Genomic DNA, 70,400 nt, shown 5'->3' on the forward strand with positions numbered 1-70,400 from the left:
CCCGCTGTTTTGTTCGCAAATCGGATTTCCACTAAGCGGACGACGGGGTATTCGCCGTACGAGATGTTGTTTGGGTGCCAGCCGGTCTTGCCAGTAGATATAGAGATGTTCACGTATCTGGCGGTGGATTGGTGGAAAGTTAAATCGGCGGACGACTTGCTTTTGGCGCGAGCGGAGCAGTTGTTGCGGCGGGATTTGGTTATCGCGAAGGCGGCAGCGCGCCTTAAGGAGAGTCGTGCTAAGGCGGTCCGGTACTGGGACCGTTGGTGTTCTCATTGCTTGCGGGATTCTCTCCGCAAGGGGGAATTGGTTCTTCTCTACAATCGTAGTCTTGAGTCTCAGTGGGGCAAGTTGTTTGCTAACCGTTGGAATGGTCCTTATCGTGTGGTGTTGCAATTCCCTGGCGGAAGTTATCAGCTAGAGGAATTGGACGGGACGCTGCTGAAGCGGCGAGCGGCGGCGACGCATGTCAAGCGGTTTTATGCACGGGATTCTACGGATTTTGATCAGACCGCGGAATCGGATGATTCTGAGGAGGAGGTTCGGGTCCCTCAGGACGCTTTGTCTTCAGCGAGCTCAGATGGTGCGGAGGACACGGGCGCGGCGGCTAGCAAAGAAGATTCTGGTTTGGAAGCTGTGTTGGAGGAGGACGGTGCGGATCAGGCACCTCCGCCGTTGTGACGAAGTCGGCGTTTGCGGACCGCTGGGGACAGCGGTAAAAAGGCTGGGGCGGGGAAAGCTGTGGCAGGCAAATGCCACAAGTGATTATTGGTGAGGGGGTGCACTATCTGTTCTACAGCCAGGTTACATAGCCACCCCAGAATGTTTGTTATCTTATAGAGTTCGGTTTCAGTTTTGTTATACGTTTCACTGGCTTGTTGTCTATCTGTATTTCTAGGTGCGGGGTATGGGGATTTTTGTGCGGAAAATCCTTCTGGGGCGGACCAGGTACCTTGCGGAGTTTTTCTCTCATGGATTGTGGTTTCTCTGGTTTCTCTCTCTCATGGATTGCGGTTTCTTTCTGCGGTAAAAGGTGGTAAAAAAAAAAAAAGAAGGATAAAAATGGAAAAAGGAAGTGCGGGGACTAAAGCGGTTCTCATTCTGGGGCAGTCCAGGCACTTATAATTTTTTTTTTTTGGGATGGCGGACCTTTGTTTTTTCTCACTTTGCTTTGGATTCTCAGTAGCTCTCTCTCTAGGCAGAAACTATCCGGGTGCGGAACTCAGACTGCGCGTGTATTACGAGCATTGTTCCCGCAGGATAGGACTATATACAAGGGGGGAGACGACAAGAAAGAGAAGAAAAAGCGGAGAAAGGGAAGCTAGGGAAGTCTGGAGTCGGAGGAGCGGCGGGTACGCTCCGTACGAATGCGCTCCGCAGGGATAGGAGCGTCATAGTCCGCGGCGGCAGGTTGTGCGGGGTGCGGCTCGTTCCGTAGCGCTTCCTCCATGTTCTGTCGAGCTCAGAGAGTACGTTTGTCGGCGGGAACGACAATGGCTAGCTCGAGTTGTTCAACGAGCTGGTTGATGCCGACAAGGAAGAATGTGTACCTACGGCGGTGTTGTGCGGGTGTTATCGTGGAGATGTGGAGCAGAGCGCGGTACATATTGCGGAAGGCGCCTACGAAGTCAAGTACGGCGGCGGCAGGGAACACGGCTTGCTCCCAGAGGGGGTTGTTGGGGAAGGTGTCGCGTAGGTCGTGGGAGATTTCCGCGAGTTGGCAATTTAGCAACCCGGCTTCGGTGTCCGCGGCAGGCTCGGCGGGCGGTGGCAGATGAATGGGTACTGACGAGGCTCGAGGGCGTGGAGTCGGAGAGTCACGGGACGTGGCCCGTACAGTAGCGGCCAGCGGGGCAAGGAGTCGAGGCGCCATTGGGGTGGTATCGGCCTGCGGAGAAGGCGGGTTCGTGGACTCCAAGGTATGGATCGAAGAGGCCCGGGCGGCTCTGGCTTGCAGGGTTTCGGTGTGTGGAGCGGACGGCGGGAAACTGGGTGGAGAACCGGAAGGAGTATGGGAAGGGTCGTTCGGCCCCATCTCGGTGTCTTTTGCTGGGGTGGCTGGAGCGGAAAAAGCGGTCAATGGTTAGCGCGGGCACAACAAGTAGAAGCGGAAAGTTGCTTACCGGGAGCCTGAGGAAACGCGGGCTCTGGAGATAGAACGATCGGCGTTGGGTCATGCGGAAGAGCGGAAAAGCGGGCCGCAAGACCTAGAGGCTGAGGGCCGGCTGGGCATGGACGCTTCAAAGATCGATCCGTAGAATCCGCTGAGGGAGGCTTCAAACCAGTAGTGGGAGAAGGCCTGGCAGCCGAAGAAGGTCCAGCGGAAGGGGTGGATGCGGGTTCTTGAGGACGTTTGAGACGCTCATTGACTAAGGGTCTGTTAACGCCGTGCTTACGGGCCCACACCTGGGCTTGTTGGACGTATTCTTTGGCGCTCGAGCAGTCGGCACGATTTGGCGGCGGCGTCATAAGGTCTTCACCGTTTGCGGAGGGCGACTTGGTGCGGGAACTGACCGAGATGACAGACGGTGAACGTTCTGCACAAGAGCTTCGGGATCCAGACAGCGGCGGACGGTTCTGAGATTCGCGGTTTCTGCGGGAGCTGTCGGATTTGAAATTGAAGGCGGAGCAGCGGCGTTTTGAATCCCTACAGTTGTTACACGCACGACCAGCGCGGGAGTAGACGCAGGGTAGTCCAAGTCGAGTGCAGTGATTGCAAGCTACCATATTGAACGGGAAGAGATGTGTGGGAAAGGAGGATGATGTGTATGGGGGATGTGTGACAAGTGTGGGAGCGGGCGAATGTGTGGGAAGATCCTGGGGGCAGGACTTCAAAACTGGGGCAGATGTGGTGATTTATATAGGCGAGCGCGGTAGAATGTCCACGCGGGGAATGCACAAAGCCGCTCAGGCAGAGTGCATTCCGGTGACATAAGCACTAAGGATGAGGTCAGGAAAGCACGCTAAGAGAGCTTACGGAAAGTCACACGCAGATTGCGGATTGGGTATTTGGATCGGAGCGGAAAAGACAGGGCTGGACTATGGCGGGACTACACACATGGACTGGTAGCAGCGGCGCGTCAGCGGGTGAGCCATGACAGCCCAAGCGGGTTCCACCAGCGGGTGGAACCGGGGTGAAGGCGGGGGCAAGAGAACGACTGACGGGGGCTAGACAGAGGACGGTGGGAGGGCAAGCGTCGGAGAGGAGCGGAGTCTTGGAAAGTGACGAGCGGGATAGCGGGCAGAGCAGGCAGACTAGTGCGGGAAAGTGTCAGATGTGCGGCATCGGGTGGGAACGGCGATGTGCGCGGAGGGAAGGACGAGAGGGGGAGGGACTTTCTTCATCTGGTATCTTATCCTATGATCCTATCATCTTAGGGACTACTCATCATTTGTACTTACAACAACGGATGTACTAGACTTATTAAGAAGATTATCGGTGTTCATATCCTTATTAGAGAGTTACTTGCGGATTTTGTGCTACGAAGTGCGGAGCTTTATTCACCTGCAGATTATTACGCTATAGATCAGGCTCAGTAGAGGAGCGCTGAAGGCTAGCAGAAAGTAGCAGTGCGGAGCCAAGTTACTGACAATCACACAGCCCGGACATCAATATTCTTGAAGGAGGCGGTTAGCGGACATTCTCCACCGAGCAACCAGCTTTCATTCTCACAGCGGGTATCCTGAATCCTGGGTTTTATACCCGCCCCAAATGTCCCCTCAATGACCGGACAGAGGGGACTGCAGCCCAATCACCAGTCTGTCGGTCGAGAGGGCTGTCCAGTCCTTGAGGGGACTGCAGCTCGATTACCGGTCGGTCCAGTCATTGAGGGGACACAGCCCTCTCAATGACCGGTCTGTCTGGTCATCAAGACGGCAGCCCTCTCGGTGACCGGTCTGTCCGGTCATCAAGGGGACTGCAGCCCTCTCAGTGACCGTTCTGTCCGGTCATCAAGGGGACTGCAGCCCTCTTGATGACCGGTCTGGTGACAGTCATTGAGAGGGATGGCTGCAGGTACCCGCGGGTACCTGCCTTTCGCACCCGGGTACCCGTCAACGGGTGCCGGGTGCGGGTGCGGGTGTCCAGAATCCTGGGAATTTGAGGCAGGTACCCGGGTACCCGTTGAGTACCCGGGTGCGAAGTGACATCTCTATGGTGTTATGATTTTATGCAAGTCAACTTTCAACACCCTAATTGAATATTGTGGCCTTGGCATGAGTTGCAAAAAGTGAGTTAGTCTCATATAAGTAGGAATAATAGATTCTATTATAAATCTTGTGTCATTTGGTGGTTTTAAAACACAATTGGAAATTGAAGAAGAGATTTATTCATCAATAAATAAATCATTTCCCATTTCTGCATTTGTATTATGTAAGACATTGAATGTGTGGGTTGGCAGGCCAGCATTGCAGCAAGCACTTGAAATAATATGATCCCATGTGGCCTGGAACCAATCAATTGTCAGATCACATAGCTCCATCATTCAAAACACAGAATCGTGGTTCTTATTGTCGTGAAAGATTAAATCATCAAGGGTGTTTAAAGTTGAAATCATAAAATTTTCAATGCATAAAATCATAAAATTATAAAACTTTCAAGTGATGATTTCATATGTACCATTCTAGAAATGTTGCTCTAGTTTGAGTGCTTGGGTGCAACATATTTTTTTCAGCTTAGAATTTTATGATTTTATGGTGTTATGATTTTATGCAAGTCAACTTTGAACACCCTAATTCTTTGGAGTGACATTTCTATTTTGGTTAACTCTTGAGTAACAATTTCAAAGGGTCACTCCAAATGGTACCCACTTAATTTGGCTGTGAACCAATGGTACTCAGAGTGACACAAAATATCTCATTCATTGGAAAGCATTGAAAATAGTTTCATGGCATACAAATAGTGAAAAAACACAGAATCATGGTTCTTATTGTCATGAAAGATTGGATCATTCTTAGGAATGAAATTTCTATTTTGGTTAACTCATGAGTAACAATTTCAAAGGGTCACTCCAAATGGTACCCAATTAATTTGGCTGTGAACCAATGGTGCTCAGAGTGACACAAAATATCTCATTCATTGGAAAGCATTGAAAATAGTTTCATGGCATACAAATAGTGAATAATGAATTTGGGAATGACTCAGCTATCTTCTGTCCCTCCTGTGTAACATGTGAAAGAATATAAAGAACTTAAGGCAGATATAATCTGTGCTAATAATTATGAAAAAAAAGATAATTTTAACTAATGTTTGATTAAAAAGATGAATCAATTTTGCAAATAAGATTTGATAATGTGATTTTACAATGATAATTCTGTTGTTTGATCAATTTGATTGATTGATTTTAGTCTTTTGGAGACTTATTAGCACTTGGTGAGAAAATACAAAGAATGAGCTTTGGTTGCGTTTGTTGCGTTGCGCTATTGCAATTAGAAGAGAGACTAGGTAGATGTGAAAGAGAAGAAGTGATTAATCTTTCAACTTCTTTCCTTTGTTCATCAATCAGTGTGATCATTGACTCACCTTGAGTTCAACACACACTGATCCTTCTCATCAGAGATGATGACGTCACTTGCGTCATCTCTCAATTCATCCACTGTGCGCTTTCTCTTTGGCTGCTCTAAATCAGAGCTTGCCGAGCCTATGCGTGAAAGAAACTGTAAAATTTCAGACAACTAAGAGTATATTTTCATATTAGATCTCACTATTCTTTGAGCTATTTACATTGAGTCTTTGCAAGAAATAATGAATGGAAAAGAAGGAAGAAAGATATACCTAAGAGCAGAACAGATAATCTGCTTCTTGGCTAAGTATGTGGGATTGAGATCGACTGGTAGTTGACTGAGATGAACTGAGATGAAGAAAGGTTCTAAGGAATATTGAGAGTTGAAGTGACCGGTAGAACAAAACAGATCTAGTGGATGATCTGCGCGCAAACGCTTCTAGTCAGCGGTCTTATTCTCTGTTGAGAACTCGGGCAGGCTCATTGAGCTTACCTGTGCTGTTGACAAGAATGACTGTTCTCTTTCGATCAACTTATTCTTGTTTGGCTTGTGGATGTGGTCGATGCCTATTGCACACAAGTTATCCTTTTGTTAGTTTATTCTGAATCACTAGTGACCATGATCTTGTCACATACTTAATGGTATTAAGGCTGATTCTTTTGGCTAACGGTGGCGGAGTAATTCTTTCTGCGAGTAATCTGACAGTAGTGATGAGATGACTTGTTAGCCTGGGGAGCGGTCTGCTGGGCTAACAATGTCTCCTTAGGTACTCACGATGTGGCCTTTCCGCCCATCTCGTTTGCCTTGGTCTGGTCTCTGTTCCCAGTGGGTTGTGAGGCTTGGACTCGTTCCCTCGGATACTTGTGGCTTGTTTCGCCTGGATATTCTGAGGAAGAGGCTGAGATTAGTCTCATCTCTTGGATATCCAAGGAGCTGAAACCTTGTGGCTTACCAGGCTGTGCAAGGTAGCTCGTGTCATGTTTGACACGCTTTACTCCGCTGTCTGTGACAGGTCGAAGAGTCTGACAGAAACTATTTCAGCATTTTCATCCCCAAGAGTATGTACAACTTGTACAACTCACATGAGGTATTTCTCTTTTGAGAAATTAATCTAGTTCCGGAATTCCAACAACATGGGGGCACTGCAAATAGTGCACACATTAAGATGAAAATCAGGTAAGAGAAGAACAGAAATATAATTTACCTAACCTGATCAGTTAGAATGGAATCTAGTCCTCCCAACACACATATTCCACACCATTGCCAATACCACAGCTTCTCAGTTAGACATGCGCCAAGTATCAAAATTCTAGATATTCTTCAAGTATGTATGAATTGATGCCCTCCAATTTTTGTATCAAAAAATCAGGTAATAGAAGAGTTGGAATGATATCAACTTATCCTACTCATTCACATCTTCATTGATTCTTACCCTGACCAAGATAAGTTTTGACATGTTGATTCACCAAAAAAGCACTATTCAACCTACAACAGACATTTGTTCCACTCCTAATACTTCACACATTCAGGATGTGTTTCACCAGCCTTGAAATGCTGTCTGGCAGTGGTTTTGAGTGAAGAGTTACAGCTTGACCCATCATTGCAAAGTTCAACTGCTCGGAAGAGCCGGTCCGAGCAGTTCTTGGATATGGCCGCCCGACAAGAGGTCTGACTTGCCTGTCTGAGCCGATGGGCAATTCTGGTGACTGCTTGAACAAGGCTGTTTGACATCTCATCGGACGGCCACAACCGAGAACTGTTCGGACAGACCAGGCCGAGGACTCATCAGAACTACTGGTCCGAGCAGTCAATTCAGGTAGTGCATGCAACACCGCAACCGCTGCGCTGCCACAGCGGGAAAAGTAGCGAAAGCGCAGCGGTTTTGGACCCGCTTCGCTAAAGCTTTTGGCAGCGGGTGAACCGCTGCGCTTTTCGCTAATTGATACGGGAGGAAAAAAAAACAGATTTCAGCGCGCTTTTTCAGCGGCGCGCAGCGGGTCTTCCGCTGCGCTAACCGCTGAAAAAGCGCAAAATCGCTGCGCTATGCGCTGAAAAGCGGCAAACTCGCTGGAAAGCGCGCTGAGCGCTGAAAAGCGGTGAATTTACCTGAAATTCTGATAATCCTGCCCACAAACCAGTTGAGGTTTGTTTTTGTGCATCTTTTTTCTCCGCTCTCACCGCTATTTGCAGCAAAAAGCGGCTCAGCGGGCAAAAGCGCCGCAGCGCTCTGTGCTAGAACCGCTTTCTGCAGCGAAAAGCTGCTAAAAGCAAAGAAAAGCGCTCCCAGCCGCTGTGCCGCTTTCGCTGCGCTATTTTGCAGCGAAAGCGGAATAAAATCGCTGCGCTATTTAACAATGAAAATCCGTGCAGCGGGATTTTCGCTTCGCTGACGCTGAAAACAGCGTCTAGCCGCTGACGCTTTCGCTTTTTGGCGCCAGGAAAAGCGGATGGCCGCTGCGCTTCGCTATTTTGGCGCTTTTATCAGCGAAGCGCAGCGGTTGCGGTGTTGGTGCATGTCACAATGACTTGCAATAAGAAGGGCGCTGAGGGGCTTGGAGGATGGAGGTAGCCGAGCAAGATCTATGGGACCCCAATGAGTAGGCTAGTCAGAGCGAAGAGAATATCAATTGGCGACAAGTCGCATTAGATGACGTTGGTTGATGGGCGCCAAAAAAAAAAACTTACCAGCTAACAGCAACTCAAACAATCTCGCGCGACAGTTTAACCTCAAGTTGTTATGTGATTGTTTTGGATGAGTTGTTTTCTTGGTGGCGATAGGTGGCAATGGGGTTTGGAGTGTGTGTGCCAGCTTTGAAGTGTAGGCGCGGTGTGGAATGGCAGTCAGAGTCTCAGATTCGCGCGTGATTGAAGCGGGTTTCAATCGAGGGGATTTCCAACATCTCGCAGGGATTTTCAGGCCCCAATTATAAACACTTTTTTGAGATATTTTTGAAAGGTTTTTGAAAAGGGGCCTCAGGCCCCAATTATAAACACTTTTTTGAGATATTTTTGAAAAGTTTTTGAACTTGCCCAAAAAAGAAATTGAACTTTTTTTGAAATCTTTTTAATTTCAAAAATACTGCAGATGCACTCAAATACACCCAGGAGGTGTGTTTGAAGCATTTTTGAAAAAAAAAATGTTTTCATTTTGTTTTCAAAAACTTTTTGGTTCATTTCAAAAACTTTTCAAAAATATCTCAAAAAAGTGTTTATAATTGGGGCCTCAGTCCACAACTGGGCTCACGTGCACGCGCAAGCCCAGTCTAACACTGGCTGGTTGGAGGTTACATAGGTCCTTGTGTTAAGTTCGGGCTTCGATAAGCTCGACGAAGTTCAGGTCGCATGATTGACATCCGCATCCCTCCGTGTTGACTTCAGTGGAGGCCCGTGGGCGCCACTGCGCGCTCAAGCGGGCACCCACCAAGCGGGGTGCGCACTGGCGCCCGCCGCAGACAGACCGACCGTTCCCCGCTGGTCTTCGGTGGGTAACCACTGACAAACATTTTCGGGGAGGGGGAAGGCAAAAAAAAAAACGATTCGGGATCCAAATATCCAGAACCAGAACAGGAACAGCAAGAACAGGAACAGCAAGGATGTCAGATGCCGGCGATGATTACGGGAATGGCGGGTAAGTCTTCTGTTTCTCTCCACGTGTTCACGCGAAATGAAATTGGCTGATGATAGTTCAAATTGCTTGGGATTTCCGGTTGGGCTTTGCACCGTCTAGTGATATGGGTGAAATTCATGATCTCGTAGGATCAGAAGAGGACTACGGGGGCGAGGACGGGCGGGAATTAGAAGAAGACGTGAACGGAGACGTGAACGGACATCTCGAAGGCGGAGAAAATTCAGCAAATGCCCAGGGAGTTGTCCACAGTGGAATGCCGTTCGTGAATCAATCATCCCACTCGAAATAGACCTTTCTACGGAATCGCAAGTCGAAATCATCAATGTTGACATAGATTGATCATGTTTTCTTTGGAATCTCAGTGGAGAAGGTGCTTTAGCTGGACAACCCAATAAGGTTAGAACGACAACACCATATATGACTAAATACGAACGAGCTCGAATACTGGGCACTCGAGCCCTCCAAATCAGGTACGGTGTTAAGCTTCCGTATTCCGGCAGCTCTGTTGGGTGAAGCAAGCTGATTTTTCCCCGATTATTTGCTCGACCCCTTCTCGTTAGTATGAATGCACCAGTCTTAGTTCCTCTTGACGGTGAATCAGATCCGCTGGAGATCGCCATGAAAGAACTTAGTCAACGCAAAATCCCCCTGATAGTCCGTCGTTTTCTCCCCGATGGAAGCTATGAAGACTGGAGCGTCAGTGAATTGATCGCCGATTGAGACTGCTTAGTGTTGGGATTCTCGGCGGAATGAAACAATAACACCTTCTACCTGAAGGTGCTGCTCTACTCAAAACTGAAACGATATCGATGGCATAAAAAATCTCTCCCCAGTAGATACTGCTTCCTTTGTTTGTATGATACTTTTACTCAGACTACACCACTTGGCACTAACTTTGCTAAGTCCCTCCTCGGACGAGTGAAGCGACCTCCGCAGAGGGTCCCTGTGGGAAGGTGTCCCCCCTCCAATAGGGGGGGTTTACAATAGGATAAACAAATTAGAGTCAATTTTAAGGCATTTATCAACAACTTTTTAAAAATATGGCAAGATGTGCAGGATTGGGAGTCCCCTGAGAATCACAGCAACTTCATTTTTCAATAAATTGTTCATAAAGGCCCTAAAATGTCCAATTGGGAACCCCCCCCCTCCCCAATAGAGAGACTTGGTTAAGTTAGCTAAACCTTGATACTCAAAATGTATTTTGTTAGCTTAAAGCACGCCGACCATCGAAATTGGCAGACTTCAAAGTGGGGGGGGGGAGGGGGGTGTAATCCACTGCGGTCCTGACCCCTTTGTTGACTTGCTGGTTGGACAGCACCAATTTTGAGAAAGTGTGCGCCACTGGATGCCCACAATACCCCCAATCCCATGCACATGTGGGATGTGTGCCCACCCCAATGCTGAACTAAGCCTATTCAAGGAGAGTCCTAGTTATGGCCTGACAAGAACAGGATTTGTGCATCATTTTGTTGTTTTTTGACTTCAACATCCTGTAGCACCTACAACTGAGCACCTGAATAAAAAAAATCAAAATCAGGGAAGTGGAGCCTACCTTCTTGCCTATTACTTGTTAAGGGAAAAAGTGGTGATGCTTGCTACTTGACTACTTATATATCCTCTGAGGTATGAAAGATCTTGATGGGAAACTTGATTGAGATCACGCTAGTGAATTTATGTGAATTTAGCTTGTAACTCTGAGTGAGATCTGTGTTCTAGTTAGGATTGCCTGAGTGGCATGCTGAAACTGAGGAGGGAAAACATGCTCCTTATATAGTAAAATGTGAGTGATTTTTGCCGGTGGGGAAGTCAGTTGAGTGATTTATGCTGGTGTGACTTCTCCTGTGAGGGATTTTTGCTGCATGGAAGCTTCCATTGAGGGATTTTAGCTAGTGAGACATTGTGTGATCCAAAATGTGACTGATAATTTCATGTGACCATTCAGGGGGCACGTGTGTGCACCTGTATAAACTAAACCCTAACTATGTACTTGTACCTGATTACATACTATGTACTACCAAATATAATTCTATAGTATTTGATTATGTTCTATCAAAAAAAGATTAATCCCAAATAAATTTTGACTGAGTGGAGCTAGCCTAGTGGTTCAAGTGAGTGAGTAGGGGTTAAATGATCTAATTGTGCAACAATACATCCAAGAATATGCATCCTTCTCATACAGTGAACCAAGACTTTATGCAATTTTATATTTGAAACAGATTTGGCACACCACATCACTTATCCTGGTACACATTTAGAGATGGCCTCTCGCACCCGGGTACCCGCCTGAAATTTTGCAAATTCTCAACACCCTCACCGACACCCGGCACCTGAAGGATTTTCAACCGGAGGCAAGCGGAGCGGGCGGGAGAAAGATTGGCTTAGCCAATAGCAGACAAAGTCTGAGAAAAAGGACCGATGAAACTTACTTGAAGGGGCTAATGTGCCTTCGCAGATAAGACAGTGGGCGGGCTCAAGTGCGCACACAGGAACAGATGGTCAGAGCTGATTGCTTTGATTTCTTGGAGTCTAGCGGTTTTAAGTAGACTACATACAATATGGTTAACTTGTGGGCGCGGATTTAATCATAATGAAGGAGAAGAAAAAAAAAGAGCACATGCATGACAGACAAACAAGAAAAGGTGACATGTTTGTGTCAAGGAGGAGAAAGAAGATTGAGAAGAGGAAGAGCGAGAACGAGTGAAATTCCAACAGCACCTGCCGGCGTTTGCTTGGCGAGTATACTGGGTACCTGCTGGCGGGTACCGGGTGCAGGGGCGGGTACCTGCTCTGATATACTCACTGCCAGTGAGAAATGCCTCCCGGTCAGCAATACATACACTTGCTTACCAGGAGGGATTCCCACAGTCAGCAAGCTCATTGATGACCAGGAGGGAGTCCTCCCAGCCATCAATTATATTGATGACTGGGAGCAAGTCCTCCCAGCCATCAATTATATCAATGACCGGGAGGCAGTCCTCCCAGCCATCAATTATAATGATGACTGGGAGGGAATCCTCCCGGTCATTAATATACTCGCTGACCCGGGGATTCCTCCCAGAGTCCCAGGGGTGTACGTACCTCCTTGACCAGAGGGATCCCTCCGGTCAAAGAGGTGCACAAGCTTTTTGAAAGGAGGGACTCCTTGGGTCAAGGAGGTGTACACACCTCTGGGCGGAGGGATTGCTCCGCTTGAGGTAGTATGTACACCTCCCACCTCTTCAAAAGGAGAGATCCCTCCGATCCATCTGGCCCCCCAAGATGGGCAGGTACCCGTTTTTTCCTGCCCAAAAACTGAACACCTGCACCCGCACCCGGCACCCACCGGCGGGTGCTGAGCGGGTGTTCCGGGTACCTGGCTGAGCGGGTGTTCCAGGTACCTGCTGGCGGGTGCCAGGTACCCAAGTGCCATCTCTATACACATTCTTGAAGAGAGGCAGAATGGTTTATTTCTTACCAGGAGCATCCTTCATTTCTACAGCACATACAGTTCAAAGCATGGATGGTTTAGCATGCTAGATTGAAAGTAGGAAAGTTGTGGTGTGCAAAATTCAAAGCTCAATTAAGGGCTATAATTAATCCAGACAGGCCGCAGGCAGGAAGTGGGATCTCACCAACAGAGGCTAGGCAGGGGTTTAGAATTTGGGGTTATGAAACACCAGTTGACAGCGGGTGAGCGATGAGGAGAGCAAAGACTCCGATGAGCGAGCAGAAGCAAAAAGACTAACACCTATGAAACACCAGTTGACAGCGGGTGAGCAATGAGGAGAGCAAAGACTCCGATGAGCGAGCAGAAGCGAAAAGACTAATACCTGAACAAGGTATTAGAGTGACACGATAGGATGAGTTGTGTAAGGAAGAAGGAAAAGCGAAACAAGGAGTAACAAGGTTGACTAGCAATACATTAGAAATAGCGAAACCTAATGTATGATAGTCGGACTTGAGAGCAACCGGTTGAGCGATCTTCAAACCTAACCAAGCACCTTGAAGATCGTGTGACATCTTGCTTTTATCGTCACAGCCCCCCGTGCTCGATAGGTCATACTAGGAGTTATTGGAACAGTCAGCAACAGAGACGTTGAGAAGAGCGGCTCTGATTTTGATGGGAGTTAATGACTTGGTCAGAAAGTCGGTGACGTTTTTGCCGGTCGGAATGTAAGATAGAATGAAGGATTTTGTCTTGGAAATATGATGACGGAGACAATGATAGCAAACACCAATATGTCGAGTTTGCTGTTGATACACTGTATTTTTAAGTAAGGCGACGGCGCCTTGATTGTTGCAGTACATGGTGACGCGATTAGCAGGGATTTGAAGAAATGGTCGAAGCGAGTCGAGTAGCTGTTGAACCCAAAGAATGTCCTGACCGGTTTCTGAGCATGCACGATATTCCGCCTCCGTCGTAGACAAAGCCGGAGCGCCAAGATCCATCTTGTGACAACGCCAACCAACAAGGCCGTTATAAAGCACAGCGCTACCTGCGAAAGAGTATGCTTGTGCTGCTGTGGCATAGCTAGCGTCGGCGTAGGCGTGAAGAGTCAAAGGGGAAGGGGAAACAGCACCTAATTTTAAGCCGAAGTTTTTTGAGTGTTGAAGATAACGCATAACATGAAGAAAATGATTTTGATGTGTCTTTGAAGGCTTATTGAGGTACTGAGAAAGATAACTACAGGGGAATGCGAGATCTGGATGAGTGCATTGAACTAAATAGTTTAGCAGTCCCACAGCTCTCCTGTAGTTGAAGTAGGCGGCGGGTGGCGAGGGATCAATCGGACAAGTGGTAGCGTTGGTAGGAAGGGGAGAAGTGACTGGTCGGCAGTTCATCATTCCAAATTCTTCTAGGATCTCGTGAATGTACCGGTCTTGAGAAAGCGTGATTGTGTGATTGGCACGATTTCGAGTGACTCTCATGCCCAAGACCCATTTGCATTCTCCTAGATCTTCCATCTCGAATCATGCAGTGATTTTATTTTTGAAGAATTGAACATCTGATCCAACGATTACCAAATTGTCAACGTGAATGAAGACGCAGCAGAAGTTTGATTTGTCTTGATGCACAAAGAGACAAGGATTGACGCGCACATTTCACGTCCATCTGATGGATTTGAAGGTTGAAGACAGCACCAAGACCAAGAACTATTTGAAGTGTCGAAGGTCGTCCTGTCGGAGCAAAATTTGCGTCGTAGTCGATTCCCTCAATTTGTTGGAAACCACGTACACAGAGTCTTGCTTTGTATTTGAGCAGTTCTCCATCGGCGTCGAACTTTCGTTTGAAAACCCAGGTTGTATCCAAAGGTTTGCAGCCTGGAATAAGCGGAGCGACTACCCAGACCTCATGGCGCATAATGTTGTTCAGTTCAACTTCTACAGCCATTAACCAATGCTCTTCATCCAAACGACCAAGTATTTCACCGTAAGTCTTTGGGTCTTTGATCGAAGCTGGTTCACCAACCACAAGATTCGCTTGATGTCGCATAATGACAAGAGCTCGTGGACGACGAGTTTTATTCTCAATGATGTTCGAAGTGTCAATGGAAGAATTGATGTCTGAGGAGCTTCATCAAAAGCTGGAACGTACGTATAGCCTTTAACTGAGGATGTAGGTACGGTGGGTACAGGATTGACTGAGGAATCAACTTCAGCGATTGTTGGAGTAAAGCTTGGTGGTGAAGAAGTTGGTTGTCCAGATGGAGGAGGCGACAAGATTGGCGGAGAAGCGGAAAGGAAGGGAGTGGGGGAAGACAGAGGTGACGGCAGTCGAGGTTGATCAACCGGAGACAATTGCTCAGAAGTCTCTGTCGAAGTGACTTCAGATACATGTGTTGCATCGAAAGGAACCGAATCTAAATTTTGATCGATTCCGAAGTCAAATAATGTGGTATCTGAGAGAAAGCTGGAGGAAGAAGGAGTTAGAAGAGGGAAACAGGATGGTGAGAATTTGACGTGATGCGAGAAAACAATCTTAGAGTTAGACGGCACCCACAATTTGTATGTGTGATGATGCTTGTCATAACCCAAGAAGATTGCTTCCGTTCCGGAAGGCGAGAATTTTGATACTCGAGTGTTTTTCTCTAAGTAGACCACAGCACAGCAACCAAAAGGAACAAGTCGTGATAAATCGGGAGTCTTTCCATGCCAAAATTCATAAGGCAAAAGAAATTTTAAAGAACTATCAGGCGACCGATTTTCAAGATAGACCGAGGTGGAAACTGCTTCGCCCCACCACGACAAGGGTAAACCAGAAGTGGCTAAAAGTGTACGAGCTTTTTCGATCATGGTCCTGTTGCCTCGCTTGGAGAAGGGATTTTGTTGAGGAGTATAAGGAGCGGAAGTGAGATGTTGAATTCCCTTTTCTGCATAGAGTGATTGGAAGCTTGAATTGACAAATTCGCCCCCATTATCTGAAACGACGGAGACGAGTTTGTTTCCAGTGAAGGTTTCAGCTTGATTAAGAAAACTTACAAATGTTGAAAACGTGTCGGACTTACGGCGCAAAGGAAAGATGAAGCAAAATTTGCTATAGCCATCGACAATCTTTAGGAAATAGAGATTTCCGCCACAAGAAGGGGGAGTCATTGGACCACACAAATCCATGTGTATGCAGTCAAGTGTTTTGAAGACTGATGGGAATGAACCGGAAAATGGAGTTCTGTGCATCTTTGAGACATTGCAGACTGGACATTCTATGGTGTCAAAGGCTACATTTGGAAAAGCCTTCTTTAGGTAGGGTAGACTTGGATGTCCAAGAGCGCGATGAAGTTCCAAAGCCGATTGAGACGGACTAGAGGATACGTTTAGAGCCTTGAGGGTGTTCATCTTGATGAGTAAAACATTGTCGGTGGTAGATCCAGAACATAAAAGATGATTTTTGTGTGGACATTCAAAAGAAGATCCATTGAGAGTAGAAATAATGGAATAACCTTGTCGAATATAGTAAGATTGAGGAATCAAAGAGTTCGAGAGCTCAGGCACAAAGAAAGCCTCAGTGATGGAGATTGGGCCGGTCAACACATGAATAACAGCAGATCCAACGCCAAGAATCGGAATGGAGGCTCCGTTTGCTCCGTAAACTGATGAAGCGATTGGAGTGAATGTTGTGAAGTAATCCCGATATTTAAGGTAATGTCCAGAAGCACCAGTGTCAATAGCATCTGAAACACCGGAATTGACGCTGAGAAGAGCTCGATTAGAAACATTCGTGTTTGAGTTGACCCGATCTATTGCGGCTTGGTGGTAAGCTATGGCCTTATCCGGATGAAGTTGATGGCATTCATCCTTGGTATGCGAAGTATCCGGATTGTGAACTCCAGATCGACAAGTAGGTCGACGGGATTTGTTCTTTTGAGATAATCCTTGAAATGCCAAAGGTTTGGCTTTTGAGGATTGCTGATTTTGATATACAGCCAAAGCTGTTGCTGCTGCAGTCACTTGAGCAGCGGCTTCACGTTGACGTCGGAGTTCTGTTTCCAAGTCGGTTAAGAACTGAGTCATAGTGATATCAGGTTGAATGCCGTTAACTTTCTTCATGCTTGAAAATTGAAAGGCGCGGAAAGTGGTGTAAGAGAAAGGAAGTCGTTTAAGGACAAAGAAGATCCAGACAAGTTTGAGACTTTTAATGTTGAAGTCTTCAGTACTGACTTCAATCATAAGCTGAAAAATTGTTTGAAATTCATCGATGTTTTCAGCCATGGTGTCTTCAGGAAAGGTGAAATCATGTAGCTTGTCCATGAGATTGGCCGAATTTTCAATAGAAATTTCAGCGTAGTGGTCTTGAATTGAATCCCATAAAGCGACTGGATCATATACGTCCAGATTTGGAACAAAACGAACGGCCTCAACCCGAGAAAGATGGAGTCGAATATAGTTGGTGACTTGTTTGACTTTGTGTTAATAATTGGGTCGAGAAATCAAGGCAGCAGTGTGAGTCTTGAGAAATTTATCGAGACCCAGGAAACCTAGAGCGCATCGAATGTCGTAACGCCAGGTTGTAAAGTTAGAATGATTAAGTTTCTCGGTGCACAGTTTGATTCCTGTTGGACCGGATCCACTAGAGAGAGAGGATTCAGCAGCCATGATGCCCGGAACAAGATCTTCTGGATGAAAAGTTGAAGTTGAATTTTTGGATGACAATGATGGAGCTGAAGATCTGATATTGGGTTTTACTTCTTGCTCAAAAGAAGTACTGGATGATGGATTGTCTGAAGAAACAGGTCGAGGAGTTGCTTTGGGTGAATATAGCCGGAAGTCTCCAGGAAGTTTTGGACGTTCCGCCAGGATAGAAGTCTATTCTACTTTTAGCACCTCGTCGTGAATCTCTGTATCTGACCTCTGCTCAATGAGCTGGGCTCATAACCTATGAAACACCAGTTGACAGCGGGTGAGCGATGAGGAGAGCAAAGACTCCAATGAGCGAGCAGAAGCGAAAAGACTAATACCTATGAAACACCAGTTGACAGCGGGTGAGCGATGAGGAGAGCAAAGACTCCGATGAGCAAGCAGAAGCGAAAAGACTAATACCTGAACAAGGTATTAGAGTGACACGATAGGATGAGTTGTGTATATTGCTTATCGAGTAAAGAAAAGATAAAAGAAAGAAACTAGAACCGAACCTATGAAACACCAGTTGACAGCGGGTGAGCAATGAGGAGAGCAAAGACTCCGATGAGCGAGCAGAAGCGAAAAGACTAATACCTGAACGAGGTATTAGAGTGACACGATAGGATGAGTTGTGTAAGGAAGAAGGAAAAGCAAAACAAGGAGTAACAAGGTTGACTAGCGATACATTAGAAATAGCAAAACCTAATGTATGATAGTCGGACTTGAGAGCAACCGGTTGAGCGATCTTCAAACCTAACCAAGCACCTTGAAGATTGTGTGACATCTTGCTTTTATTGTCACAGGGGTAAGAGAAGTTGGAAATTAATCAACAGCAAGCCGCGGAGGCATGCAGATTTTTGGTGTGAAAGCAGAGCTTAGAAGATCATGATGGTGTGTGTGCACATGAGAGCAGAGTTTGAACAATGGTGTGTGTGTGATGTAATGTTTATCTCATACTAATTTGCTACTAGATTGTTCTTTTTTATGGTGGGGGAGGACTTAGTTTCTCTATATTTTATCATTTGCCAACTGCTCCTCCTCTCCAGGTGATTTAATATCTGGTATAAATACACCAGTCCAAGCCGTCTCCAATCATCCATCTTCTGCACACATTTCCGGGCCGACCTTTGCTGCAGCCGCAGTTACTACGGTCGTCCCGTAGGCCTCTATGGTCCCTACCAGATGGTAGGTTTTCATAGGAGCCGGTGTCTGGGTCTCAGCGGAGAGCCTAGAGCCTACTGGATCACTTCTACCCGCAAGATGCCTTCTTGTAAAGGAAGAGTATCTCAGGTGAGAACCAAAGTATCTCCGTGACTCTCCTCCTGAAGCAGAGAGGAATGTATGTGGAGTGGCTGCTATAGCCAATGGGGAGAAGGGGTTTGGGCTACACCCAAGCTACCCCCTGCCCCCCCCCCCCCCCCCCCCCCCCCCCCTCTCTCTGCAGGGGAACACAGGGTGGGTGGGAGGTATTGAAAAATTGTAGTCGCGGCGTGGTGAGCTGTGACGGAGAGACCGAGGTGACGAACTATGATGGAGAGGTAGCGGAGAGAGAAGATAGCTGGGAAACACCGGAAGGGCAGGAGGAGTCAGGGGGATGGATTATGAGGGGACTCGTGGTGCGCGCATGGGCTCGGTCTTAATCCTAATCACTCCTCAGCGGGTTCTGACTCCTTTGGTCCGGTCCAGGTGTCCTCATTTGCGTGCTTGGACCTGGGTGACCTCCCCCTGCGGGTCCGGTCACCGTCTAGGAAAATGAAATGGTTCTTTGTACTTGTGATGGAGCTGTGAAAGGGCCCTCCAGTGATATGTCATCCTAATGTACGCGCGGACACAAAGGTGACATTGGCAAAGTGGAAAGCAGCTCACATGCATGTGCATAGAGACATTGGAAAAAAAAAAAAAAAAAAAAGCAAAAAAAAACTTCCAAGCTCATATGTGTTAAGAAGCCAGGATGTTCAGCTGAAATCTGGTACCACACACCTCCAAGCTTGACTTGAGCTTGACTTTAATCATATTTTCACCCTACTTTCATCATTTTTGTCTCAATTCTAGATGATACTGGCCTTTTTTAGGGAAATATCCCAAGTCAGATGGGACTTTCACGTCATTCTAACAGGGCTGTACATGTTGTTGATCTGCAGGAGGCCCAAACTGTGATTTGTAACAACCTTACACGCGTGCACATGAGGGTTAAATTAGCAAAGTGAGAACAATGACCACCTTCATGTGCATGTAAATAATATGAATTGAACCCCAAGAATTCATCTCAATCAACAAACAGTTCAAATTGAATTATGATTTGATTGTGAACATTGTGTCTTAGTGGTTTCAACTGCGTTCCAGACTCAGTTGAGTTCCAGTTGAATTCTGCATGAATTCTGGATGATTTATGCATGAATCCAGGCTCAGTTTCAGATCATTTGTGGATTAGTTCCAGAATTTTCATTACTTCTTACAGCAAAGGGTAGTTGTGTTAAATTGTGTTATCCACACAATTTGGGTAACATAACTACCCTTGTTACCCGGGGCTCCCTTTTACTTTACTAATAACAGGCTAATTCTAAGCCCTGCGCGTAACATAACGGGCCTCTTCTTCGAACACAATAACAGACCATTTAAGGCTGGTTTAGCCTCAATACTTGCTTGTTATCAGGGGCCCTGTGTGAACCAATAATGTAACAAACATAAAAAGAAGGGCCATACTGTGGTGTGATAAAGTAATTGCACCACCATTACACAAAACATGTAGATCACAACAAAAATTCTGTTACATTAACATTATCTAAGCATTACGTGTAACGTAACTACCCTTTGTTGCTTCTTACGCTAATTTTACCAAAGGCACCCAGCACAGTTACAGAAAAAGGGTACAGTATGGCACTTTCTAGTCAAATTCTCCCCTGGTGATATCTATGTACCTTTTCTCTTTCTAATTGCCTGCCTGTGTGGTCATCAATTCTGGAACACATGTCAAATTGACCACGGATCAATCAGTGCGGAGTGCGGATTTTGCAGAGCGCAGACAACTCAGAACGGAGCGCACAACTGAAGGCGGCGGCGCGCGGAGCTTGATGGCAGAACTGGACTCAAACTGAGCAGGCCAGCGCGGACTGACTAGCAGAGGTGGTGATTGGGGGAAGCCGTGGCAGCCAAAGCAAGCTATGTCAGCGGGCGTAGCTGGAGCGGAGGCGGTGTGTGGGATACTGACATCATAGGCTAGACAGGGGGCGTGGAAGCTAGGAAGAGGAGTTTGACGGCGGTTGAAGGCAAGCAGTGGAGATGACGGGAGTTAGTGTGAGAGCGGAGCTTGGCGGATGACGTGTGTGCGCGTGTATAGCACTTGGCGGATGACAAGTATGCACATGTGAACGGAGTTGGCGGATGGCGTGCGTGGGAGCAGCGGTGGGTAGTTACGTTACCAATAAAGGTAACGTAACAGTTTTTAAGCCGTTATCGTTACAGCTACTTGTAACGGTGGTGCGCTACGTTATCGCGCCACTGCTCGCACCATTTTTTTCTGCTTGTTACATTATTGGGGCCCGCGGCGCGCCAGATAATGAGCTGATTTCAGCTCCAAAACAGCCCTTGAGGGCTAGCTATTGCGTTATCCAAGCAATAACGTAGCGGAACGGCGTCGGAAAAAGACCCGTTACGCTAACCATATGGCGCTTAAAAGGCCCGTTACTCGTAATGTAATGGGGCGCGGTGGATAACAGAGGTAGTTACGTTACACAAATAGCGCGGATAACACAACGTAACGTAACTACCCACCGTTGGTGGGAGGCAGGCAGAGGATATCTTTTAGTTCTCTTTCTTCTTCTCTATAAACAATGGTGGGCGAGGCAGGATTCAGAAGGATACTCCCCACAGACTATCTTTTGCCGTTTTTACTTACTTTGTGGACTGTTGTGCTTCTTTTACTTTGCAAAAGTTGCAGAGTGGAGTTTTACATTGCGGAATTGCTTTATATGTGTTACGGTTGTGCTTGCTTTATGGTTGTTTCTTGCGTTTTGTGGAGTTATCTTCTTCATGTGACAGAGTTTTATTGTTACAATTTAGGTTTTCAGAGCTTTGCTATTTTACATGCTTTACTTTATTTACCCCGCTCAGAGCCCTACAACATTGGTGGAGCTGCAGAGCAGAGTTCTCCAGATCACCCAACTTTAACCGGGAATCATCTTGGAGCGGCAGTGGCCTGTCAATTCTACGCAGTGACCACTTTCTTCCTCTCCACCAACTATTCCTAGCCTGGCAGATAGAAGCTACAGTACAATCATTAGATCTTTGGCTGGGGGTGTTTAGTCTCCATCCTTGTGGCTATATTGAATCACCAGAAGAGAGATCATTTCAGGTTTCTATTTTATTACACTAGCCCAGCAGGCCAGGCTTCTGTTCTATAATACAAGCCTGGATACCAAATTTTGGTCCTGGGGACCACATCAGGAAATCAAAATTCAGTCTTCCCAGCACCCGCTACTTTTGGGAGTTGGGATTATGATTTTTGGGAGTCAATCAATCAAGCCCCTTTATAATATCACATTGGGGGTCCTGAAAGTTACAACATACCAACATATGACATGACAACATGAAGCTTTATTTTCAGGGACTGTAACACGCTGTCAAATTTTTCTTGAAAGGGATTGAGCAAGAGTAAGTTCCCTACAGTCCATGCAGGCAGAAAGTGGGGACCCAGACTTATGAATATCCCTCCAAGGGGGGCCCAAAGGGCCCTCCGCAGGAGGGACTTACACCTAAGCGGTGAAAGCTGGGGTGGCAGGAACAGAAAATCTGCCTCAATGCCAGGTCTTCATTTTTGAATCAGGTTTAAACCCCCACCTCAAAGGTTTCCTGCATGGTGTGTTGGATCAAATGATACCTAAGAAGCATGGCTTCATTCCTATCCTTTCCCCATTCCTTCAGCCCTACATTCTTACTTGTCTGGGTGCTTCAAAGGCAAAAATGATTGAGGAATGCACTGGAAACCTGAGAGATCATAAACTCAGACACTCAAGTACTGACAGTTGAATGAGGTCAATGTACAAAGCAAGATTAGCTAAGAAAACTGAACATGATGTGTCACCAATCTGTCTAACCTTGAAGGTAAAAAAAGGATTCAAGCCTATCCAAGGGCACTTTATAGATTTACTCAACCCTCCACCTAAGAAGGGAGTTGGATGATTTACTGCTCCGATTACAGGTTGAAGAAATTGGATAATAAATTTTTTGAAAATGTGGTCCTCTCCGCAACATGGAGATCTTTCATTTGGTCAAAAAAAAAGGAAAGAATTTGCTAAGTTGAGGGAGGGACTGGCAGATTACTGAAAATTTTGGGAATTTGGCAAAAAATCAAGTTCCTCCTGTGCCAACATTCACCGCTTGCTGCACGCGACCTCCTCGGAGGGACTGCGTTAAGTTTGAGACCGGTGTATGCGCAGGACAGAGGCCCGCGCCGCGCGTGAGCCACCCTCGATTATACCACCGGGTCGAGAGATAGAGCAGAGCAGCCTGCTCGCATCCTCAATGGCCCAAGACCGATTCTCGTTATCCATTCTATCCTTGGCTCAGAAGTTGCTAACACGATCCTTGAAATTTCTTTGTAGTATCTGCCTTCAGTAACGTCGACACATGATACTAGATACACCGCCGAACCCACCGCTACCGCTCCCTCCCTCCAACCTTCGCCTTCTCATCTTTCAAAATTCCCCCGTCCCTGATTCAGAACAAATCGAAATCCACCATACCCTAAGCTTGCCTGTGATTTTCTGCTTGGTTTCTAGGCCTTTTCCCCCAACCCCTGTTGCTGATTCGAATCCTGGGAATCGTCGAACTGACGTCTTGAAGAAGTCCAAGACCAAATATCAACTGCTCACACGTCTTGCACACAGGTATTCCTGGAAACTATGGGTTCTAGAATGCCTAAATCGATCATAGGGACAGCCTGATCACGATACCCCCATGCAATTGTGGGTGGAACCACCTGGAACGCTTCCCAGTGTGATTCAAAGGTGTTTGGGCTGGCCCGTGGTGTATCCTTCAGCAAACCAACCTTTTTGAACCTGCAATGTCTCCGCCTTGCTTTCTTTCACCAGTATCCCAAGTTGGCTGCCAAAAACCCTAACGTTCCACCTGCGATAGTTGTTCAATCACTCGACGCCCAATCTGCCGAGGCAGGGTTAATATTTCTAGAGCCAACAGTCGATGAATCGGGCCAGGACCCAAAAACTCGTGCTCATGCTTATTATAAGAGGCTCCATCCCTCCGACGCAAACCCCAAGGAGTCTTTTTCGAGATTACTTAAGGATTCTTCTTTGGCCAGAGTCAGCCAACACCTTGACGATCTCCACGAGGCTTTCCAGGAACTGAAGGTTGGCCGCGCGAACTGTCGGTCGCTCTGGGATATGCTCATTTGCTGCGAAACATCCGTCAAACGATTTGTGATGGTGTTACACCTAGACAAACAGCCCGATCTGAAAGAGTGATTCATCCGCCTTGCTTTTTTTCACCAGTATCCAAAGTTGGCTGTCGAAAACCACAATGTTCCACCTGTGACAGTCGTTCAATCACTCGATGCCCAATCCGCCGAGGCAGGGTTAGTATTTCTAAAGCCTGCAGTCAATGAGTCGGGCCAGGACCCGGAAACTCGTGCTCATGCTTATTATAAAAGGCTCCATCCCTACGACGCAAACCCCGAGGAGTTTTTTTCGAGATTACTTGAGGATTCTTCTTCGGCCAGAGTCAGCCAACACCTTGGCAATCTCCACGAGGCTTTCCAGGAACTTGAAGTGAAGGTTGGCCGCGACACCTGTCGGCCGCTCTGGGATATGCTCATTCGCCGCGAAACATCCGTCAAACGATTTGTGATGGTGTTAAACCTAGACAACCAGCCCGATCTGAAAGAGCGATTCATCCGCCTTGCTTTTTTCACATGGACCAGACCATGTTCCTGCTCGGTATCGACGGACCTGGATCATGATATCATTCGCTGATCTACCGTCGCCAAAACTGGCGCCGCTGAAGCGGCTCTCAAAAGCGGCGGCTTCGGTACCTTCTTCTCGTCCATTGATGTCCAGGTGGTCATCAGATGTTTGGTGAGAATGTAGTCGCTAGCTTTCTGGCTTTCTTGAATCTTCTCCCAGATATGGGCCCTCTCCGCTTCCACATCCACGGTGACAACGGGCGGGGAGTTAGTGGAAGATACGATGGTGGTCACTTGATCTTTAGTAAAATTGGGGATGGCTATGATGGACGCCAAATCGGATGCGCCCGGCGCTTTTTGAATTTCTGTGCCGGCTGCAACGGCTGATGACTTGTCGATTGCTAAAGAGACGACCTCGTCACCTTCTTCTCCTGACAGGAATTCCTCTTCGACTCCTGCAGTCGTAGGCCCAGTGACGGTTGAAGGCGTCGATGAGGCCATCCCTGCCGCCGCTGGAACTTCGGCACGTCGAGTAGTATCACTCCTCTTGGCAGCAACTCCAGCTCGAGTCTGAACGTTCTTTTCGACCATGTTTAAACTATATCAAAGGCTAAATTCAGTTTACATCAACGCATCCTCTTGGTAGATAGATGGCTTACTGACGAGGGACGTTCGTAGCAATGAACTCTCGATTGAAAAAAGAAAAAGGAAGGAATTATTCCCAAAAAGTCTCCGTCCTAAACATCTGTCCTAAACTTCAAGCGTGACGAGCGTGATATGGTCAGTTGCGCGAATGATCCGCTGGAAGTGCAAGCGTGGTTAAAGCTCACCGGAGCCGGTGATTATGTTGAATTCAAAACAAGGTAAGATTGGTAACTGGGTGAACGATCTGCGACCGAGAAGCGTAATGTATCTGCGAGTCAAGCGTAAATGATCCTGGATTGAACGTGCCTGTAGAAAGGTACAGAACGGTATTGCAGTATCAGTGCCTCTGGAAAGGTAATTTGATACCAACTTAATAAGGTTTAACGGTAGCTTCGACGCCAACTAAGATAGTTGCGGAGGAGGTAAGAATTGACGTTCGACCTGTACGCCGACCTAAGACAAATTCGCACTGATGATAGGGACACCTCTGAGGGCTGACGCTCGACTTCGACACGAACTTAGACGGTTGTGGATGAGATAATGATGCGGCTGACGCTCGACTTCGACACGAACTTAGATAGTTGTGGAGGAGATAATAATGACGCTTTACTTCGCCGACTTAAGATAGCTGTGCAGGAGGTGACGAAAAAATTGAGGAAAACGCCCAAGATGGGGGGTGCCTCTGAGATCAAGGATGGGGAGAGATTGCGAGCACGTTTTGTTCTATAATACCAGCCTGGATACCAAATTTTGGTCCTGGGGACCACATCAGGAAATCAAAATTCAGTCTTCCCAGCACCCGCTACTTTTGGGAGTTGGGATTATGATTTTTGGGAGTCAATCAATCAAGCCCCTTTATAATATCACATTGGGGGTTCTGAAAGTTACAACATACCGACATATGCCATGACAACATAAAGCTTTATTTTCAGGGACTGTAACACGCTGTCAAATTTTTCCCTGCAAAACAGGTGTTATGGCAGTATGCCACAATATTGTGAGAATTCAAGAAGCTAAGAGTTATTTTCATTAGGTTCCGTTTATCAAATCGCTACAAGAGAGTTCTAAGGAGATAGACAAGTTTGGCTCTTACCTAAGAGCAGAGGTTATGACACTGAGAGTTACGTTTGAGGGAGGTGTGAACTGGGAGAAGATCAAGAGAACAGTGAAGAGAGGACAAAAAGAAGAGAATAATCGACAACGCGGGACGAGGACGTCGCGGTGCAAACGTGGAGGATAAAAAAAAAAACAAGTGAAGAAAGGCTGCAGGTGCGATGAGATAAGCGGATAGTGGAAAAACAAGCTGTTGGGAAGATGGCAAAAAGAAGAGCTGATCGAGTTTGTGAAAGGCTGTTTGTTTTGGTAAGCGGAGATGAGGATGAAGTTAATTTGATGGGCACACCGTATGCGGGGCTTTTATAGACAAAAGCTTACGGGTTTCTTTTTGCCGAAGCAAGTGGTGGACCTTCTCACTGAGCGTGCTCAGGGTTCATGGCTGATTGGTTGCACCGGACCAGGCTGGTTGCCATGAGTCCAGGTTGTACGTCGCTAGCCAAAGCTACGGTAGGGAAAACAAGCACAAGGCGTAAGCACAACCGGTCTGGTTTGGAACAACAGACAGGGTTCTTTGCCCGTTTTGGTTTTTGCTTACAGTTTAAGAAATCCGTTGTGGATTCTGTCACAATCTGACAAATATGATACGTTTTTATGTTTTTAACTTTGAGAACCCTGCCAGCTAACAGATGAATAATGGATGATGCAATATTTATAATCAGACTATGATCCCAATTTATGTAGTACAGCTGGCCCTCACTGTCACCAGGCAATTTCAAAATTCTGAAACATTTTCTCTCGAGGTAATGGAGCACTCGACTGCGATGATGGCAGTTGTGACTCGTGGCGACGTTTGCATCAAGTAGGAAACCTCCTGATGCCAGCCTAGAATGTATGGTTGTTTTGTCACAGGGACATTGATCATGGTCAGTAAGGCCCTGCATCAAATACAACATATCTTTTTTTGTTACTGCGCAAAAACTTGACACGCACGCTAGTGATTTTACCCGTCCGCATGCTCCATGTTTTGTAATCATGATGGCTATTCTCGTGAAACTCGCAATGACAAATAACCCTTACAAAATGAGCACCTCCCTCCTCTCGCCACGTTTGCCACCTCTGATGAACTAATCTACCAAAATTCTGAAGAGCGTGGAACCACGACTCTCCGTCAGGAAAATGGCTACGACTTTGAACATTGAAATCTTGCTTAAGTGGAACATCTTCTTCTGTTTTTTCCTAATTTTGGGACTTATGTTATCCTCGGCCTCCGCGAGGCCGCCAGTACTCGCCAGAGTTACATCCAAACCCTCAGCACTCAAGATAGAACCTAATCCAGTAATTAGACAGACAGCAGCGCTTTCAAGAGAAGGCGTATCCAGCCATACAAGCCCTCCAACGCGAGATCACTCTCCAACTCTCACAGATATATCATCTAGTCCGCTCAGTTCGGGAAGAAAAAAAGAAATTATGATGTCTATGAACCCATTGCCAACGAGAATTCCGAAATCTGCTAGTAATTCGAAGGAGGCAACAAACAGTCATTGGTTGAAGGTAACCCAGAATCGACATAAACTGATGATGCTCGCCCGATCGTCTGCTTCACAGAAACCAAAAGCATCATCTTATTCCGCTGAAGAAATGATGGCCTTTTGGTCTAAGCAAGCGAAGTTAAACCCGAAACTCACAAGACCCAAAGACGAATTCTCGAAAAAGGAGCCATCAAACCAGTCCCAAGCCAGCAGGGATCAAAAGTTCAAATCACCTCAGGATTCCGACGTAGGACCCTCCGTTCGCTCGAATTATTATCCGAACACACCGCAATCTATGGCCAAAGTGCCTGAGAACCATGCAATGGAACAGAAACAAGAGGAACCGAGTTCACCATTTCCCATTCCATTCTCACGAAGGCCTCCTAAAATCACCAAGGAGCTTCCTGCGAGCCATTGGTTAAAAGTATGCCGGAATAGACACAGGCTTAAGTTTTTGAATCAATCTTCCCCATCACAAGCCAGAGAATCATCTCTTGAGGAACAGATCACTTCCTTTTGGTCAAATCTAGCTAAATCAACCAAACCAATCACAGCAACCCAGGAAGAACTATCGAGGAACGAGTCAAAAACTCCAATCGGTAGGGATGAAAAGCTCAAATCAATCCAAGATCCAGATGTAGGACCCTCTAATTGTTCAAATTATTCTCACAATTCACCGGGAGCTCCATTCCAAATTTCTGAAGGCGATCTGTTGGATAGAAAGCAGAAAGGGCCGTGTACGCTGATGGATGCGACTCTTGTACAGCTTCCGGGGAAAAACTGCGAGCACTCTTCCACAAATTTGTCTGGGCTCCCAGCACAAGGGAGTTCGGAATTACCAGTAAACATGATTCAATTTCAAGCTTCACCCGTGATTTCCCCGAGGATCTCTGGGGAGGGTATGATGTCAACATCTGAAACTTCTTCTTCTTCAGCACCGCCAGATCGTTCAACATTGACCAGTTCAGAAAAAAGTCAAATTGCAAGGATGCAATGGCGCAAAACTGTTACCAAGGTCAAGACATTGAATTCATGGGGGTTTTTCTATAGACAAACCGTGAAAGCGGACGTTTATGTTTTTAAGGTGGCAGACTGGTTTGAGAAAGTAGATGCCATTCTCAAACAGATCCAAGACTTTTTTGAAGGGTGGGCAGAATTCGAAAGCCTTACAGAAGTGGTACAAATGTATCTTAATGCACGAGACCGTCACCAGCTGGATCCATTTGCTATAAGACGTTTTTGGATATAAATTTCTGCCGATGAATTCGAACATTTTCATCCTTCTTCAAACTGTAGATGCATATACATTTTGATTTTGGAGTGAAAATTTGAGAAATCAATGCTTTTATTTCATCCATTCATCAATGGAGGACTTCCCGCACCATTGATCTGCAGCCCCCTGCAGAACCAGATCTGCGGCCAGAAAACCGTTGTTCTTTGGGGCTGCAGATCTGGTACTGCAGGGTATGTAGATCGCGGCGGGAAATCCGCCACTGTCAGAATGTATTTCTGAAATGTCATTTCTGAAGTTATACACAACAACTCCAACTTCATCATCTGTTATCCAATGCCAGTGACCATGATTCCGGGTGACAAATACATAAAAACCTGAATTTTAAAACCTCATTTGCTCCTTAACCAATCCACCATTGTGACTGAACCAATTTCTGAAAGAAGCAGTGTTACGCCTTCCAAGATGAGAGAAAGCTTTCATTTTGAGAGTCGGCCACTCGCATCCCCCTGCGAGTCTGGGAGTACGTTTCTCCTCGTCTGATCGGTACAGAGTGTACCGACTGGCCGAGGAGGATTCTTCTTTTGCCGAGTGGGTACTGTCTGTACCCACTGACCGAGGGAAACTCTCTGGTCGGTAAGCCCTGGTTGGTTGGTGGAAACAGCAGCCAATCGGCCAAAAAGAATATTTTTCGCCGAGTGCGTACAGTCTGTATTCGCCCAGCCGAGGAGAACTTCCCCTCATGAGCCAGTCGGTCCGGCTGTATCTGCTTGCCACGCGGGGTCATTCTTGGCCACTTGGTACGGACAGTGCCCACTCGCCGAGGAGGAATCCTCTTCGCCGAGTATACGTAGAGCCTGTACCGACCGACCGAGGACTAAGGAGGATTCCTCTTCGGCCGCTGGGTATAGAGTGCAGCAAGCAGCCGGGGAGGAAGCGACTCTCAAACCTGCAGGAAGGATTGGGTGGGTTGTTTTTCATAGAACCACGACCATGCTGGTTAGATGCCAGCACGGTAGGAGAGAACGCAATCCGGGATTCTTCCAGGGCGCCCTGCGTCCTACAGTGGTGCGGAGCCCAGTGGAGAGGGGTTTTGTGGGAGTTGAAGTGTCACGGACTCATCCAAGCGCGTCGGCGAGATGATGTCACAGAACTGCGACGCGCCCAACCTGCCCTTGTCTGCAGGAAGATCCGCCGCCCCAGTCCTCCACCACCCGCACATTTCACCACCGATGTCCTATCTCTGGTCAGACCTATCCCATTCCAACCCCCCCTCGTCTCCGATCCCAGGCCCATCCACGGCAAGCAACGGACGGCGTTTCAAAGAAGAATGCGATATTGAAGATCACAGACTAGACGAAGATGATAACGACCAAGAAGCCGAAAACAGTCCGTTGGGTGCCTATCCAACCCCGCCAGTCTCCGAGCAAGAACCATTCGTCCTCCCTCGCAAATCGTCCCGCCCAAGACATCGACTCAGAACAGGCTCCAACAGCGCCCGTTCGTTCCCAAGGACGTATCGTCAAGCCACGCTTTCTGAATGCTTGAACCGATGTGCTAGCTCGCCTCTCGGTGGTCCGAGCGCGGAACTGGAAGACGCCTTGGACGACCAGCTCGAACACCAACCCAACCAAAGACCGAGGTTGGCTCCACTACTCTTCCACAGCGACGAAAGGCTGGCTAAACGACTGAAGGTTGATGTCAAGACGCCCCTCGATCAGCACACGGGTGTATTACTCCCTGCGGCGGAAATCTATCAATTCATTCCATCCGATTTTGGCTGGCCTGAACCCTCCCCGTCTGTTGACCATCTACCCCGGCCGAACCGCTCAAGGATCATTCAACCGTCTCTTGATTTGATGGATTTCGAACTAGCTCACAAGAGACCCGATGTCGACCCTCGAAAAATGAAACGAATGGAGAGTCTGAGAAGTGATCCCGAGACTCAAACTATCAAGATGTGGAACCCAGAATACGAAAACGGTCAAGAATTCCCTTTCAGCCTTTGCTTCAATCACGGTTTGTTTTCTTCTTGTTCTCGCATTTTCTCCTTTCGATATCATCACTGACATGCGACCACGGATTTCTAGCGGCAAAGACTGGTGATAGCGGAAGACCTCCTGCTCCTGGAGAGCTGATGGCAGCTGCGAGTGCTCTGGGGACTATCTCCTTATATAACCCGTCTCTAACCGGCTCTATCGAAGGCAAGTTTTTCATTTCGATCGCAAGACCAATTAGCACCCAGCAATTAACATCAGACCCTGTTCACTTTTCGTTTTTTCCTCCTCGGTAGATTTGATGCCGATTGCGACTTTTCAAGGTCTTCAGAACGGGATTTTTGCCTTATCGTTCTCGCCCTCAGACCTGATGCTTGCGACTGGTTCGGGGGCCCAAGTGTCTGAAATCTTTGACGTTGAGACGGGTAATGTGCTTAGCCGCTTACAGGACCATACGGGCACGGTCAAGACGGTCGAGTTCTCTTCGTTCAATGAGAACATCGTCGTCACGGGCAGTCGAGACGGAAGCATCAAGATCTGGGATCTCAGGATCACTGGCGCCCAGACCAGTGACGATGGTCAGTTTCTCAAATCACCCTCTTCCGTGCGATCATCACTCTGAAAAAAAATATTATCTGCATTCTTAGGCTCTCGGTTTCATCCTCCGGTAATTACAATTAGGAATGCCCATGACGAGAAATTCACCGGCCGAAAACGCAGGAAAGGAGTACATCTCCCTTCCGTCTCCTCAGTCCTGTGGTCCAGGATTGCCGATCATCAGCTGTTCTCAGCCGGAAGTGCCAACGGGTTTGTTTAACATCTAGGTTTCATGATTTTCAACCCTCACATCGGGACATGAAAAGTCAAAAGTAACCAATAAACTCTTTCCCTCTCTGAATTGGTAGGGTGGTCAAGCTATGGGATGTCCGGAAAAAGACGCCGTTTGCCTCGAAGGCTCATCCGCTACCCATCGACCAGTCGATCGAACAGAGCAGCCATGCCTTCTCAGAGGAGGAGTACGAGCATGTTTTGGGATTCGACAACCCTCAACGACCGCATGGGATCAGTTCCTTAGTCGCCTCGTCTGACGGGGCCCGGCTCTACTCTTTGGGCACAGACAGCACGTAAGACTTCTTCCATTTTCCCCCAACCATCTCGACGGTCTTCAGAGGAGTAAGAGAGGGTGCGGATGGCTGATGGAGGGATGATCTTCTCAGGATCCGGACTCACGACGGCTTACATCTATCGAGGCCGCCGAGCAGCCAACTAAGCTCGTTCAGGCACCCGAACATGATTGCCACCTCTCTGTATCTCAAGCTGAGTCTATCCAGTGACAACCAATACCTGGGCTGCAGCAGCTCGACGGGCGAGATCTTCCTCTGGGACACCCGCTCCTCTTCGACGGTGTCCGACGAAGAGCTCGACCATCGGCCCGGCGAAACACACGTCTTCCATGACGGCCATGCAGCCAGACTCGCCAATCGTCCCGCCGAACCCGTCATCCTCCCCGGCCATACTAAGGAAGTCTGCGGCTTGGACTTCTGGAGGCAGGGCCTCGGCTCTTGCTCCGATGACTCGTCTATCAGGATCTGGTCCTACTCGGATGCCACTTTACTCACCCTCTCAGACTCCTCCTAATTACTTTCACTCTTACTGCCTTTGCTGTATTGTCTAGATTAACCCCCTTAGCTCGTGTTAGACTACTACCCTCATGATACCCGGTCAATGGATGATGTGTTGTTGAAAATCATTTACAAAAAAAGGTGTCCTCAAACACAAAGAAAGGCAACTTTATCAACAGACACTGCAAAAAAAAAACTGGGTGAACTGTGAGCAGTTGACATGTGGAAACTTGAGCTAAGGAAGCTTCTAACTTCAGTCCCACCTATGCTTTTGGAGAAACATGAACCCCCCTATTGGGAGATATTGAGAGTGCTCTCCTCTCCATTGATGAATCAAATCCTCTCTCCCCAACAAAAACCCAGCCGCAAGCTCAAATATGAAGTGAGTGTCTTTTCCAGCTTTCTTTTGTGAGCAAAACCATAGGTTTAGTGCTAATAGCCTCTCTGATCATTTTTATGGTCTCCCCACTCTCTGCCATTTCTACTACTGGCCAATTTTGTGGTGGCATGTATGAGCAGACAGACACCTTCCCCTTCTAGGGAGAAAAAAAAAAACTTATGTACACCACCCCTGACGACCGGGGCTCGGGCTAGCCCCCGGGGGCTAGAGATCAACATATGTACATACGGGACAATGCGCGCTTAGCGGGTATTGTGAAGTGACGCGTCCCAAGGAAACTCGGAGAACATCGAGACTCGACAACATATAAATACCCCATCCTCACAATGATATCCTCAATCAACCCAGCCAAGCCACCTGATCGAACCGAGATACGCCAGAAAGAACTCGAACTACTGGCCGAACGGTATGCTCCACGACGATGGACTGGACAACCGAAAGAGCAGAAGCCAAAGCCCAAGTCAACCTTACTAGAAGGCCTGCATGATCTGCGTAAGGAGTCGAAGAATCATACACTCATACAGACATCAAAGCGTTCGACTAGCATCTTATCACGCGCAGAAAGACCCATCCAGCCCCCAGCAGAACTACGGGGATCAGATCTGACGGTCAATGTCAATATTCCACTCGGGCCGATCAAATTTCAACCTTCGACGCTCGACCCAGACTTCTTACAAATAGAACCGAACTCCGAGACACGCTTGAAGAAACGATTGCTCAGTCATCAAACCCTCCAAGACTATCTCTCCGACCGATACGTCGTTCGCATCAATGAACTCTATGCCATCATCCGGAAAGTTGAACTCGGTCGATTTCAAGGGGGCACCGAGTGGAAAGTTCCCCTGGTCGGAGATTGGGTCTTGTTTGGGGTGATTGGACAAAAGAGTGACTTCAAAACAACAAACCCTTACATCGCGTCACAATTCAACCGGATGGGCAGCACTAAACCAGAGAATGAACATCAGTCCGAACAAGGTACATCGAAAGCGAAAGGCGCAGCAGCAGAAGAAGATGAAGAAGAGGTTGTCGATGAATTGAATGATGAACTCCAGCGCGACGATCAATGCAAGAAAAAGGGGAACCAGGACACCGCTCCCGAAGAACCTGCAAAACCCAAGCCGAAAAAATTTGTGACGTTCAAATTAATCGATCTGAGCTCGAGCAAGATCAGCAGTAGCGGGAGTGGGGTGATCAACATGATCCTATTCGAAGCGGACACGGAGATTCCGAATGGACAAGAGCCTAATATGAAGACCTACCGAGGCGGGAGCGGAGGAGCTTATGAGAAGTTTTGGAAGGAACAACCCGGAACATTGATTGGGATCATGAACCCCAAAGTGTTGAAAAATCGACCCCAACCGTCTGGTTACAGTCGTCCAAAGACCGAAATCCTTTCAATCACTCCCGAGAATCAACAATCTATCTTTGTCGTTGGTCGGGCGAAAGATCTCGGCTCGTGTGTGGCCAAAAGACTCGACACTGGCAATGAATGCGGTGATTGGTGCGACCTTAGGAATTGCAGCTCGCAGGGCTCTAATTTATCGGCGATCTGTGATTTCCACCTCCAGAGACAGGTTAAGAAAGTTAGGGCCAGTAGGGCTGAATTTTTCGCTGGGTCAGTCTTGATTGCTGCTTTCTTATTTCCTCAAAGATAAATGAAAACGAACTGATGACTCCTTTGATGATGATCATTCTAGCACGTCCGGGATGGTCCAACATACTGGCAAAAGTTTTGCTGAAAGTTACGGTCGTAAGGGCAAGAAAACAGACAAGTGCGATCCGACCACAAAGACCGGCTTACTCCCGCCAACCCAATCGAAGCGGACTTCGATTAACGGACAGATCACATATATCTGCGGAGGCAGTGGGAGCTCGTTAAGTGACGTCACCCGGAACTCTCGGATGAAGAAGTTCGAAGAGCGTTATAGTCGAGCGACGGATGTCGACAAGGTCGAGGGGATGAAACTCAAACGGAAGCGAGAATTAGAAGAAATTGAAATGAACAAAATCTTGACCGACCAGAAAGAGAAGAACGATAACTACGGCTTCAAGTGTATCCAAGATGCTAAATTGGCCCTGAAGAAAACTCGACCAGGCTCAACTAGTAACAATGCCCCTCCTAAAGCCAAGAAGCGACACCTTCCTGCACAAGATAAACCGTCATCGAGCACGGGCAGCAGTACCAGGTCGGTCTATTCGACGGCCGCGGTGAGAGCTATCGGATTCGATCCGACGCATCAAACCGGTAGCAAAGCCGCCCATCTTCATTCAAACGAACCCACCAAGAACACCTCCAGTGCGGCGTATAATGACTTGTTGGAGCGCTGTCCTCAAAAACAAGAGATATTTGTTTCAAAAGCAAATGTCAAAGGGAAGCAGCGTGCCGCTGCTCTCGACTCCATCGAAGGAAAAGATGCTGACAATGATAGTGGAGACGGAGATCATTTACTCGCCGATCGTCCTGATAATCAACATCACGAGGAACAGGCCGCGCAAGAATCCGTCCAGACTGAAACTCCCAAACGCATCAACGCTCCTCATGGTAATCAAGTAGGTGGCAGTAACGATGAGGACGACGACGACGATGACTTGATTATCTGTGGTTAACTCCACCGCATCCCCCCTTCTTTCTTGCGACTTTCCCCCCCTCGTCTCTCCCGCTCTAGCCATCTTTGCAACAACCCAACCCACTCATTTTAATTTATATCACCTATGCAAATTTCTTCATACCAAGTCTCCGATGTAAATACATAATCGTCATTTTGTGTTGTATTTTTGTTCAAGTATTGATACTGACAATTTTGTTTGGTCCTTTCTGGTCACACCATGAATAAATTGATGTGAATAGGTGTCAGGTGACATTCAGTAACATGCATTCCAAGTCCAGTATGGACTCCAATATTACTCCCCTTTGATAGCAATAGCCCCTTTGTCATCATCAGGGAGCTCTACCCCTTTTCCCTAAGTGCAAGGAGTAAAGGCTGGAGTTAGCTTCATGTCACCTGCCTCCTGGTCCCCTCAGTGTTTCATGCTGTCATGTGACCTGTAAATACATAAAGGCCATTTTGTGTTGTTTTTTCCTTCAGCTGTGCATAAATCCTGACAATTTCATCCAAATTTTTCTGGTCAAATCAATGATGGGAAGTTACATATGTTACAATATCCAGAGGGATTTTTGTAACTTAACTTCTCACCGTTACCAGATAATGTGTTACCGTTATCTGGCAACATTGCTCTTTGGGCTGGTGGGTAATGTAACAGAGGGTGTTTTCACCTTCAATACTGGGAAAAATAATGGAGATAATGTGTTAACTGCGTTATCAGAGGTAAAAATGCCATAAAAGGGGGAAAACTTCCCTCTTTTGTGCAGGTTATCATCACATAACTGCAAGGGATAACATAATGAGGCTCGGAAGAGAGGGAAAAAAATTGAAGAAAACATAACAGAAGCTTTGCCACCGTCATTGCAAGAATAACAGCACGGATTCTGTTACGTTTTTGTTACGCTACCGTTACTGGTAGCGTAACCTCCCATTGTTGGTCAAATCACCACTAAGGAAAAAAACTCCGTTTGTGTGGGACAACAAATGCTACTCCATATTTGAATGTCTGAAGACCGCATTCACCTCCGCTCCAATACTCAAGATTGCAGACCCGTACAGACCATTTATCCTGGAATGTGACTGCTCCAACTTTGCTCTTGGAGCAGTCCTGTCTCAAGTTTGCAACAAAGACAAAGAGCTCCACCCTGTTGCCTACTTATCCCAATCATTGGTGCAGGCGGAGAAGAATTATGAGATTTTCAACAAGGAACTGCTGGCCTTTGTCACCGCTTTCAAAGAGTGGCAGCAGTACCTGGAAGGAAACCCACACCACCTGACCACCATTTTCTACACAGACCACCGTAACTTGGAAAGCTTCATGACCACAAAGGAGCTCACCTGGAGACAGGCATGGTGGGCGGAGACCATGGGCTGTTTTGATTTTGAAATCATATTCCGGCCAGGCTGCCAAGCCACCAAACCTGGTGCACTTTCCAGAAGACCAGACCTTGCCCCCGCCCCTGGTGAAAAGCTGACCTTTGGACAACTGCTGAATCCAAGCAATATCACAGAGCGGACGTTTGCGGAGATATTGGAATTTGAAACCTGGTTTGAGGACGAGTCTGTTGACTTGGAGGACGCCAAGCACTGGTTTGAGGTCAATGTACTAGGGATGGACGCGGAGCACAAAGCAGAGGATGAACTGGCAATTTCGGATGCAGAGATCATCACAAGGATCAGGGAATTGACCCCACTTGACGCCCAACTGACCAGATGGATAGAATCTTTGAAAACCCTCAAAGGAAGCCAGAACAGGTATGTGGAGGTAGATGGCATCTTGTATGACAAAGGGCGGATAGTCGTGCCGGTGGACCCAGCATTGCGGACAGAACTAGTAAAAGGCCAGCAAAACAGCAAAGCAGTGGGCCACCCAGGCCAATCCCGCACCCTTGCCCTGGTCCAACAAAGTTTTGTGTGGAACGGGCAGAAGAAATTTGTCAATCAATATGTGGACAGATGTGACTCTTGCCAATGGGTTGAAGCCTCAACACAACAGCCTTTTGTGTGAGCCTGTGTCTCTTATTTGACAGCAGGACACAAGAAAAAAAGGGGAATAGTTTAGATTTCTTGGGATAAAGAAATACAAACTGAGAGAGAGAGAAAGATAAGATCAGGCCTAGACTTTAAGTCTTTTGAATATGATCTGGGCTATTCTCAACCTGGAAAAGTTGGATGCCAGCTGTGCAAGGCCAAGAGAGTGCAACAGCCTCCACTCACAACAAGGAAACTTTGGTGGGATTCAGAATTAGGGTTACTACTATGCTCTGTTTTTATAGGTCTTAACCAGAGACAACCTTTTGATCTTTGAAGTGTTGAAGAGTTGAGAGAGACAGGGAGAGAAGCAGTCAAGAGAAACAGAGTTTACTCTGGATAAACAAGGTCAGTCAAAGAGGAAACTTACTGTCAATATCTGGTGTTCATACTGGGAGCTAAGCGGCCTCTGTGGGTGATCCTGTGGTTTGTCCTAAGGGTGTTCTGTGGTCCTGGTTGGCTGGTTGTCTGGTGTCTGAAGTCTGTGTATCCTCCAGCTGCATGGGGGCTCCTGACTTCAAAAATTTTCAAAGTTGGATGACATAATCACACATGTACATGTGGTTTGGAGCGCTCAGGTGCGACTACACATCACCGCTGCGCATGCGTGTCACAAACCACAAACTCTATGAAGGAGTAGAGATATTGGAAAGTGATCAGTGAACACTAGGGTCAAAATTGCATGCCAAATCAGAATCTGAAGTCAAAAAAACCTTATGTCTTAAGGTTAAACAGATATAAACACATTTAGGTATAATGAAGTAGAAAAAGGCAGACTTTAGGCCAGCTGCGCTGGCTCTAAGGCTGTCATTTTGGGACACTGGAGCCGCTCCCAATTCCAGCGGGGCCGTGGACAGACATCAGCTATGATTCAAATCCCGCTCATGCAATAGCATACTGACCGTTTATATGAGTTTTGTCCACTGGATTATTCGGCTTTAAGCCGAAGAAAGAACCGGCAACATCTTTGGCTTGAAACCGTATGCCCTGCTGAGCTGTGTGAGCTCGTGTGAAAACCAGCTCACCCAGCTCACATTCAGCTCACATTTGGATGGATCAATCAGCACACCCTGCATGGAATTTTCCAGCTCACTCAGCTCATCTGGCAGGGCAATTTCCAGCTCACCCAGCTCATTTGGCAGGGCAATTTCCAGCTCACCCAGCTCATTTGGCAGGGAAATTTCCAGCTCACCCAGCTCATCTGGCAGGGCAATTTCCAGCTCACCCAGCTCATTTGGCAGGGCAATTTCCAGCTCACCCAGCTCATCTGGCAGGGCAATTTCCAGCTCACCCAGCTCATTTGGCAGGGCAATTTCCAGCTCACCCAGCTCATCTGGCAGGGCAATTTCCAGCTCACCCAGCTCATTTGGCAGGGCAATTTCCAGCTCACCCAGCTCATTTGGCAGGGCAATTTTCAGCTCACCCAGCTCATTTGGCAGGGAAATTTCCAGCTCACCCAGCTCATTTGGCAGGGAAATTTCCAGCTCACCCAGCTCATTTGGCAGGGAAATTTCCAGCTCACCCAGCTCATCTGGCAGGGCAATTTCCAGCTCACCCAGCTCATTTGGCAGGGCAATTTCCAGCTCACCCAGCTCATTTGGCAGGGCAATTTCCAGCTCACCCAGCTCATTTGGCAGGGCAATTTCCAGCTCACCCAGCTCATCTGGCAGGGCAATTTCCAGCTCACCCAGCTCATTTGGCAGGGCAATTTCCAGCTCACCCAGCTCATTTGGCAGGGCAATTTTCAGCTCACCCAGCTCATCTGGCAGGGCAATTTCCAGCTCACCCAGCTCATCTGACAGGGAAATTTCCAGCTCACCCAGCTCATTTGGCAGGGCAATTTCCAGCTCACCCAGCTCATTTGGCAAGGAAATTTCCAGCTCACCCAGCTCATCTGGCAGGGCAATTTCCAGCTCACCCAGCTCATTTGGCAGGGCAATTTCCAGCTCACCCAGCTCATTTCGGTGAAATGTTTGTGATATATGACTAAGAGAGTTAACATAGATAGTGTGATGGCTTTGTGGTTTGTATGAGTGATTGATGGGAAGGGAAATATGGAGGTGATATGCTGTACACCAGCACAACCCTGGCAAGGCAGGTTCCAGGCTGATCCTGAACAAGGGTGTGCCTGTTGTACCTGGCCCAATCAGGGCTGGGCACATTCAATCACCAGTTGGACCAATCTGATTGACCCCTGCCGATTCATTTGTAATGCCAGATGGGGTGGCCCTGAGGTAAAGGAAAAATTCACTTTTGACTTATGACTGCAAACCAGGATAGTGGAAGATGCAAAATGAGACCCGCAATTAATTGGCTGTCATAAAGTCCTTGGTCTTGACTTCCATGAGGATGATGACTTGCTCATAGGTGCTGAATCAAGAAGGAAGAGAAGGGCTGACTGAGGTAGAGGAAGGAAACTTCTGATCACAAGTGATCAAGTATGGTAAGGAGGAATATCCAATGAAAAAAGTACTGTGAAATGATGATTGGGCAACAAACTTTAGAAGAAAATCTTTCTGTAAAGGTTTAGACTGGTCTGGACTGGTACGTTCCATGCCCTTAGTGGTCCAAAGAGCCCATCTCAACCATGCCAGCAAATTTAGGCTCAATACATAGCTCCAGCCATACATTAGCTCTGCTAATAATTAAAGGGAATTGGAAAAACAACTCCCAAATTTTGGGGAAACGACCCCCATACGTCTCCTGGACCAAATTTTGACCAACTCCCAAGTTGACCTAGTTTAAGGCTACAGGTTTTTTGGGAGGTTTCAACCCAAAATTATTCTTCTTTGGGAGTTGTCTTGTTCATTTTTTGTATTATTTTTAGGGGGTTACTACTTGTACCCAGGTATTTCTGCGTACGTACCAAGTTTTTACATACCCCCTTTTCAGCATATGTACCCCAGTTTTCTCTATTCATTTCTACAAAACGTAAATCATATCAAAAATCATGCCATAAGAATTTAAAAAAAACATAATTTGAATTAATTCAATTTTTTTTGTGTACCTGCTTTTCTTAGGTACACACAAGGTAACAACTTTTTATTTATGTGTGCCAGCAGCATGAAAAGTTCAGGGCAGTTAAAATTGTGCCCATTTTGCATTCCCTGAAATTTTTAAGATTTTTTTGGGGGGTGCGGCAGGCTTAGTAGGAAAATTATTGCTTACTGAATACCTTTTTTTTACATTTTCAAACAGTCTCAAAATTTCAGGATTTTTGAATTTTGTATAAATTATGTGCCCTGAAAATATCTGCAATGGGGAGGCATCAAAACATGAGATATAAATGGTGTGCGGCAGTCTTAATTGGAAATATTTAGCTTATTGGATACTTTATGACTAGGCACAATTTTAACTTCCCTGAAATTTTTATGCAGCTGGGACACATAAATCAAAAAATTTTAACTTCTATGTACCTCATAAAAGTGGTACACAAAGTAAATTGAATTAATGCAAATTAGGTTTTTTTAAAATTCTGATGGCATGATAATTCTTTTTGTCAGCTGTGTTTATGAAACTTAGGGTAAAAACCCGTCAGAAATAGGGGTTTTTGGCCTAGTACTATAACTGTACTGATATAAAAACACTGGCAATAATGTGCCAAACTTGTTACGTGGTATTCAGCCACAACAAGGGTTTGAAGACTCTTATGTAAGAGGAAGATATTTGTAATTAATAAGGTTTACTTATTAAGAACAGGGATATATAGGGTTTTTGACATAGAAATAGCAGGTAAGCACTTAAACTGATTGGCTGAACGTCAGAGGCGGGCGTCTTACAGAAACTATTCATAAAGATATAACTGTAATAAATTCTTATAAGGGAAATTGGCAATTTTAGAGTTAAATCTAGTGATTTTCGTGCCAAGAGGGCAGAAGTAAAGGAAGTGGTGGCTTTAATAAGCCAGGGGAGAATTTTCATGAGTTAACTTACAGGTTAATGGGTGGTGAAATTTCTGAGGGGACAATTCCAGTGGCCCCATAACCTCCTTAAATACTGGAGTGGTCATTGAGAGCGCTGAAAAGTTCCCATTAGTTTTGGCTATGGGTAAATGCCAAGAATAGACGTGTATTACACCTTGGTTATGGGTATTTCAATTGTAAAATATTACACAACTTCCCTTACTCCCACACGTGACATTTGTATAACCAATTGTCACGTGAAATAGCTTAATATGAAGTGTAATATCAATTTGTACTATGTGTACATCTCACCCGTGGCTCTTGTTTCACAGGGGAAAGGAATTTTACTGATCAATATAATTTTATGTATTTTAATTTATGTAATAATTTTTTAAGTAGTTTTCCTGCTCTTTGGAGCGCTTTGTGGCTATATGTACATATGTGAAAAAATTCATGAAGGAGTAGGAATGAGGGGTTACTTTGAGTGGGTGAACCCCCTTAATTTAACACAAGGATTCTGAATATTCAATAATATTTCAGGATTTGTAAATGGTTTACAAGTTTTTGCAGATTTTAGGATACTTGTTGTATCTCTAAGGCTGACACTTTTCATCATTTTAGAAGAACTTTGATATGATTCGCTTTGCCTAGAAATGAATATAGAAAACCCGGGTATGCACGCAGAAAAGGAGGTATGCAAAAAACGGATACGAAAGTGGAAATATAAGCCCCTATTTTTAATATGTATAAGTTTTTTGTCCCATGTACTAGAGACATGAAAATTTTAAATAACTCAGATTTATACATAAATTGCACCCCCTGAATTTCTTAGAAATAGTGTGTCATCAGAACACAAGATATAACAGGTCTGCAGTAGGATTAGTAGGAAAATGATTGCTAACAGTACACATTTTGACAAAAACAGTCTGAAAATTTCAGGGAATTTTCAATAATGCATATAATTTATTTTATTAAACTATAAGCAATTGTGTGTCATTATAGAATGACTTATAAGGGGTTCGCGTAGGGCTTAGTAGGAAAATGACTGTCAGCTGTATATCTTTTTTTGTTACTCACCCAAAAATTCCAAAAATTCCAGGAATCTTTCCATGATGCATATATTTTGTGCTATCAAATTATTAGAAATAGTGTGCCATTTTAGAATGGCTTATAAGGGGTGCGCGGAGGTTAGTAGGAAAATGTCCACCAAACTTATACATTTTATAGCTTTTTACACAGAAATGCCCACTCTCCTGCAACACTTTTGGCACAAAAGCATCCCCATTTGCCCCACTTATGGCGCTAAAAAGTTCCAAAAAGCACCAATTCAGCTGCTATGCTAAAGCAAAATAAGAAAAAACTCTGCTTTGCTACGCACAGTTAAAATTTGCATTAGCTGTGAGGGTGCTTTGCTACTGCTTTAAGCAGGGTTTTTCCACTATTTTTATTGCTACTCTACTCTGGATCTAGAGTAGCTGTGTTTTTCTTGGCTACACAAAAGGACCAAAGCCTTGTGAAAATCTTTGCAGTCCATAACAGATCCTGAAGACTGGAACACCCAAGGCAAATCAGCCTTGTTAATATCTTTGGGTGGTCTTGAAGTTTAGGTGCAAGCTTTGGATTGTAGGTGTGGGGAGGGAAATTGAGCTGAGTTGATGTGGGTTAAAATCCGGACAGCCTGCTGGGCCTTGGGTGTTAAGCGCGAGTCTACAGGGGGCTTGCAAAGAAAAGGGGGTCAATTCGCTGTGCCCAGGCCCCACACTTGGCGAGTCGGAGGGCGGGGTCCACCGATTGCTGCCTTCATCCCCGGACAGAGACCCGGCAAGCGGCGGACCCGATCAATCGCGCCCGTCAAATAACCAGGTCGAGGCAGGCAAGCAGGACGGACACAATCGATGGCCTCATTCAAATCACTCGGTCGGGGCCCAGGACAATCTGAAAAACTCCACCATTCAAATAATGTGGTCCAGGCCCATGCACGTCGTTCCAAGGCCGAGGGCAAGGCGGATAAAAGCTGGAAGCGGACGGCAAAGTTCAACCGGATGTCCGGCGGGTTGGTGCACGAGAATAACTCCGATTGCAAGGGCACATCAACCTGTGGGTCCCCTCACTCCAATCATTTCCTCCTTCTTTGTCTTGATCTGAAACTGATCTTGTGTTGCCTCTTTGAAACACCCTGTCCAGGGGACTCTGAGCCCGCAGTAGATAAGGCCGAAGGTCCGTCACAGAAGGTCCGTCACAGGAGGTCCGTCACAGGAGGTCCGTCACAGCCCAGCACCACTGTCAATTTTCATTTCATTCAGGATGGTTGTAGCATGTTCTGGTCCACACTTGTCTACCACCACTAGTTCTTCATTACCAGCAGGATTGGAAAGAAAGCCAAGTTAAGGGACGGAACCGGAAGAAAACTAAAAGGCACAATCAAGGGGCATTTCCAATTGGTAAGCGAATACTGCCAATGGCAGCCTACCCTTTTAAATTCCAATACACATCAGCGCGGCTGACAGCTTTACATTCTTGGTGGCCCAACTAACGATCACAACCCTGGGCAAATGCGCTGCATGGTGGGGGGTGAGGCGTATAAGTCAACCCGCCACCATATTGTGGGACCCATGCAAACCAGGCGTATAAGCCGGGGCGCATGGATTCCTGCTTTTCTGGGGTGGGCTTGTTTTTATTCTGGGCTGCACCGATTGGGACCCCATCGGCATTTGAATTTTGGATTTGCAAAGAATGAAACTATGGAACTGCAACAAAAGTAGATCGCTTTTCCACCAACCAAACCCCCAGCCAGGCCACCCATTCCTTTCACAGCTCCATTTCATTTTCTTCCCTGCCATCCATTCCATCCATTCCGAAAGGGGTCTGTAATTCTTCCTGCTGTAAAATCTCCTCCTCCTCGTAATCCCCATTGTCCTCCAACTCCATAATCACCGAGTCCACTTTCGCAAGTTCTTCCCAGATCAATTTGCAAAAATGCATAACAAGATCCCACTGTTGTCCAACATCGGTTTCTTCTGGCCATTCGGGGGAAAGGTACTTTTGGCTCCAAATCAGGAGCTGGCAAAAATGAGAATTCCATGCCATCCACCCTCGGCAGTGTTTTTTGGCAAGGTTGGCATATACTGAGCCCAGCGCCGATGTTGAAAGGTTATGTCTGGAACATAGTTCTTTGAGGGATAATTCGACTGCTGATTCCGGTAGATTGGTCTGAGACCAATCATCTTTGTTTAACACAGGTCAAATTTCCGAATGGGTAAGTAAACTTAACATATATGTATTTCCCACATTGCAAAATTATGAAATCACCTCTTCTCAAAAACTTCGAAATTTCATCCAGCTTGGAAGATTTGTGAATTGCCCACTTGAGGGCTTGTCTGGCCTCCCTTGAGATTCGCGCCAGCTCTTCTTGACAACGACTTTGAGTCAGGTAGGCTGAAATGCCCCTTTGCACATTAAAATCCACTGCCCATGGCTCCTCCGGATGAGTTAAGGACCCAAGATTCCAGAAAGGGTCAGTTAAGTCCATCGATTTGACTTCTTCCAAACTCGGTGTTGCCATTGTTGCTTCGGGCACATACAGTGTATTGTAATCCTCGGCTTTCTTATTGTAGGAAACCCACTTGCTTCTAAGGAGCTTTGTTTTTGAATTCATAATCTTCTTGAATCGAGCCTGCACACGGGTTCCTGCAAAATTTGTCCACATCAAGATGTACCCACCTATAATCAGATATATAATTCACCAACCTGATCCTCTTTGATCCCATTTCTTTTGTATTTCACAAACTCCAACCTTGGCCTCGTAAAGTTTGGCCTTGCTAACCTTCATCTTGATTAGCTGTCTTTTTTGAGTATCTGGAGGAATTATATCCGAGTCAAATTGCATTATTTATGATCATGCCATACCATGTTATTCAGTGACTCACTTGAAGCACCGGCTAGATTACTGAAGAAATCAGAGCCAATTTCTTCTATAATCCATTTGATTTCTTGCTCCAGAGGTACCAAAGTGTTGGAAATTTCACCCATCTGTCTTCCTTGCGCAATGTTTGGATTGTTCCGTTGTCTTCTGCGAAGTTGAAGCATCTCTTCACTGTCCAGATATGCAGCATGAAGTTTTTAGTAAAAATTTAATCATTTGCAGCTGCGGAATATTTTAGCTCTTACTGTGCTTCTCAGAGCTTGTCCTCCAATTCAACCAGTTCTTCAACCTGATTTTGCAAATCTTTCTCGGATTCACTGGCCATTTGGGAAAGCTGACACTCTCTCTGCCGGATCCATTGGCCTTGCAAGTATTCGATTGTGTGCCCATGTACTTCAAAAATCTCCAAGAGTTCATTTTTGGCATTTTTCAACAAGTCCTCTATGGTTTTTCCCCGATCTAATAGTAACTTCACTGAGACAATAACAAATCAGCTTGTAAAGTTTCAAATGCAGATAATTCTGAGCTTTACCTGCATGCATGTTGCCAACCTGGTTATGGTGGTCTGCCCGGAAATGCAATGCAGAAAGGCGATGATTCTTTGTGCAAAACCTAAGTGAGCTGATAAGTGGAGATAAATATGCCCAATCACGCTCTAAGCCTTCCCCATCAGACATACCCCAACCTTCATTTAACCTTGGGTTGTATTTGAGCTGGCACGACCATTCATGCACGTATGAATGGAATACACTTGTGCCAAACATCAACTGGTTTTGGGCTCGTTCTTCAGGAAATTGGTCCCTCTGCATTCATGGAAATTTTTAATCATTTTTGAGTTTTTTTTATATCAAATGACACTCAGAATTTTATCAACCAACCAATCACCATTTAGACTAAAACATACCCTTACTATCCCCTTCTCTATGTTGCATCCTATATCATATAGAAAAGCGCATCTCTTGGGAACCTGTCCTTCAATTACAGTCGATTTGAGGAGAAATTGGATCATTGTCATAGGAAAATAAGCTCTACAATTATCAATTGATATAAAATATCAGCTTCATTGCCACAAGGATGAGAAATCACCGGTAAATACCTTTCACCACTCCTCACAATGTTGATTAGTCGCAGTATCTGGTCATGTCGACATGCCATTCCAAATATACCTGTGTCATCACATGCCTTCCATGTGTTGCTCCCACGAAGATCATTGGCGGCTGTATGTTGATCGGTGCAGCGATCCTAAATGCTAATCAGTTCAATTTGGGCTGTGCATTTTAGAAGTTTGGTTGTGACTCACAGTTGATTTGGTATTTCCTACATTGCCGATCCTGGTATCATTCATAGAGATTTGCATTTCTTCAACATCTTCCGGTTTGACAAAAAGACCAGGTGTCTTGATGGGTAGAACCTCGTTGCTGGCAGCCTTATGTCGCCTATGTTGAAAGTTGCCGTCCATGCAAACAATGTAATCCGGCTCGTGAGGTTTTTTACCGCCAACCGGAGGTCCAAAACACTTTGGACATATGTCTGCCAATTGATCCAAGGCTGACATCTGCAGCATTTCTTCTGAAAGGAGCTGTTCTCGTCGCAGCATTTCCCGATAAGCATCCACAGATGATGACAGTGTCTTTCGCCATTGACGGACCTACAAAATAACCATCATTTTAAAATTGGATGGTGGCAACTGGTATGCAAGAATACTCACAGTATAAGATGTTTCTGCATCAGAATGAGGCCAACAAACCAGTATAAGTGGGCTGTTAATATCAAGAAACTCGTCAAGTGCTTTTGCAAATGGTGTGATTGCAACAGCACTGTGCTTCCACATGATGTGGTGAAACTGTAGGAGTCAAATCGAGAATGCCGTCCTGGGAAATTTTGGGGAACCTCCGATGTACCCCATTTGGATCAGTCGTACCTGGTCTGGATGACAGTCGCAGAATGACACACTAGCCTGCTTTCGGCCTGGTAAAGAAAAGTTTATTCAATTGATTAAAATAATAAAAAACAAGTTTGTGTATAGTCAAAACTGGCAGCAATTTGATCTGATGGAACACACTTAAAATATCAACCAGGACCACTTCTCTTGTTCGATGATCTCGACATCCACATTCCGGCTTCCAATCTTTATCCCAGCACAAATGGTCACCCCAATGCGAAGTCTTGTTTGCACAATGATGGAAAGACAAAAACATCTGTTCATAAACTTCGGACCAAAGCTCCTCTTCCACTATCTTTTTATTTTTGTAATGCTCCGTTCGGAAGTAGTCGGCTAGCAGCTGAACACGAGAATCGGGGGGGTGGAGAATGTTCTCTTCTTGTTCATTGTCATGATTCATATTGAGATTATTGAAATCGGTTTGTTGATGATCAGAAGATTCGGAAGATTCTCGGTTTGGGCCTCCTGCAACCGGAATGGTCGGGGAATTAACTTGGGGAGCTGCAGATGTGTACCTGAGTGCATGATTTCTTTCAATTTCGAGTGACTGGCTTAGGGAAACGGATGAGGGTGTTTTTGGTCTTTGGTTTCTCTTTCTCTTCTTTCCGCCCTGTCCTTCGAATGCCGGCATTTCGGGATTGTTTGGTTTAGAAAATCGATGTGTGTGCGGCACCAAAGCCAAGGTCTGCCGCAAGGTGGCAAGGTAAGGGCCCTGGAAACCCCCCCGAGAGATGCAGTAACCAAAAACCCAAGATTTGGGCAAAAGGCATTCATACTGGTTACGGTTCACTGAGACAACTTTAAAGGCATTCTTATTGAAATTTATAAGGAAAAATTCACAAATTTTTCAAGTATCAGAAACAGTAAAGACTGAAGAATCCTGATGAATCTGTCCATTTTGTAAAAGTGGCAAAATTATAATCAATGGACTCTTGGTGGCCTAGTCCCAGCTCACTTCTCCCTGTAAATTTGCCTCATTTCAAGATGTGTGCCACCAGCCTGATCCCAAGGGCGCTGAGAGCTCAGGGCAGCCCTGCTCACCCCAATAGCGTCAAAAGCTCAAGGCAGCCCTGATCACTCCATATGTCATTTAAGATGCATACCTACATGTCCAATGTTTTGTTTTTAGCAATTATCCATAATATAACAGCTAAAAACAAAAAATTGGACATGTAGGTAAGTATCTGCAATGAAATTTGGAGTGAGCCAATATGCCCAATGTATCCTGTTGCTTGCATGGTGTTTGTTTTGTGCGCAGGCTAAGGTTGATCCTTGTTATATCAAAACCCCTTTTCCAGCAGGCCAAATTACCTTGAAAATTCTATTTGCTTGTGGCAGACATGAGTGTACACAGCAGGCACACCGGAACAAAGGTTTTGTCAATAATTTGGTCCATCACCTAAAGAATTTCTTTTAATGATTCTGAGTTGTTTTTATCTGTATATTTATGGAAATAGTACACTTGAATGCAGTTGAAGAAAGATAAGAATGCAAAATGAGTAAGATAGAACATGAACAATTCAGAGAGGAACTATATATACCAAGGGAAAAAAGAGTGAAAAACTTCCATTTATGTAACAGAGAAAGGAAAAAAAGTTTTCATCAAGGCAGATCAAATTTTTACAACACAACACAAAAATCAGACAAGAAGATAGAGGAAGGGTAGAGAAGTTCACAAATCACATTGATGACCTTATCACAGCAGTACCCAAGTTGAAAAAAATTATATGTACATAGTTGATTCATTTGGATAATAGTTATCTGGTATGTGGATTGATTTGTCTTATTCTTTTCCTCCATACTGATAGCATGATGTGCTAATTGCCAGCAATAATTTCATATATATATATATATATTTGGACTTGCTTTGCATGCTGCAAACAACCCTTTGTGTACTGTGCAGTGCGCAAAGAGTTTTTTGCAGTGTGCCAACTAAGTCTGTATACAATTTGTGCATCTTGTGCATCTTGGGCCATTTCTTCTTTTTAATTCTTTCCTCTTGTTTCTGTTGCAAGTTGCAACCAGTTGGAGGAAGTAGATATTTTGACATAATGCGCAAATAGAAAAAATCCAACAAAATAGAAACCTCATGGTTTGCTGTACCACTGTCAATGTGACAAGAAGAAAAAAAATCAGTGAAGTTAATTTAAAAATGGAAAACGGTTTCAAAAGATTACCAGTCCCAAGAAAGTTGGAGAAAATATCAAATTAACAGCCATCATATAACAATGGTTGGATCCTGTTTGAACTTTTCTAACTTCTTTCAATTAATCAAATCTATCAATCAAGGATAAACATTTTCAGTTTTGGGCTGCAAAGCTTGGCAGGTAATTAAAAAAAGAAATCAAAAACCTACATCAGAAAAGGCTGATTAAACATCATTTTCTTTTTGTTTTCTGAGCAAAAAACAAGGAGAGGGTGTAAAGAACAAAGTCTATGGATGAGTGAGAGTGTTGCTCCTTGGGCATTGTGTATTGTAACTGAGACGCAAACAGAGTCTGTCCATAGCCTTATACCCCCCAATGAGTGCAGTGTAGTTCCAGATATGTTACACGCAGCAGCCCCCTTAGATGCAGTAATGGCCACTTCGCCGGTATCCGATCCCCACTTATCCTAAAGTCTTCTTATCACCTCTTTGAAAGCAGTGTGCTGCAACGTCGCGGTTTCGAAGCTATGGCCTTACCATACATACCAACCAAGGGCGATGTAAAGAGCGCGCGGGGCGCTGCTGAATTGTGCGCCGCCTGCTTGAAACCGCTGGTAGAGATACACTTAATGGCTTTTAAAGGCCAAGCAGATTATCATGTATTCAAGAGCATTGTAAGCAAATAGACCGGTAGAACAACAGAAATCATCAAGATAGAGAAGAGAAATGATGATGATTTATGCTAGGGGTGTGAAATAAACATGATACAGATGGATGAAATAACATCAAGAGAAATATGTACAGGGCTGCTGGCGGGCCCATTGGCAAGGAAAAAAGGCAATCACCCCCCTCAAAAAAGACTAGTAATGTACTGGCCCTTCTGTGCCTCGGAGAAGCGTTTCTTCTGGGTAGCGGCGGAGCCAACAACAAGGGCTTCCTGGAGGGGACTGACGACGCAGAAGGCAATTCGGGTCATAGCAGAGGTGAGTGGGCAGTGGGCCGAGGAGGGCGGCGGGGCCGATGCACAGGACAATCAGCCAGCCCGTTGACGTGACCGACTTACCCGCAGAGCCCACCTTCACCGTCCGAATCTATAGCGAGGTCAAGAGCAAGGCGATCTGGCTGTGCGGCTTGTTGAATGTCAGGCATGGCACGGGGGAGGCGGGCCAATTGGAGGGTCAAATCTGGCTGGGACGGAGAGGGCTTGGTGAGCCAGGGGGTCGGGGATGGGACGGAGAGAAGGAGAGGGGAAAAAGATGACTCACCAACAGGGTTTATTTTTTTACCGCTGTTGTTTGCCGGTGCTGGCGAGCTGAGCTGTGGTTTTGATTGATTGTGGATCCTGAATCAAGACCGGTGATAAATTTCAGAATGCAATTTGGGATCCACACAAAAGGATGATGGAAATAACAACTCACGCGCATTGAATCTTTCCGATTGCCGGGATCAATTCGACGTTGCGCTGGCGGGATCTGGCGGTGATGTTCGATCTGGTGGTGGGTGGGTGGCGGTGGGTGGGCAGTGGCGGTGCAGCGGTGGTGTGGCTCCCCCCGCAATCCCCCGAGCACGGTCCGGGCGCACAGCCGATTCCAGCTGCGCGGAGTTTGGCCGCTGCTGCCAAAAGTTTCAAAATTGGGGCAAAAGTAGCAAGCCTTTTTGGGCCGGCTGTATAGGCCGACCTGGCTCACCCGTCCACCATGGGGTCCAAGTGGGTTTGCGGTGGGCCCCACGTGGGAGGACTCCCCGGGCGCATGGGGCCACGCGTTGGCGATCAAAGTCGCACCCGCGGGCGCGCAAGTGCGTGCGCCGCGAATCCCGGCGTTCCGGGGGCCCCGCCCATCAGCTTGGGGCCATCGCCCCGCGGCCCCCCCGGCCGAAGCAACCGCGCCGCCGGCCCCTGCCTCAACCAATCGAGCACGCCCCCCGTCCAGGCCGACTTACCCCATCGCCGGCTCGGTCCCATCGGCTTTGCCCTGCAGGCACCTGCGCTTTTCCAACGCTGGTCAATCATTCACATCCTCTTTGATCCGGGGAATCGTTTTTCCACTCGATCAATCGGCCCACGATTTCGGCTTGTTTGTACCATCCACCGCTTCACCATGGCCCATGTTTGACCACGCTGACCCTCGCCCTGTCCCTAAAAATTCTACAGAAAGGCTGCCTACAGTTTCTCCCATTTGATCAACCCCCATATCGGGGCCTGAGGCCAATCAAGTGAATCGCCGCCAACCAACCTTCTTGACGCACGCAGAGGTGAGTGTCTTTTCCATTGCCGCCATCCATGCGCCCCCCGATAAGGGGAATATGGTTCAAATGCGCTGTATGGTGGGGGGTGAGGCGTACAAGTCCATCCGCCACCATATTGTGGGACTGATGCAAACCAGGCGTACATGCCGGGGCGCACCGGTCCCTGCTTGTCCAAGCTGGGGTTTTGGGGCGCTGGGGCAGCTTGGGCTTGGATCCCGATGCCAGGTTGCTGAATTTGGGCCCTGTGCTTCAATCGGGGCCATGGCCGACGACCCCCGAGGGCCCTCGAGGGGCATTGATTACACCGAGGCCGATGTCGCCACCCTGGTTAGACAACTGTGCAAGTCGCTCCACAGGCAACATCTGGATCACCGCAAAGTAGTGGTGGACTTTGACTTGTTGGCCGTATTTTTAATGCAAGAGATCGCCCCAAAGACGCACATCAGAAAAATCGTCCAATTGCTGCTGGCGCAATTTCAATCGGCGAAATTCCCAGCCAAAGGGTTGTCCACTGGCGCTCCTCCAAGCACCGCTCTCCAAAGCCAGTTACTCCAAGCTGCCGAATCAGTTCACGAGACCATCCGACTATACAATGGTAATCCTGGTGCAACCAAGCCTTTTTGCCTTCGATATCCAACCTATTTCCACGTCCTCAAATACTCCAAGGTTAAGCAGAGCGAGTGCAAGCTGCTACCTGGTGACAAAATGGTTGTCTTGATTGATGAGGCTGGCATTTGTGTTGGTGTTGGAGTTCCACCAATTCCGGCCACTAGTGATCTACATTTGCATCCAGATGTACATCAACTTTTCGCTGTGCTCTGCTCCCCTTTTGTGATAGCTAAATTGCCCTTCAAATCTATGTATGAATTTTACAGGTTCGCGCCGAGATTAATCTCAATGAAATCGTATCAACCTTGAATTGGAATACAGCCGAAAAAGAAGTCCTCTACTCTTCTGAACCCATTGCTGGGCCTCTGCAAAGTCCCTTTCCAATCGGCCCAAAAATTAAGGGTGAAATTCGTGGCCCTGCGGGGGCTGACAACTCTTCAATGTCTTTTCAGGCCTATGGATATGGCCTTGGTGATGTACGACCATTTTCTTCTTAAGTAATAATTGGGCCATATTGTCTAACCACTACAATTCTTAGCCCAAATCAAAGGGGATGCATGACCTCAAAGTACGAATTAAGCAAGAAAAAATCGATTTGAATGAGCTGCAGGGGTACGACAACTTGTGGAAGACTGAAGAATTCTCCCCCGTACTTCCCAACCCTCTTCGAGAAAGTCAAAACGCCGCAGACACAAAGGCAATGGCCAAATTTTGGAACGAAATCACCTTCTACAGCAAGCTGTCATTGTGGATCAATAAGGCATTCTTCCCACAATCAACTACGATTGCCGAGGCGGCCATTGGGTTTCTTGAGAAACACGGATCTGACTACCTCCGCGAAAATTTGAAAAATGAGAAAAACAAAATCATTGCATGTAAGTGACCCGTTCTTCTTGTGATCTGCAATAATACCACAGCTTAGAGATTATTTTTAGCCCGTACAATAAGTGTGAACAGTCAAGTCTACACACACCGGGATCGGAAGAATGCGTTGCTATTTGATTCTGCTTGTTTTTTTGGTAACCACCATGGTGGGGAATTTCTCCTTCCATCATTGGGTGTGGCTTACCCTGGGTTGCATGGATATTCCTTCCACGGGCCCCTCCGAATTCTTTTACACAGTGTTGCTAAATTCTACTTTTCAAAGGCTTTGGAAGGCCCCCCACGTCGATATTCTGTTGCATTTTGGAGTCGAGCAAGCTCCTTTTCAGCCGTTGCAAGGTTTGCTGCTCATGCCGAAAGCCAAGGGGCCAAAGATGACAACAGGGTTTGCTTTGATCAATACACTCTTCTTTTTTTGCATACACTCATGGCTTTATTATACGGACTTACTTCGCGCACTGCGAAAAGCTCTTCGCGCACTGTGCAGTGCGCGAAGTTTGCAAACACTTCGCGCACTGCGCGTGAAGGGCGCAACTTTTTCAAATTATTTTTTGACCAATCAATAGACAAGCTTATTATTGTCCTCTGTGAATTTATTTGGAGTTTTTTGAAGCTTCCTTGTATGCTTAAAAATCCCACCAATAAAAAAAACAAGTACAGCCATTTGGGGACCTGGAATTCATATTCCCACAGGCCAAAAAATCCAATTAATTTATTGAATCATATTAAACATGTATTCAAAAGTTTTAGAACTTTTTGGCCACTTTGTACAAGGACAAGGCTTTCAAAAACCAGTAACTGTTTCTCAAGATATGCCAAAATGCGCCAGTAAGTGGTGAACTTTCCTAATTTTTGAAAGCCTTATTCTTGCACAAAGTGGCCAAAAAATTCTAAAAAGTTTGAATTCATATGTATCATTATTCACTAAATTATTTGGATTTTTTGACTGGTGGGAATATGAATTCCAGGTCCCCAAATGGCTGTACTTGTTTTTTTTATTGGTGGGATTTTTAAGCATACAAGGAAGCTTCAAAAAACTCCAAATAAATTCACAGAGGACAATAAGAAGCTTTTCTATTGATTGGTCAAAAAATAATTTGAAAAAGTTGCGCCCTTCACGCGCAGTGCGCAAAGTGTTTGCAAACTTCGCGCACTGCACAGTGCGCGAAGAGCTTTTCGCAGTGCGCGAAGTAAGTCCGTATTATATTCATAGGTATACAGCAAATCCGATTACTGGCTTCCAATATATCCAAAATATGACACCAATTCGGTCAACCAAGTTTACCATATTCAAAAATTGTTGTCTAGAAAAAGGGGAAAACCTCAAGACAAGCCAAGCACCAACAAGAAAAACAAATCAAACTAAAAAAAATCATTTTGAACCATCCTTTATGTTTGCTTTCTGAGTGATCAAGAATGAAATGTTATTTGTTATTTTATACTTTCTTTGAAATCAGAGAACAAAAAGCATAGTGAATCGGTATCCGGTCAGCTTTGATATCATGGCTCTTTGCAAAATTGTATTGGGATTGACAAACTGCATCCGGATTGACAAACTGTATTAAAGATGTCACCTGATACGCGAGTACTTGCCACGGGTGCGAGTACTTGCCACGGGTGCGAGTACTTGCCACGGGTGCGAGTACTTGCCACGGGTGCGAGTACTTGCCAAAAAAAACCCAAAATCTGGGCACCCGCACCCGCACCCGCACCCGCGCAGCGGCAGGGGGCAGGTACGCGCGTACTTGTTACGAGTACTCGCGAGTACTTGCTCTTTTTGCAGCTCAGAATCATTGCTCTCTTGCATTGCCGTGATTACATATCTTAGAGAAATAAATAGAAAAAAGGAAAAAAAAAACAACAAGCACATCATTTTCTCCCTGCTCTCCCTTTACCTTTTTGCTTAGTCTTGTTTGCCTTATTTACCTTCCATCTATGTAATACCCCGGGTTTTATTTTCCCATTCTTCGAATAAAAAGCGACCGTCATACCTTTTGTGACTGACGCAGCACCGAGCCGGTGCCTTTTAAGGGAAACATAATCCCTCCCAAAGCTGAATGATCGTTCGACATCCACGGTCGTTGCTACAAACATAAGTGTCAGCAAATCAAACTGGCCATCTGTGCTAGGAGACCAACAACTTACCCGGACAGCTTAAGCCATTGAGGGCCATACGTAGCAGACCCCCGTGAGTATTCCCTGCACGCCGTTGTCGCATCCACCATTTGAGGGGATTCACCGGCTGACCGTCATCAGTCAAAGTCAAGCCGCCAGCTAGCCACATGTGAATCGGATCGGTTGATGTGTTCCCTCCTCGCGCTTCGGAGGCTCCAATCAAACCTGCAAGAACCCCTTTCTGGGGCTTTATTCCACCAATTATCATAAGTTAGCTTGCATTCGATCGGATGAAGTAGATCAGAAACATCCCATTCACTCACCTTAGGACATATGATAATTGGTTGTGATGTCGATGGCTGAGATGTAGGTTTGTAGTGAGTTTCCCACATCTCACGGGTGAGCCTTATGGATTCTTCAATCCATTCTGGTTGCCATCGAGCAAGTTTGAAATATTCGTCTTTAAAAGACGGATGTAGGACTTAAGATAAAGAAATACCATCAGTACAATATAAAATCATTGGTAGAGATTGAAAGCATACCCATAGCGACCCGGTATAATGGTGAGCAGTCGGTTAGCGTGTAGTATTTATTTGTTAGCTTAAGTCCAGCCCAACACGCGTTCCTCAAGGCAGGGGGGTAATTGTGACGCTTCTCCGAGATTGCAGAAGAGAGATGGCTGGTGATCTGGTCGATGAAGACAACGATGTCGGCGATCCGAGCGGAACCACGAATTGAGACCTGCAGGGTAATGTCGTAGAAAGGTTCAAGAACCTCAGCGAGGTCGTGTGCTAAGCTGAGATCCTCCTGGTTAATATGATATTGTCGAGCGGGACCGTGGCGTTTATCTTTTTGCCACTGAAGGCTTCAATTGGAATATGAAACTATCAGCCTATCAGGACTGATCGTTGATGTTGTGAGTGGAAAAAAAAAGCTCACATTGCTGCCGAGCATCGCAGAATGCTTTTTAATTGCTCCAGAGTTGAATTCCACCGGGTCCGAACGTCGCGCCCAACGTTATGCGGCCTTGAACACTCAACCTCCTCACAGATCTCCTTGAAGAGAGCCTTTGAGTTCGGTGACTTATTTAACTTTCTGGAAATCGCTCGGAACTGTTTTTAAATTAAAATGATTCAAGTCGGTAAGCAATCGGTTGACTGTTTAATCAGTTGGAGACAGCTTCTTACCTTGGCTAAGGTCACCTTGGAAGATTTGGAAGTGTATCAATCATCTTCCCCCTCATCGCTGAACTCATTCAGATCATCATCCTTGAGTTCAATTTCATCCTCACGAATGAGATCGGCGGCCAAGATATTTTCCCTGGAGTCGTTTTCAATCTCATCATCTTGATCATCTCCTGATTCACTCCCGGTAAACCTAAGCATAAACGTTGTATCAGCCTTAAAATGAATGAGAAAAATCAAAACGATCACAATCAGAAGATTTCTTACATTTGAATCTGCTCATCTGGATCATCTAGGTCTTCATCTTCCTCGTCGTCGTAGTCACAAATGTCGTCTTCAGTGTCTAGGTCCAGATTAAGCAAGGCAGACATTCTGGGTTGTTTTTTGTGGCTGCCAAAGGGTCGTAAGATCGCCTGAACGATCAAGTTGAGTATGTGAGCAAAGCATTGGATCCACTGGCCTTCACCTTTGAACCTAGGCCACTTGAAAGATTTGATGGCTTCAATCATGGTCTGGTTGTTTGAAGCGTTATCGGTGACGATCCCATGTATCTATCCAACATAATATCTTCTGATCAGGACACCAAAAAAGGAAGAAAAAGAGAAATAAGTCACAGTAAAAAGCATACCTTTTCCGTTATCCCAAATTTCTCAACGATGCGCTGAACAGTTTCAGCTAAATACAAACCGGTATGGCTTCTTTGAAGCTTGACGAAGTCGAGAGGCATCGCCTCCAAGAGATATCCACTGGGTGTATCTTCTTCCACGAGGCGGTATATGACCGTTCCTAAGACATCATAGCCATTTGGGGACTGCCAGGCGTCTAGCCCCAGGTACATTGCCCCCTTGTGATCCTAGAATAAGAATAAAGGTCAGATCGATGAGGTTTAATTTACATGAATTCTAGATAGATGACAAAAACTGACCTTGAGCGATTTAATCATTTCCTGCTGCGCAGCTGTATATAGACGGGCTATATCATTTGAGACGGTTCTCCGTGGCGGTAAATTCTTGATAATGACCGGGTGCAACATTGCTCGATGAGCCGCATCTCCAAGAGCTGAAAACGGTCGGGCCGCTTTGGCGCACCAGATCGCACACAGCTGAGGTACCTGGAGGTCAATTGCAATCAGAACAATTGTCAACTTGCTGCTATTATGGGGAGGAGAAATAAAAGACTTACTTCTCGGGGATCAATCTCGCCGGTCCCGGATATCCCCATCGACGAAAGTTTCTGATTATCGGATGCCTCGCGTTCTTTTTTGGCGCAGCTGGCTACATGTTTAGCTAGATTTGATGGGGAAGTGTCAGATACTGGGCGGTGGATTTTGTTCCCACAGCTAAAACGACAAACAAAAGAGAAATTAGATACAGGCTGCAAGACGATCAAAAAAAACGTAAACGACTTACGTTTTACAACGGTAGGCGATCATCCTCCGGCCTTTTTTGTCAAGCAAATCCGAGAGATGTGGTGATTCGAAAGCTGCATAGCAAGCGCTAAGACGATTCGCATGAAGTCTCCGAGCCTTTTCTGGAATTTCACAAAGTGAAAGTCAGTCAGTTTGGTTAAGTAAATGAGTGAGCTAGAAATGACTTACTCAGCTCTTGCTCATCTGTCAGCTGTTGAACCTTTGAGTTCTGAGTGCTTTCCGGAGTTTCTGAGTTGGAGAGAACATTGTCGCTTTCGTCGGAATCGTTGGGTACATTGACAATCGATCGGCTTTTTGTCTTTTGTGAAGCAGAAATATTCGGATCTTTGGTGGGGATGGATATAGAAGATGTTGGTGACCCACTTGGCCTGTGACGCTTCTTACCTCTTGCCATGGTGGCGGCCGATGGGTGTGGTGAGGTGGTGGTGAGGAGGTTGATGGAGATGGATATGTCACGGGGACAGGTATGGACTGGGGACGGGTATGGACTTGTAAATGTTTATAAGTATGGTATTATGCATAATAATATGCTTGTATCTAACTGTCAACCTACACATCTGGACGCTCTCAACTTCGCAAGTATTGGCAAGTACTTGTTGCAGGTACTTGCTGTTTTTTTCCCACCAAAAGTGGACACCCGCACCTGCACCCGGCACTCGTTTCCAAGTACTTGTTTCTAAAACCAAGTACTCGCCAACAAGTAGCGGGTACCTGCAAACGAGTACTTGATGACATCTTTAAACTGTATCTGGATTGATAAACTGTTTCTTTTGATTGGGGCAAGAGTCAAGTGGAGATAAAAAAGTAGAAGAATGGTTTTATTTTGAGAAGATGATATAGGTGCAGTGAAACAATCAAATACGATATCCAGTCCAGAGCAGCAGATAATTGTTTTCTCAAAAACATGTGATTTGAGCAAAAGAAGAACGGTTACAACATCTAATTCTCAATGGGTAGAATCTTGAATGCTCCGCTTTTAATGTTGGCAAGCCATTGTTTTCTTTTGGGGAATTGGAGGCCATCAAAACCAGCCATTAATTCTTCGGCCTTGAGCTGAGAACCTTCGGAGAGGACTATCCTCAAGTGTGGATGTTTTTTGCGTAAGATAGCAACTGGATCTTTTTGTTTTGGAAATATACAACCTTCCACCAAAACACCAAGGGCAGTTGCTAAGAAACAAACCATTAGCTGATGAATAGTTTGTGTAAGATTTTCTTGGTTAAAAGCTCACCAAGAATTTCGTTCAGAGCTGCTCGAAGGTCAGTCTTCATCTTGTCAGCTGGTTTTTTCTTCTTTGCCATGCAAACTCCATTCGCCTCCTCCACCGCATCTTGAATATCTCGTCCATGACTATACGCCTCAAATTGCTCCTTAGCTTTCCACTTTTTCTCCGCAAGAGTGAGCCAAGCTGCATTGTTTGACCACTCGCGACAAAAACTGTTTGCACTGGTTTTTCTGGTTGCTGTGAGGAGGTAATAGGTAGTATTATATAAATTTGAAGCATTAAATAGCTAGTAATTTCAAATCTGTTAGTTCAAGCTTGCAAAAAGATGATAAAATTTTCTGATTGATACTGACTTCTTTGTTTAGATTTTGCATTCGCTTCTCGGCCTGTTTGAACGCTTCGGCATTTTCGATACCGGAATTGGATCCCTTCAAAATTATTGAATCAACTTTCTCCTGGTTTACCAAAGCTTGGTAGAGGGGCTCGTAGAGTTCAATCTCGTATGGGGTAAGCTCGATTTCTTCCTCATCGTTGTCATCATCGTCTTCAAGCTGGCATGGTATTTTTGAGAAGTATTGAAAGACCGCCGCACTAAAAACCGATCTTTCATCCTTAGAAAGGCCCGACCACACATTCCCTAGGTGGGTATTTCTTTCATCCCACCCAACTGAGCATCCCCTTGGGGGGACTAATGGCAGATAGGAAATTAGTATTGAACTTGATTGCTAGGTTTGTGAGGCTGGGTGAGGGTGGGAGGAAACTTACCAGGAGTCTTTGCACTCTCCAAGCTGAAGGCCAAGAAGCGATTCCAGGAGCATTTTTGACGTGGGGGTTTATTTTCACCACTATAGGGCAGAAGGATTTAAATATGTAATGCACTTGTGCAAAAATTAAGCAGACTTACAGTGATTTATTCACAGTTGCTTCACTAACATGTCCAATCAATGCAAGCATGAGCTTGCTTTTTATATAATTTTGTTTGAGCAATGTAAGTGCGTCTTGAACTTCTGGTGGAATCCGATTAGAGTGGATATCTTTGTTTTGCTGAGAGGCTTGGCGAAGTTGTTGTATAGACCAATTGTCCAATTGGCTACCAAAGTTTTCAAGGGTTAGACCAACCAAGTTATCGTGCAAGGGAGATTGATTTCTTTCAGTTTGGGGAGGATCGTTCGGGCTCCGATTGGATTTTCCAGTGGGTACGGTTTCATCTTGAACATTGCTTGAATTGTAATTGTCATCTGTATCCAATTGAAAGTTTTTCCTAGTACACAATCTAGGATTCTTTTTAGAAGAGTTAGCTTTTCCTCCTACCCCGCCCTTCTTTTGATTGGTTGCAGCCTGGGTCGAAGTTGAACTTTTTTTCTTGGATTTGGTGCTGGTTTTGGCGGATCTTGCTGATCGAGTTGCTGCCATTGTGGGGTTTGGTGAGAGGGTACTGGCTTGGCGGCTCAAAAATTAGTTCGCGTACTTGGTTTGGATGGGTTGGTTGGTAGGTTTGATGGAGAGCTGAAGCTTGATGCAGCAAGCTTGACTAAGTCCCTCCAGGCTGCGAAGCCCCTGCCTCCAAAGGTCGGACTTGGGAAACAGCAGACTTTTTTGGGGTGACAAGTTTTTCTCATTTGGCAGAGAAAAAATCTAATTCTGCAATAGCTATTGTGCCATGGAAAAGACAATGAGAAAGGCCTTGCTCTTGCCTTTCTCCTCAGCCATTTTGTGGATCATCCCTCACCACCTTACCCCAAAAAATGGCATCCAAAGACCAACAATTGGCCATTTTGTGCAGTGCAGGGCTGCAAAATGCATGCCTCTCCATGGGAAAAAGCTGAAACTCATTTTTCCTTGTTTTTTTGTCAACATTCAGAAAATACAATATGAGAATTTAGCTGAGCTTCTTGGCTACATGATACATGTTTCATGAAGAGTTTTGGATAATTTTTGGCAAAGATACTGCCCAAAAAAACAGTGTGTTTGTGTGTACCTGTCACCCCAAAAAGGTCTGCTGTTTCCCAAGTCAGCCCTTTGGAGGCAGGGGCTTCGCAGACCAGGAGGCACTTAGTTAAGTTTGTTGATCCAGTAAAGCTGTGGGTTGCCTAAGCCAACTTAGCACAAGTCTCTCATTTTGAGTTGCCTTGGCCCAATCTTGAAGCCACCCTCCAAAGGTGGTACTTTGGCCCAAGCTTTTGAAACGATGGGCACTGGCAGCCAAAGTGCTTTTTGAGCCTTTTTAACTTTTCCCTCTGTAGAGGCCACACAAGTAAAACTGGGGCCTAGTCAAGTGCCTCATGGGATACCCAAAAAAGAATGGCTCCATGCTGATTTTTTTGCTATTTTTAACTCTTCAACTTGTTTTTAAAAGATTAAAGAGCCTTGATTTTGACAGGCACAAAAAGTATGGCACTAAACAGCTAGCTAGGCCTGTTTGAAAAATGCCCTTCCAAAATCAATGACCCCCTTGACCCCCTTTTGCTTGATTTGGGACTCAAGCAACAAGCATTTTTTGCCCAGCTTTGCTAGCAGCAGGTAAGCTGCTGGGATTTTTGCTGATTGATCTGAGGGGGAAAAATCTAGATATCAGCACACTTTTTCAGTTGCCTGCAGCAAAGAACCACTACTTTGACCCCTGAAGCAGTGGGCAACTGCTGCATTTGGGACTAAAAAGCAGGTAAACTAGATGAAAAGAGCGGTGGGACAAGTAAAGCAGTGCAGCTTGCTGACAAGAGTGCTGAAGGCTGAAAAGCAGTGCAGCTTTCTGAAAAGAGTGCTGAGGGCTGAAAAGTGGTGAATTTCTTGACTTTGCTCCAAGCAAAAATTCCAACTCTGCAGCACACAAACACATCAGCACATTTCAATAGAAACATTTTTTGCTGCAAAAAGCAAATAAAAGAACCACCAGCTGCAGCAGCACTTTTGCTGTGAGAACAGAAAGACAAGCTTGGAAGTGGTTATATGAGGATAAAAATCCTTGCAGCCATTTGGTTTTTGGCTGCACTGAAGCTGAAATCAGTTCCTGGCTGCTGAGGTTATACCTTTTTGGTACAAGATTCACCTGCGGAATGAGCTGGGTGAGCTGGAAATTGCCCTGCCAGATGAGCTGGGTGAGCTGGAAATTGCCCTGCCAAATGAGCTGGGTGAGCTGGAAATTTCCCTGCCAGATGAGCTGGGTGAGCTGGAAATTTCACTGCCAAATGAGCTGGGTGAGCTGGAAATTGTCCTGCCAGATGAGCTGGGTGAGCTGAAAATTTCCCTGCCAAATGAGCTGGGTGAGCTGGAAATTGTCCTGCCAGATGAGCTGGGTGAGCTGGAAATTTCCCTGCCAAATGAGCTGGGTGAGCTGGAAATTGCCCTGCCAGATGAGCTGGGTGAGCTGGAAATTTCCCTGCCAAATGAGCTGGGTGAGCTGGAAAATGCCCTGCCAAATGAGCTGGGTGAGCTGAAATTTGCCCTGCCAAATGAGCTGGGTGAGCTGGAAATTTCCCTGTCAGATGAGCTGGGTGAGCTGGAAATTGCCCTGCCAAATGAGCTGGGTGAGCTGGAAATTTCCCTGCCAAATGAGCTGGGTGGGCTGGAAAATGCCCTGCCAAATGAGCTGGGTGAGCTGGAAATTGTCCCGCCAGATGAGCTGGGTGAGCTGTAAATTTCCCTGCCAAATGAGCTGGGTGAGCTGGAAAATGCCCTGCCAAATCAGCTGGGTGAGCTGAAAATTGCCCTGCCAAATGAGCTGGGTGAGCTGGAAATTGCCCTGCCAGATGAGCTGGGTGAGCTGTAAATTTCCCTGCCAGATGAGCTGGGTGAGCTGGAAATTTCCCTGCCAAATGAGCTGGGTGAGCTGGAAAATGCCCTGCCAAATGAGCTGGGTGAGCTGGAAATTGCCCTGCCAAATGAGCTGGGTGAGCTGGAAATTGCCCTGCCAGATGAGCTGGGTGAGCTGTAAATTTCCCTGCCAGATGAGCTGGGTGAGCTGGAAATTGCCCTGCCAGATGAGCTGAGTGAGCTGGAAAATGCCATGCAGGGTGTGCTGATTGATCCATCCAAATGTGAGCTGAATGTGAGCTGGGTGAGCTGGTTTTCACACGAGCTCACACAGCTCAGCAGGGCATACGGTTCCAAGCCAAAGATGTTGCCGGTTTCTTCTTTGGCTTGAAGCCGGAAAATTTAGTGGACACAGGTGGTTTATATTGACCGCCTGACAAAAATGGTGCACTTTATTCCCTGCAGAAAGTCCATGAATGTGGAGCAACTGGCGGACCTGATGGCGGAGCATGTTTGGAAACTACACGGCGCTCCAGTGAATATTGTCTCCGGCCGAGGAAGTGTTTTTATCTCCCAAATCACCCGTGAGTTAAACAACCAACTCAGCATCCGCCTCCACCCCTCAACAGCTTACCACCCGCAGACCAATGGGCAGTCGGAGATCACAAACAAGGCGGTGGAACAATACCTCCACCACTTTGTGTGCTACCGACAGGAAGATTGGGCCCCGCTCCTTGCAACGGCGGAGTTCACCTACAATAACAAGGACCACACATTGACTGGGGTGTCACCATTCAAGGCAAACTATGGATTCAACCATTTGTACAGTGGAACCCGGGTAGCGGAGCAGTGCATACCAGCCATAGCGGAACACATCCACCAGCTTGCAGAGGTGCAGGATGAGCTCAAAAACTGCCTAGAATCAGCGCAAGAGGCCATGAAAAGCCAGTTTGACAGAGGAGTGCGGGACACACCGGAATGGAACAGCAGAGACAAGCTTTGGCTAGATGGACACAATATTTCAACAACCCGCTGTGGTGCGCTAACCGGTACACGCGGTGTCAAGATCAAGATTTGTGGTGGCGCGCGGTTTGGCGCGCAGGTTTCCTTTTTTCCTCTATGTAGTGTGGTGTCCATTTTCCTCAGTTTCTTTCCCTTTTCTTTGTTTCTACCACTGCCTACTTTTGTTTTGTTTCTTATCTGCGCGTGTTGGATGGTTTAGCTATGCAGTGGGTTGGCTTTGTCCAAGTTTTGTTTTGTTTTGTTTTGGTTTTGTTTCTTTTGTCTGTTTCCTCTCTTTTGTGTTTGTTGCGCGCGTGGGTGTATGATGAAGGTCCCACTGCGTGCTGCGCCCGGAGTCTAGGTTCTGTCCGAACATAGATGATGGGACGGCATGGGAGACACTCTGAACTATATTTTTCCATCAAAATTTTATTGATCCTTATTATTGATCGCAATCCTGAGCATTCTCTGAGCTTTATCCATCCCGCCGACTTGCGGGACCCTCATCACGCACGTGGCGTAGCTTTGTCAATCTTCTTACTGTCTGACTCCGCCTTCCGGCGCCCTTTTGACGATCCCCATATCCCCAACTTTCCTCATCCTTCCTGGTTTTTCTTTCCTTCCTCTACTCAACTCACAACCCCGCCGACGCGCGCTCAACGCCGTCGTAAATCAAACACCCCCTTACCTCATCGCTCTCAGATCCCCCCCTCTTTCTGCGACCATCCCCGGAGGGCATTTTCCTCAAACCTTTCCCCTCCAACAACTGCCGCCGCCTGGCACGGACGGAGTTCCACATTTGGTCCCCCGAGCCGGGATTGAACCAGCGACCTCAAGATTTACAGTCTCGCCGATTTTCACGGTTTCGAGACGCTTGGCGGTCCTCTTTCCCTTTCTTTCTTATTTTAGGTTTTTTTTTAGAGTTCAGCGGCGGAGGCACAGGAGACTAAAATTAAGTCCTCCCAGGGTTTTTTGCTATATAAGTCAAGGCATTACTTTAGCCACCGCTGTGAGCCACTCGAATTCGTCGCAGTTTTCTTTCAGTCAGGTTTCCCCGCTTCTCTGCAATGGCCAAATCAGCAGCAGGCACAAGGCGCGTGAAAATCAAGCCGCAGGACAAAGGCTTGGGTTTTGACGGTACCCATGTAGAGCGTTTTCTGGCCGACTATCAGCTGGCCGCAGGTCTGGACGGCGCATCTGAGTTCGACATGGCGCAGCAGGTCCGGTTTTTCGTACGCAAGATTGAGGTTAAGGACGTGCTGGAGACCCTCGACGGCTACAACCCCCCTAATTGGTCTTCTCTCAAATCTTCAATGCTCGCGTATTGGGGTCAGGTTGACACAGCGTGTTTCACACTGCCAGATCTGGAGGCCCTCACTCAATCGTGGACCGCGAAGGGTGGGGTCTCATCGGTTTTGGACTACCAGGACTTCAGGCGTGTATGGGAGCCCATCCAATCCTACCTCCTACGCAAATCTCACATCGACTCGGTGGAGGAAGTGCGGACGCTCTACTATCGGTCTTTTTCAGCTGGCGTTCAGGAGCGCGTCCGTGATCACCTCATCAAGGCGAAGACCATGATCACCACCCTCGACAATAGGTTCAAGCTCCCCTCTTTCAAAATCCTCAAGGAAGCGGTCGCGGACGTGATGGAGGGTCAGACGGCTCTCACTCTCGAAGATCCCAAAACCTCAGCCCCGGTTCCTGTCGCGCCTTTTAAGCAGGGCAACGATGTCATGCAGAAGATGGAGCAAGATCGACGCCCCACAGGATCAGTTGTGCCCGGGAAAGCGCCGGCCACCGTTGATGAGATTTCGCAGATGCTTCAATCTTTTGAGCAGCGCTTGGAGAAGAAGTTCAGCACGGGTCCCCCTCAGCCCTCTGGAAAGGTACCTCCCTCGGAGCGAGGGCCTCTGGTGTGTTACTACTGCCACCGCGAAGGTCACGGGACGGGGCGCTGTTTCGAGCTCAAGATTAGAAAGACAAGGAAGCCAATCTGGTCGAGCAGAAGGGCAATAATTTTTTCTTGCCCAACGGGGCACTTATTCCGTTTGATTCCTCGCGGCCCATACGTCACGTGGTTGCCTCTTATCAACCTCCTCCAACCGCAAGTGTAGTCACGCCAGAGTTTCGCGCTACATGCGGTTCTCTCAACCCCTGGTACCCCCCAGCTGTCACTTCTCAATCCTTTTCTGGTTCCTACAAAGCGGACCCGGCACGGAAGAAGCATGAGGCGCTGAAGCCTTATAAGGCGCCCGCAGTTCCCCTTTCTGCTGCGCGGAAGCCATCCAAACAGTCTACGGCGCGTGCTCCTAGTCCCGATGTAGATGACTCAGATATGGAAGCCAAATTGTTTGAGAGGGTTCCAGCCTCTCCGGTAGTGGACCTTTCCCCCCCGGAGCCGACTTCTTCCGAGCAACCGGCCAAGCCGACTAGCGCTGCGCCCAAGGTGCGCTTCGAGCGCGGTATCTCCAAGGATCATCCAAATGCCGTTGAAGGCGTGCTCAAGAAGATTTCCGGCCTCAAGGTTCCGGATCTGTCGGTTTCGGAGCTTTTAGCGGTGGCTCCATCTGTTGCGGAAGGCATGAAGCGATGGGTATCGCGCAAGCGCGTCGAGGTTGGCTTGGAAGAGCTGAAGGTTTCTTCAGGTACTTTGGCCGAGGGTGTGGACTTCAAGGCAAACGGATTCGAGCCTTGTCTCTATTCGTGCCCGTTGGGCTATTTGCCGTGCCTGGTGGGAGATGAGGAGAGTAATGCATCTCCTTTGGTGGATTCTGGATCTCAGCTTAACCTTATCTTGGATATGATGGCTAACAAATTCAATATCAGCCCGCGCGTCAACTTCAGTTCAGCAGTCTATGGGATTGGCAATCAAGCCTGTGAACTGGTTGGCGTTGCTGAGGAGGTTCTGCTTCGCATCGGCAAGTCCATCGTGGGCACGTGCCACTTCTGGATCACTCGAATGGCGGGCCCCACGATTTTGGGCCGACCCTTTCTCATGGACTTCGACGCCACTCTCAGTTTTTCTGCAGAGGTTGGCGAGAGGATTTTGCTCCCAGACTCAAACGGGAGAAGGAAAGAGGTCTCTCTCTGCGCGACGGATTCGGGACAATGGGAGCGCGAATTTCCTGGAAAAGGAAAGAAGGCCATCCTGACGCGCTCAAACATGGCGCGCGACGACCCGATCGAGGGGCGTCATTTTTTATGAGTCAAGTTGATTCGTCGAGCGGCAGTGTTAATCTAGGATCTCGCCCACGCGCCGCTGGATCAACTCATCATCAAGAGATTCACCGGTCTTGTTTTTCTTTTTCATCAAATCATCAAAATATCAAATCTAAAAAACATGAAGAAAACGCTAAAACCCTCAAAAACATAACACCAGATCTTAGTTCACTTTCTCTTTCCGGCTCTCTTGGTGTGCCTCTTTGGGAATCTTCTTCTCTCGTTGGCTTGGTTCTTGGCGCGTTTTCTTTTGGTAATGGTTTATTGGCGCAGGATGGAATGGAGGATATGGGGAATCCACGGAGGTTTGGGAGCCAGGAAGTAAGTTCCTCCCAGTTATGCACCTCCCAGGGCTCTACTGCATCGTCATTAGCATTACATGCCACATCTGTGAGCCCCGCTGGTTATCCGCCCCGCTTTTCTGTTCCAGGTGGCTTTCCAACTTCTCGACCTCGTCTCCGTGAAGAGAATAAACTAGATACGTCCTATGGCGTCCTCCGCAATGAGGGTAATCTAGCTAGACTCCGCGATGAGCCTAAACTCCCGAGCCTCCGCAACGAGGAAAAACTAAAGATCCCCCGAAATGAGGTAAAACTACGGTTTTCCTTGAATTGTGAGGATGGCAAAGTGGAATTTGGTGTTCCGTGGAGGCAATTGGGAATAGAAGTAAGTTCCTCCCAATGTGCACCTCCGAGGCGTGATGCTGCGCAATCTTTCGAAACCCTACCCCGTGCCACACTTGTGAGCGAAGCCCTTCCGTTTAATTTTGCGTTCTCAGATAAGGCGGCTTTCCGGGATCGCGTGGAGCATTGCAATTGGAGTTTGATGGAGCGCGGCCTGCGCTATCACGAGCAGATGGTGTTGGCGGATGTGTCGACGCGTGGGGAGTTCCTTTCTTTCGCCACAAAATACAAACCGGTGGCGCGCAAGATCAAACCCGTCAATCAAGCTATGCCTCAAGGTCTGAATCCCTCCCTTCGACGTCCGCCGCTTTCGCGGTCTTCCTTGCTCTCTCGCCGGCCCTTTTTTTCCAAAGGGGCGCGTCACGGAGGAGCGGCTTGCTGTCGTCAACTTTGGCCCTGAAGGCTGGCTCAGGCCGGCCGAGTTGGATTTGATCAAGAACGTCTTGGCGGAGCGGAAACTTTCCATAGCATTCTCGCCGGAAGAAAGGGGTCTGCTCAAGGAGACCTACGGCTTGCCTTATATCATCCCCGTCGTGGAGCACAAGCCATGGCAGAAGCGCAAAATCCCCATCCCCGCAGCGAAGTTGGATGAATTTATTAAAGTCATCCGGGAGCGCGTCAATACAGGCCTTTACAAGCAGTCGACGTCAAGTTATTCTTCCCCGGTCTTCTGCGTTCTCAAGAGTAACAGCAAGTCACGTGTGGTCCTCGACCTTCAACCGCTGAATAGAGTTACGATCAAAGACGCTGGCGTTCCTCCGGCCATGGAGGAGTTCGTGGAGTCTTTTGCCGGCCGTGCCTGCTACGGGCTAGGGGACATTATGGGCGGCTACGATGAGCGCGCGTTAAATCCAATCTCTCAACCTCTCACCACTTTTGACACCCCTCACGGCAGGTTTCAGCTCACGCGGTTGCCCCAGGGAGCAACGAACTCGGTTGCGGTCTACCAAGCGCAGATGGTTTGGATTCTCCAGGACGAGATTCCGGATCACGCGGGAATCTTCATTGACGACGGCGGCATTAAGGGCCCCGTATCCAATTATGACGACGAGGTCCTTCCTTGGCATTCCGGCATACGCCGCTTTATCTGGGAATACGCGACTACCTTGGAACGCGTCCTTTTCCGAATTGAAGAATCTGGGCTTACGGTTTCCGCATCCAAGTTGGCGGCTTGCGTGCCTGCATTGGAGATTGTGGGGCACGTGGTGTGTAAAGAAGGACGAAGGATGGCGAAGGGCAAGGTTAACAAAATTCTTTCTTGGCCGACCCCCGTCGATGCGTCTGAGATCCGCGGCTTTTTGGGTGTAGTGGTTTATGTGCGCATCTTTATTCCAGCCTTATCCGAAATCTGCCTCCCTCTTCGACGCCTGACGCGCAAGGACGCGGAGTGGATCTGGTCGTTGGAGTGTGAAGAGGCCTTTCAGAAACTCAAGACCATCGTGGGTCAGGATATCCTCCTAGTCAAGATTGCCTGCGGACCCAACGCGGGCAAGATAAAACTAGCTGTGGACTCCAGTTTCCACGCCGCCGGAGCCGTGCTCACTCAGGAGGATTCCAACGGCCTGGATCGTCCCGCTCTCTATGAGTCCTTGCTGTTTTCCAACGTGGAGTCTTGGTACTCGAAGCCCAAGCTGGAGTTGTGCGGTGTAGCACGGGTCCTCAAGAAACTTCAGACGGTCCTTTGGGAACAACACTTTGAGCTTCAAGTTGATGCACAATCCCTCATCCAGATGATCAACACGCCGATGACGCGCTGGGTTGCATTTATTCAGTTGTTTTCCTTTGATATTGTCCACCGCCTGGGCAAGTCATTCACGATGCCGGACGGCCTTTTGAAGAGGCCCATGGACAAAGATGAGTCCATTCCAGAGTCTGATTTTGATGAAGACGAGCCACACATTCGACCTTTAGCCTTCTGTCTAACTGCTGCTAATGGCAAGTATTCAGGCTATCAGCAGGGATTTTGGAGACAACTGGAGCAATATCTCTTGGATCTCGAGGTGCCGGGTGGCATGCACATCAACGACTTTCGGGCACTGAAGCGCAAGTCTGTCGATTTCTTTGTTCAGGCGGGCCGTCTCATGAAGCGGGGCTCCCCGTGCCCGCGGATTGTGATCACCATCCCCGCAAAGCAAGATGAAGTACTCGAGAGTTTGCACGAGGGGTTGGGCCATTGTGGCAAGGTGGAGACGTATCAACGAGTCTCGGAGAGATTCTGGTGGCCGTCTTTGAAGAAGAGCGTGGTGCGCTGGTGCAAGAGCTGTGAAGCATGCCAGAAGCGCAATCCCCGCCGGCCAATGGAGCTTGGCGGACCTACAGGCGAGAATTCTGTTTTCGGATGTGTAGCCATGGACGTCGTGCACATCAAGGCAGCTGGTGCTCAATATCTCATCGTGGCGCGCGACGATTTTTTGGGCTGGGTGGAGGCCAAGTTTTTAAACACCCTCAGTTCGGAGGCCGTGGCCACTTTCCTTCATGAAAATTGGACTATGCGCTATGGTTTGGCGCGTTCTTACTCGACTGACGGCGGCTCTGAGTTCGGTGGGAAGCTCGCGGAGATGCTGCGAGAACTCCCAGGCCAGCACCGCGTCTCGACTCCCTATTATCCTGAAGGTCAAGGCATGGTTGAGCGCGGCCACGGTCCCCTCAAGGCCGCTCTTGTCAAGCTCGCCGGAGAAAGTGGAAAGAATTTCAGGAAGTATCTTCCCCTAGTCTTGTTTGCCGATAGGATTTCAACCAAGCGCTCGACTGGCTACTCCCCGTACGAGCTCGTCTTCGGCCAAAGGGCCGTACTGCCCATTGATCTCAAGATGGAGTCGTACCTTGGGATTGATTGGGATGAAGTTCAAGACACTGCTGATCTTTTAGCAGCGCGCTCTCGGCAAC

General features: G+C 46.9%; 10 protein-coding genes across 10 annotated transcripts; 8 read left to right on the plus strand and 2 right to left on the minus strand.

Annotated features, from left to right (window-relative positions):
- Positions 1–9,095: 9,095 nt before the first annotated feature.
- PtA15_18A216 (uncharacterized protein) lies at positions 9,096–9,850 on the plus strand (the record flags this gene model as incomplete). Its single annotated transcript, XM_053164733.1, has 4 exons — positions 9,096–9,130; positions 9,230–9,388; positions 9,493–9,600; positions 9,691–9,850. 4 exons carry the CDS (start codon positions 9,096–9,098, stop codon positions 9,848–9,850), a joined length of 462 nt encoding a protein of 153 aa, XP_053028713.1.
- A 13,329-nt stretch (positions 9,851–23,179) lies between these two features.
- On the plus strand, positions 23,180–24,118 carry PtA15_18A217 (uncharacterized protein; the record flags this gene model as incomplete). The annotated part of the gene is made up of 4 exons (XM_053164734.1): positions 23,180–23,218; positions 23,314–23,658; positions 23,731–24,012; positions 24,101–24,118. 4 exons carry the CDS (start codon positions 23,180–23,182, stop codon positions 24,116–24,118), a joined length of 684 nt encoding a protein of 227 aa, XP_053028714.1.
- A 73-nt stretch (positions 24,119–24,191) lies between these two features.
- Positions 24,192–24,731, minus strand: PtA15_18A218 (uncharacterized protein; the record flags this gene model as incomplete). Its single annotated transcript, XM_053164735.1, has 1 exon — positions 24,192–24,731. The coding sequence occupies one exon, from the start codon at positions 24,729–24,731 to the stop codon at positions 24,192–24,194; it is 540 nt and encodes a 179-aa protein (XP_053028715.1).
- Positions 24,732–27,416: 2,685 nt separating this feature from the next.
- On the plus strand, positions 27,417–28,011 carry PtA15_18A219 (uncharacterized protein; the record flags this gene model as incomplete). Its single annotated transcript, XM_053164736.1, has 2 exons — positions 27,417–27,794; positions 27,901–28,011. 2 exons carry the CDS (start codon positions 27,417–27,419, stop codon positions 28,009–28,011), a joined length of 489 nt encoding a protein of 162 aa, XP_053028716.1.
- Positions 28,012–29,833: 1,822 nt separating this feature from the next.
- On the plus strand, positions 29,834–31,726 carry PtA15_18A220 (uncharacterized protein; the record flags this gene model as incomplete). The annotated part of the gene is made up of 5 exons (XM_053164738.1): positions 29,834–30,620; positions 30,692–30,805; positions 30,895–31,176; positions 31,246–31,405; positions 31,504–31,726. The coding sequence occupies 5 exons, from the start codon at positions 29,834–29,836 to the stop codon at positions 31,724–31,726; spliced, it is 1,566 nt and encodes a 521-aa protein (XP_053028717.1).
- A 1,220-nt stretch (positions 31,727–32,946) lies between these two features.
- Positions 32,947–35,227, plus strand: PtA15_18A221 (uncharacterized protein; the record flags this gene model as incomplete). Its single annotated transcript, XM_053164739.1, has 2 exons — positions 32,947–34,235; positions 34,318–35,227. 2 exons carry the CDS (start codon positions 32,947–32,949, stop codon positions 35,225–35,227), a joined length of 2,199 nt encoding a protein of 732 aa, XP_053028718.1.
- A 7,824-nt stretch (positions 35,228–43,051) lies between these two features.
- On the plus strand, positions 43,052–43,504 carry PtA15_18A222 (uncharacterized protein; the record flags this gene model as incomplete). The annotated part of the gene is made up of 3 exons (XM_053164740.1): positions 43,052–43,253; positions 43,341–43,387; positions 43,460–43,504. 3 exons carry the CDS (start codon positions 43,052–43,054, stop codon positions 43,502–43,504), a joined length of 294 nt encoding a protein of 97 aa, XP_053028719.1.
- A 6,682-nt stretch (positions 43,505–50,186) lies between these two features.
- Positions 50,187–51,370, plus strand: PtA15_18A223 (uncharacterized protein; the record flags this gene model as incomplete). The annotated part of the gene is made up of 3 exons (XM_053164741.1): positions 50,187–50,290; positions 50,876–51,241; positions 51,319–51,370. The coding sequence occupies 3 exons, from the start codon at positions 50,187–50,189 to the stop codon at positions 51,368–51,370; spliced, it is 522 nt and encodes a 173-aa protein (XP_053028720.1).
- A 304-nt stretch (positions 51,371–51,674) lies between these two features.
- On the plus strand, positions 51,675–52,905 carry PtA15_18A224 (uncharacterized protein; the record flags this gene model as incomplete). The annotated part of the gene is made up of 3 exons (XM_053164742.1): positions 51,675–52,208; positions 52,289–52,498; positions 52,561–52,905. The coding sequence occupies 3 exons, from the start codon at positions 51,675–51,677 to the stop codon at positions 52,903–52,905; spliced, it is 1,089 nt and encodes a 362-aa protein (XP_053028721.1).
- Positions 52,906–58,571: 5,666 nt separating this feature from the next.
- On the minus strand, positions 58,572–58,903 carry PtA15_18A225 (uncharacterized protein; the record flags this gene model as incomplete). The annotated part of the gene is made up of 2 exons (XM_053164743.1): positions 58,572–58,801; positions 58,864–58,903. The coding sequence occupies 2 exons, from the start codon at positions 58,901–58,903 to the stop codon at positions 58,572–58,574; spliced, it is 270 nt and encodes an 89-aa protein (XP_053028722.1).
- Between the last annotated feature and the right edge of the window lie 11,497 nt (positions 58,904–70,400).

The sequence above is a fragment of the Puccinia triticina genome, chromosome 18A, assembly GCF_026914185.1.
Source record: "Puccinia triticina chromosome 18A, complete sequence".
Classification (NCBI taxonomy): Eukaryota; Fungi; Basidiomycota; class Pucciniomycetes; order Pucciniales; family Pucciniaceae; genus Puccinia; species Puccinia triticina.